The sequence below is a fragment of the Crassostrea angulata genome, chromosome 2 (genome assembly GCF_025612915.1).
Source record: "Crassostrea angulata isolate pt1a10 chromosome 2, ASM2561291v2, whole genome shotgun sequence".
In the NCBI taxonomy this organism is placed as follows: Eukaryota; Metazoa; Mollusca; class Bivalvia; order Ostreida; family Ostreidae; genus Magallana; species Magallana angulata.
The window spans coordinates 33761173-33833261 of NC_069112.1; the positions used below are offsets into that span (position 1 = coordinate 33761173).

The 72089-nt window shown below is 33.0% G+C and overlaps 1 protein-coding gene and 2 long non-coding RNA genes across 3 annotated transcripts; 1 reads left to right on the forward strand and 2 right to left on the reverse strand.

The window, feature by feature from the left end:
* Positions 1-26848: 26848 nt before the first annotated feature.
* On the reverse strand, positions 26849-28590 carry LOC128173757 (uncharacterized). The gene is made up of 3 exons (XM_052839430.1): positions 28129-28590; positions 27274-27400; positions 26849-27176 (listed from the first exon to the last, which is right to left on the reverse strand). Exons 1-3 carry the CDS (start codon positions 28195-28197, stop codon positions 27016-27018), a joined length of 357 nt encoding a protein of 118 aa, XP_052695390.1. The 5' UTR covers positions 28198-28590; the 3' UTR covers positions 26849-27015.
* Positions 28591-36591: 8001 nt separating this feature from the next.
* Positions 36592-40599, forward strand: LOC128173758 (uncharacterized). The gene is made up of 7 exons (XR_008242557.1): positions 36592-37064; positions 37196-37295; positions 37794-37870; positions 38164-39264; positions 39400-39499; positions 39998-40074; positions 40368-40599. It is a non-coding gene; the product is annotated as an uncharacterized LOC128173758 (long non-coding RNA).
* Positions 40600-55034: 14435 nt separating this feature from the next.
* On the reverse strand, positions 55035-57957 carry LOC128173761 (uncharacterized). Its single transcript, XR_008242560.1, has 3 exons — positions 56993-57957; positions 56549-56719; positions 55035-56319 (listed from the first exon to the last, which is right to left on the reverse strand). It is a non-coding gene; the product is annotated as an uncharacterized LOC128173761 (long non-coding RNA).
* Positions 57958-72089: the final 14132 nt, after the last annotated feature.

Genomic DNA, 72089 nt, shown 5'->3' on the forward strand with positions numbered 1-72089 from the left:
TACACTTTACAAATGCTGTGTCTCTTGGTCGTCATCTTTTGGGAAAAACCCAAAGATTTATCACAGTAGTCTTTGTCGTTTAGAAGTTTGTATCTATATTTTGTATCAATATGTTTGTATCTATATCAGTTGACATTAAAACCCCGTTTGAATGACTCATTAAATATGTGGGTTGCCACCACATATTGAATGAATAAATCAAATCCAAAGCGATTTCATCACAGTACGCCCAAATATGTGATTGTTTGAAGAAGGGGAATTTTGGTTTTTTCCCTTTTGACCTTTGGGCTGACCCCTCAAAGGGGAACAACTTTTGAGAAGTGTGGATTGGACTATTGTGCTTTAAATATATTGTAGATTTTTCAAAGTAACGAGAACAAATAAAGCTTTGGTATGATAAAATACTTATTTTTACTAACTATTTGGGCATACATATAGTATGTTAATTGTCCCTCTCGACAGCATTTTCCCTCAATTTCTTCACGGGGAAAAAGTTGCAGTCTTGTGGATCATCACATTTGCTTTTTTTCCTCATAGTCAGTTAATACATTTAGGTGTAAAGAAAACGGAATGGGTTTACAAGAACCTGTTTGATAAAACTGGTATTGCTTTTGGAATGCACGTCATCATGAAACAGAAGAATAAATCGATATTTTATCTTCGACTTTAGTGGATTATTTCCATTTGCTCACAACGAAAGTGAATGAAAATTTTAAAAAATATCATACAACATTCGGTCGCGGCAGTTTCAATAATCAACGTTTTAAACATTTGTTCTATTGTATTTAGCTATAGATTTATTCAAATCATTTGAATGAATTCGGGGAAGTCACATGTATATTTTATCGCTTCTCAGTACACTTTAACACGCATAAATTACTTGCTCCATTAAACTTTTCTAGTAAACTTACAACAAATATTGATTAATTATACAAAATAAGTTTTTAAAAACACCAAACAAACAAAATTCAAGCTGAACGCACGTTTTTCTGATCGTACAGCTGTGTATATAAAGAAGATGGAGGAATAAGATGGCGCAACTGCCCTTTTGGTTTAGTCGTAAAATACAATTTAGCATTTTTTCAATTTAATGTATTTGATATGTTATTATACAAGTTTACAAAATGGTAATTTCTAACTATATTCAGTTTGAAATATTTCAAAAAGATAAGAAAAAAATAATGAATCTTTAAGTTTTGGTGGTATCGAACCCACAACCTGAAAACTGAAGTTCTATAAAGTTTCCTAATGGCTGGTGCTCTAACCACAGAGCCATTTCATTCACAACAAAGTGCGTTGTTTAAATGCTATATGAGACTATGACCACGAATTTACGGACTTGTATTATAGTTCAATTTGTTGAGCTACAAAATGACATTTTTGAACTGTAGTGGGTCATCTCTCCACATTTTTGTTGAGTACAATAGGTTTAAATTACATTAAACCACATTTAGACTGTAAAAAAAATATTGAGCTCAGACCCACTCTATGAAAGAAAATGCATTGAAGTTATAAAAATTACACTATTAGGAGGTTTTGATACGCATATGCCAGTTTAAATCAATATATTGCAAGTATTTAAAATATTTAAAGATTACAACCCGATGTTACGTTAAATATACATTGTTTTAATTTTTTTTTGTAAGTATCAGATTTAAAGATATTCTAATTTTGCCGTATCTAATCATTCCTCATATGGGCATTTTACACGCCTTATTCACCCATCTTCTTTGATTTTATTCTTTGCATGTACTAGAAAATAGATCTAGGGTTCGCAAATCCCGGCAATATTTTCGGAAAGCTATATTTCTGTAGCTCAGCAGAATTCTACAGTCATCTATGAAGCACATGTTTTTGCCTTCATGTTTCATTATTTATCGCAATTATAGCATGGATGTACACGCTACGGCCGATGTAGCATTGCGTTAAGTGATGACACTTTCTATAACCGGTGTGTATTTCAATTGCGAGTCGCAACAAACTGGCGCATTTATATAGGCCCGCCTATTTGTAATTGCATGTTGACAAAATGATGCTAACACTTGGAAACAAATGTCGAAGAAAGTTCATAATAGAGTACCCGCGAGTTAAAAATTATTTAAGAACAAACGGGGCGATGTTTACGTATATATGTAAATAATGTTATCTGTTAGTGAAAAAATGCCCCCAAACCAAAGAAAAGATTCTCTAATACATATAGCAGGGACGGGCGCATATGAATTAAAATCACTATTTGTACTTCGCTCATCGAACTGCGTTATTCAGTTCATTGTGAAAAAATTCGACAGAAACTGTTCAGTTAACAAAATAATTATATCTTACATTGCCGTTTACAATGTACCATAAATGTATATGGAGTATCACATGTTTTTTCTCACCAAAAAAATAGCGTTTGCTGCAAATTAGAGATACACGAGCTGACACGCCGTGAAATCCATAAGACGTTTCACAGCTTATGTAAAATAAATCTGAACTAAAAATCTTTGAAACGTAAAATGTAGTTTATAAACATTTAAAATGGCGACTCGATTTGCACGTGAATTTTACAATCCGACGTCGATTAGCGTGTTTGAGAGAAAGTCAGCAGCAAGTAAAGCGTCAACATCAGTAGTAAATATTGTCTGATGAATATTGAGGTGCCTGTAATAAAATTAATGTTTCTACAGACTGAGTGAGGTACAAAATAAGGTACATTATAAATCACAGGTCAGTCGAAAATTAAACACATTTGTATCGTAAATTTAAAGTTTTTTGTGTGTTTGAAAACACATGCACACTTGTAGAGGAAACTGGGCCGTTGATCGGTTGAAGTTCAATAAAATGTAATTTATGTAATATTCATTGTCAGTATCTGTTGTGAATTCTTTGGAATAAGCTACAACAACGAAAAATATACTGCTCAACTAAAACTAATGCGTTGAAAATGGCTGAATTTATCGATGAAGCATAATTGCTGAAATATGAAATGGCAAACCAGTTTAAATAGTGTGTTTCTGACAATTATTTATATCATAAAAAAACAAGAAGCAATTATTGTGAGATCTCTTGACCAATTATCGCAGTGATATAGTTTATGCAGTCCTGATACAGAGTTAAACGTCAAAACTGGCAGTTGGTGCTTATATTATTAATACCGCGTATAAGCAGACAGGGGAACGGCTCATTTAAAATAAAACACAATTTCATACATTATTTAAATGTATGTGCAAAATAATCAGCAGCTATAATGCTTAAAATATCTGATAAGATTAAAATTAGTTCTCATACTGAAATCGACACGTAGATAAAACATTGTCTGTATAACACTACATACATGTACCTAACAGAGTTATCGTTCGTTATCCGCTAGGGTCCCCGTGAGAAATACTCTTCCGGTCAGGACCGTAGCAATAGACCGTGGCTATTTATAGCCACCGTCTAAAAATGAGCAAACCCTAAAGAATTTGTAAGACTTAAAGCGTAATCTACGTCTATTGATACCGAAACAACCAAGAATGAATTAACATATTTATTTGTGTATAGGTTGTGTGAACTCTTACCTCAGACGTGTTGGCGAGTATGTGCCGTGCTTCATTAAAAATGTTTCTGAAAGTCTGTGACCAGATTTAAACGATCGACATGGCAACTTCATTTAAACATAATATTATGTTGAATAAATATCTAGTCCTCCTGTAATAGCAATGGCAGTTGTTAGCCGCTTAATAGCTAACATATTATGAACCCTTTGCTTCTTTAAAATACCATAGCTAGCTGCAAGGATGGATTTCATATTGGGTTTCTTTTCCAGTTACAGAAATGGCATCGCAACAAAGTATCTCCAGTAATAAAGGACTCCACATATGATAATAATTGTCTTTTCTTAAGCATTAATTTAAGCCTTAATCAAGTTTATGTTATATAGATCATTACAATACTTCTGTATAGATATATTTAAAGGCCGGGGTCGACCTAAATTTTCTGCCACCTGGTAAACAATTAAGCACATAGGGCAAAAGCGGCGGATTGAATTATATCACTGTCAGTGTTGCTGATAAGACCGGACTCTGCATGCAGAGAGCCTGAGTCGGCAGTGTTTATAAACATACGGAGAAACCCACACATCTTTTTACATCAATGTGTTTATCAAATACCCTTGGAGAATAATAAGTAGGGTGTAAATTTTTACAACTGTTAACTAGCAGTCCAATCTGAAAACAATTATTTGTACTGAACTGAAAAACCATATAGTCAACTTTGCAGTATGTCCCAGTCACTTAAAAGAAAAAAAAGCAATCAGATAACACTTTATGTATTTGGATTTCTTCTTTTTTTTAATACAAATTTAATATATCTATTCCAAATATTTTTCCTAAAGTGATAAGTATATTTCTTGTAACTTTTCTTTCCTTTTAAACTCCGCGGCATTCTATGGTTTGGTTTCCAAACTGACGTATATTGCCTATCAACACCTCATTCCAGTGACAAACTGCTAAATTAGCCTTTGTATTATACTGTTCATCAAAAAATGAAATTCTTTTGTCCTGGTGTACATTCACAACATTATAAAAGCTTTCAACATAATATATATCACGACACAGTCTGTAATCTTGAGGATGTTTTTTTAATATAACTGAATTCTTAACTCCTAATAAAAGTTTATATGCCTGTGGATTTGTTAAAACTTTCCGTGAAATTTCATAATTTGGATCCTTTCTACATCTTGATGATGTTGAGTGGCATGATCCATGATCGTTTTTATAATGTACCATATTTAGCAATTTGGACTGAAGTTATTGGGGGCTCTCCTCACAGTTCCTGATAGCCCAGTAAAAATGGGCGGCCACAGGTTCTACTTTGTCGTCTAGTTGGTTTGACCAAGTTTTACCCTCCATATACGCTGGCCCACATGATATTTTCTTCAAGGCTGCTTTCACAGATTTCAATGCATGCCAGGTGTCATTCTAACTTTCAGAATCACATTCTTCACTAATAAATTTATTGACAAATTTCGATCATGGGCATGAACATATACTGTTAATTTTGGTTCTGTAGATGTCGATTGATTTTTCTGTTAAAAATCTTTCATGCCTGTTTCACAGAACCATCAGATTTGGTGACATGTTCACAAGACGAAACTTTGTGGGTCTTTTCTCCAATTGCCACAACACTGGTGTCCTTTGCACTCTTCCACCAACCATGCCTGGCATCTGTCATTATATCAACTGTGCCTAGTTCTTAATTCTCATAGGAAGCAACTTCTTCAAGGACTGATGTGTAAACCGAGTCTTCATATTCCTACTGTATATGTATTTTACTTTTCTAAAGAATGCATGTCTCTTTTGTCTGGATATCTTTCCGATGCCAGCACCATCTACAAATCTAACATAAGGGGATGGTTACATACCACTGCAGGAGAATGAATGGTTAACCCTGGTGTTTACCGAATATTCCTAATTTGGTAAGTAAGGAGAAGAGGACCATAAAAAAGTGTGACCACAAAATCCGTATCCAGAAAGTTTTGCAGAAATGACATGTACTTTCTAAAGGATTTTCTTTATTTTTAGGTGTTCTTCACAGTATCCTCTGTGATGCTCAGTCACTTCTATAAGTCTCTGTAGAGATTGTTCTGCGCATAAAAACGCTTTCTGATTTGCATCCCTTTTGGGATGTACTTTAACGTAAGGATTAAGTGTCGGTAGCTTCTCTTGAGCATTCTCTAGTCAAACAGCAGCTTTATTAAACCAAAGTTTGAATAAATGTTCAATAACCTGACGATTCCCCACAGGTTTTTAATTCACTCCTGATCTTTTGTAAATTTTCCAATACAGAATCTTTTTCGTCATCATTTCTGCGAATTCAATGCGGAAATTTGAATTTGTTTTTTCTTTTTTTTGCTTGACTTGCCATATTCATTGAAAACTGAGTGCTATTTAGCAATTAGGAAAATAGGTAACTTTTGTATCAGGATTGGAATGTTCCATATTACATTGTGTGAAGCAAAATGGCTTGGTCGTACCTTTATACTGCAGTATTGTTTACCATAAACCAACTTTGTATTCTTTTATCAAAAGAGACAAATCTTAGTCTTTTCACCAGTTTGCCTGGTAGTTTAAATGTTCAAATGTCTTAAATTAATTGCAAACATTTTTGTTTTTATATATATTTACACCCCTTTAATGAAAATGGCTCAATCTGACACCATTTAGCATTTTCCGCCAAATTCCTGAAATTTCATCTGTAGGTGACATAACATGTATCAAGCTTAGAACATTTTAAGGGGAGGGGGGTTAAGGGAGAGATGACGAATAAACCAATCTTTGTTTTAAAACTTTATAGAAGACAGGGGTTGATTATATATATACATATTTGGGATATATTGTAGATACATTAGTGATTTATTTATTTGCATGCAAATTTTGTATATTACAAGTAACATGTCAAAAAAACCCCATCACACCCCTTCTGAACCCCCGAAAATGGGCTTAATTTCTAGCATCATCAGGCCATAGTAAAAATGGAGGGAACTGAAGAGAGATCTATTTTAGCAATCGGGGTAATATCATAATCAGAAATAAAAAAAAAAGAAAACAGTGATTTAAATAACTATCTTTCTCCGTTTCAGTCTGGGAAGAGGAACAATTTTTTTCGCACTTAAACTAAATATCTCAAACGGGTTATTATATCCCATTTGGTTTTTTTTTTGTTCGAAACTCTTAAAAAAGTCACACAAGATTTGAATAACTGGATCATTCTCCGTTTCAGTATGGGAAGAGGAACACATTTGGACACATTATCATGTTCAATGAAGGGAGAAACGCCTGCACTGGATCCCACATCACAGACATGATGAACAGCAACACTCAAGTTTAAACATTTTCCTCAATTTGCGTACAGGCAACACAGGAAGCTGAATGTTGGACAAGGAACGAGGTGTCAGAGGAGAAAAACGTCTCGTTTACCTACCGAAATGTTTATCAAAAATTGGATGTAATGTTTAAACTTGTCTATGAAATTGTTCACAAGAGTAGCTATTTCTTCAAACCATCGCGTCTGATAATTTCCTCCAATCATGTTCAACTTTTAAAATGCTCTTTTACAAATATCCTCCCCGAGAGTTTAAAACGTGTCACATTTTCCGCATAATATGGACAAACAGTCATTATTCACTCTTCTTTGGCGCCGACACCGCTATTTTGTCCAAAACAAGGCGATTATCACCTGTTATACCAGGCTTTGTTTCAACACCATAACAGGACAAAGCGTAATAGGCCCTCTACAATAACATGCCTTTACAATAACTTCCCGATACTGAAAGTTATTGTAAAAATGGGAGTTAATATGGTATCATGATTATCACCAGCAAAAGAAATAACTCAGGAGCTTGATACAAGTATCAGTAATCATAATTTCTGGATAATTGTATTCAAGCAATATTGATCTCTGTCTTAAAATACATACAACTACTAAACTATCTATATCATTTGTACCGTTTAAAGTCTTAATATTCGCAACATAATAAACTTCATTGGAAAACAATGCATTTGAATATATTGAATCAAATTTAAATGTACCCAAAGTACTGCTAATGCCCTCCTCCTGACTTGGCCTCTCCACAATTACCACAGAAGTGATAAGGGCCTTCCGAACATATGGTCTTTTGAAATTCCCTTCTATCACTGACTGCTGTTTCTTCTTCTAGTAGTGCTTGGTAGAGAAAGGTATTAAGGGAACCTGTGATGGCACTGAGACTATTTTCATTTGGGAAATGTAGGTGATTGGCACGGGTAAGACGAGCATCGGTTGCCTGGAAAAACCATCCGTCTTCCTAAGGTCCTTTGTCCAACAGTGGATAGATTAACTGTGAATCCATGGGGGTCTGCTGTTCCAGTCTCGAAGGCCTTTGGTTTGCGCATTGGAGGGGCAGTGGCTGGGCCGCAACAGACGGGGCTCTTTGAAGGTTCAGACCCTGCTCCAATGTCTCCTAGTCTCTTCTTTTCTTGCACTATACCTGCATATGGAAAAGATAAGTTTTTTTCTACTTTAAATGATTGCAAACAAGCTTTCTAACTAGATATAATAAAATGCCATACCATGCTGCCATGGTTATCAGTTGGCAATTGAAGGTTTGTTTCTGCCAGTATTTTACCATTGCTGAATATCATCTCATCCATTGTTGAATATCATCTCATGCACTCTCTTGTAGGCGTCCACAATTGCTTTCCACCTTCCTTGGCGTCTTTCATCCTTGAGTTTTAAGGACGGAAAAGCTATACAGAGACGCGAGATAAAGGCCTCCTAATACCCGTTTGTGTCAGGCCAGGCTGCAGGCCCGAGATGAGGAACCAATGCACAGCTGTTTTAAGAGAGATGGATTGATCAAAATATAATTATATTAAATAATTTCTTTATTGCAAGTCTAAAAATCAAAATAAGGAGTAAACACATAATTACCGCTTCATACTTTGCACTCCAGGTACAAGGCTCACTCTAGTTGATTTTGGAGCATTAAACTTAGATGATGCTTTGTCAAAGAGAGTTAGACTGTTCAACAACCTGATCACTCTGTCAGCATCAGCATTTGAGAAGACTGGTGGCTCCTTGTTCCTTATATGGTAAAGCCAATCTGTCAGCGAAGCCACATGCTGATAGCCTCCAACATGTCAGGTCCCACGGCCTCCTATTAAAAATATTGCTTATAGTACATACACATTTCATTTAAGCGGACTGGATGGTTAGACCAATTTTAGACTAGAGAAGAAGGGATCCGAGAAAAAGAAAACTGTTCAATCTTTATGAAGCTTAAATAAAAGAATTTTACTTTCCAAAAGATGTTTATTGCTAAAAAAAAGTTTAAGGTATATATTGACCACAGAGGCTCCTTAATATATTTCTGAATTAATACAGCAAGAAGACTGAAGCAAGAAACTTTGTTGATGTGCACTATGATACGGCGATACATTTTAGACAATAGTTATTGTCTCTGACATTGGTAACAAGTATTTTGCAACAAAGTTGACTCTCTTGGTGACTTTGATTTTGGACTCGCATATTTCCGGTAATCATACCGTTTGAGAACAAGATGATTGGGTGGTTTTCTTAATTTGTAAATAATTGTCCACATCAATAGCATTTTTAATACTAAATTTACCACTTTGAATGGATCAAACTTTTGGACTAAGTCGTTCTGAAAAATGAAGTTTAAATATGTGTCTGTGTTATTGTTGAACTGAAAGTTCAAAAAGTATAATAAAGAGAAAAGTACATTGAAAATTCTTAAAACTGCTCATTTCTCTCATTTTCGTATAAAACACCTTCCGAACGAACAAATAGTTTCCCCCGAAAACTTGTTTGTTTGTTAGATTTAGATTGATTTCTTTATTAATGGTGTGAAATTATAAAATAATAATCTTTGAGTAATGATTTAATAAACAAAAATCATATTCATTTAAAGTATAACGACCTCTGCTCAAAACGTGAGGAGTAAGATACCTGAATAAAAAATAACATTCTGGCAATTATTCCATATGGCAAAACTTAAATATTTAGATAAATTGTACACTCTATTCCATGGTAACACATTAAAGAAGAAACCCAGGTTTCTTATATAACTGTATGTAGCTATATTTATTAAACAATATTGTAAAGATTGTTAATTTTACATAAATGCAAGACTATGCAATTAAAATGATAAGAAATGCCAATTGTGTTCCCTAATCCATGATACAAATGATGAACATTATCATTTTCTCATGTTGAGGAAACAATGAGCTCTATACACTATTTTTTTCATATTTTATATAATGAGGATGTCATATATTGAGTTTTTGAAATTCAGGCCCAAAATGTTCAACAGAAAAGTTTAATTCATCAAATAACACATCTTCACAATGATTATATTTCAAAAAAAATCTCATGAGTTGTATTTCTTTATCTCTTTTGTTTGTTGGAATATAACCCAAAACATCATTTTTACGCTAAAAACTAAAAAACAAAAATGAATAAACAGGACCAAAATCATATATTCACTTGTTTGATGCATGCGCATAGTAGTTGTTATAATTTGACAACCAAAAGCTTGCTCTACTTTTCTACAAAAAGACACAATGCACCAATAACAAATGTGAAACCCTGACATGATTTCTGGACAATTATCTTGTACAAAGCAGTTTGCAAGTAATAACAAACTTTCTCTGATATTCTAAATGATCATCAGGTAAAATTCAATTCAGTGCAAAAATGGGATAAAAAGAATGGTCCAATTTTTGTATTGGTCAGCATTAAAAGTTTTTTGGGGTAAAGATGGACATTGTACTAGTTCCATTCGTTTTTGAGTTTCTTTGAAATGTTCAGGCAGTAAAATTTTGTTATCTTTCCTTATAATTAACATGCGTCGTTTTGTAGTCCCTAAAAACAAATTATGCATTGGATCTATAATTGTCATTTATATAGGATCAGAGTATTCCAATTTTAGTAAGACCGAATAGCGTATTCGATATTCTTTCTCTGTCATTTGATTTTAATTTACATTTCACGATTGTTTTAACAGCTTCTTTGGCGATTCTTAATTTCTAAATTCCCATGATGAAACATCAAGACCCCCATACTTTTTTTCACCATCAAAAGTGTTGGCACACTTGTAATATCCCTTGGTGGAAGAATGACCTAAAAATTCACATAGTTTTCCGTTGGCAGGTACACCACAATTGTGGATATTTGAAGCTGTTCTTGGTTTAACCATTTCAAGCCACTTTTAGTTCCTCTATATAAATGGTTCAATAAATGAATTGGTTGGTGGTTCAGATTTCATATCTGGGATTAGACCAATGAGAATAATATTTCTTGTTTTAAATCGTTCCTGCCTTGGCAAGTTTAAAATAGTAAGGTATAAGTAATTTGTGTATTTAAACGACTGAAACCAGTCAACATTTAACATAACCCCATAGATGCATTCTTCTGTAAAAAAAAATGTATGATCTGCCTATAAAATTTTACCAAACATCACCATCATATACATCAATCATTATATACTAAGGAACAAATCTGTTGCGCCATGATTCATACTGATCTTTAAAATCCTCGATACTGACTAAAAACTTTCTTCTGAACTTTTGTAGCAAAATGTTTTCTTAGGGGTTTTTTTGGCTACCATTTATATTTATGAATTTCATAAGTAGTTAACCACATTGTCAACGATAATGAGCTAAAGAGTGATTTGGAAAATCAACATTTCTACATTGCTTTAAAGTTTAAAAACCTTCAACAACGTCTATACAATCTTGGCTGACTTGACGTTATGTCTTTATGCTTATATAATTATAAGTTTACAACCTTGTTAATGCCTATTTACAATTGTAACATTATCATTTCATATTATATAGTTCCTATGTGTTTGCTTTAAAGATGAGATTAAAAAAAAAATCTTTGTAGAAAGTAGGACAAAGACTGACGGCTACGGACAAAAAGAACTGGACAGAGAAAAAGAGGAAGTTTCTGAATACCAAACAGGCATACACATATATATATCCAGTGATGAGGAGGGATTTTTATCACATTCCTACTCCTGGGAGAGTGACACATGGAAACATGTGAAAAAGCCTGGATACCAAGTGTCTAGAGACATGTCAACCAAGGAGTAGGATACTTTTGTAGAAAAGAACAATAGGAACAACGAAAAAACACCCCACTACAGACATAGATGATTTTTTATGGATTTTTAATAGGTTTACATTTGAATGTACAACCTAACATTGTTTTTTGGGAATTTTTTAGAAATTTCAGACATGTACGTTTAAAATTTTAACTTTTCAATTTATATTGTTAGCGCATTTCCCTGCTGGATAATACAATTAATCTTTTTTTGGATAACTTTTTTGGGATAACTTACCTTGGCTTTCGTAATTTGACATCCCCCATAACTCTTGCAATAGTTACTCCCAACATTTTCTGTTTTTAATTGATTTTTTTAAAATAGCATTTTACGTGGAAATTGAACATGTAGTTGCTTATTATGTTGGGGAAATGTTATAGCTTTAAGTACTTCGATACAACCAGACTTTCTCTTTTTAAGACACGATGTCACAAGATGGCTATTTAAATGTTTTGTTCAATTGTTTGTATCAACCAATTTGATTATATTTTATTATAGCTCAGTGGTTAACAGTATGAGCTCGAATTCACCTGGATCTGGTTGTAACGAAGTACCTTAAGCTATAACACATTTTAAAAAATCTTGATATGGTCACCATCTGATATTGTACTAATTTAGTGCATTATATATATATATATATGTTATCGCAGCTTCTCGGGCCTTTCTGGCAGAGCTCGGAAAACAACTCGAATATTTTACATGGGCGTCCATTACAACCCTCCTTTTTGAAAGACTTGATTTTAATACAACACATTTTATGAGCTGTTGAGATATGAGCTAGATGTCATTGAAGTCAATGATATACCTTAAATTAAACCACAGAAACGACATACAAGGCTGTATAGCCGTTACTTAGATATTCTGATTGTAATCAGCTCCATTTTGTATAAAATCCTAACATCTAGTAATGTTAACACAGCTGTGCATTCGAGGTTTTTTTCCGATCACTGCCGAGAAGCTGCGCTTGAATTATCTAGTGACTTGTTAATATTCAAATAAAAACATTACAATGTTTGGTTTATTTGTTTTTTATAAAAAAAAAATATGAAATCAAGGAAAGAAATTGAAAAGGAATAATAATTAAAAAGAAGTCGTTATTGATACAATTTGTAAAGGTCGCTTTGTTGTGCACATATAGATATAGATATATATATATATATATATATATATATATATATATATATATATATATATATATATATAAGGCACTTAAGTATGCGTTTTGAGTAATTAAAGATTATCAATATTAATATTTACATTTCTTAAACGTCAGGTTATACACGCAGCACCAGAATTGACATCAGCGGACATAAAACTGTATCTCCTGATTATCAATTTTCATGAAAGCTGTTTCAAAATGACGAGACTTTCATAAGTAAAAAAAAATCATGTGAAAGTTGGGGCATCGAAGCAGAAAAAATTCCTCCACAGCGACACCTTTACAGTCAGTTTCTTTTAAAGTCACATATCTCACTTGGACATCATTTTCCTTGATTTTTACTGTCTTGATCATACCTTCCTGAAATAATGGAGACGCATATCAATGCAACAGCAATGTCGCACCAAAGTTTTCCCTGTGTTTTATATTAAAAATAAAATTAAAATTTCAAAATCTTTCAGTATCACTTACGCATCTTCCATGACGCATAACTTATGCAACATATCGAAATTCAAAATAAAAAAGAAATAAAATTACTGAAACAACTCGACCCTAAATGGAGACTAGGATTTAACCCGGCTTGTCTTTGCCTTTTAGATCGGAGTTGTCTCTGCCGGTGCTAGGTTGGCGTTTAATTCCGCCCTGTCCAGCAGTTCTTGACTGACTTCCAATTTAGTCTTCCTGACTTTGGAGTTTTTTGTTGGCTCAATTTTTAAGAAGTTATTCATGAAAATTGCCGAGTTTCCTTTCTGGAATGTGTTTTCTTTTGTCCTATCATACAAGATGCACTTGGTGTGTCCTCTGCTGTCAGTGACTGCTATGACTTCGTATTTTTTTTTTCAAGGGCAGTGTTGTTTTGGGAATAATAAGAGCCTCTTTGTTTACAATTGTCTACCGTTTTCATTTCAAAATTTTAGGATTAATTAAAATATTGCTTCACCTTCATGTTTATAGATGGCCCGGATGTTTATGGAATGAAATCCTTTGCGGTTAACAAAACCAAATCATGTTCAGGTGGGGCAATAATTCTAAAATGGGTACCATCAACCGCGCCAATTACAGCGAGAAACCTAGCAATAGCATATAAACCCTTCTTGGTGGCTATCTTTTCCTTGCTGGTAGAGGGCCACTTGATGAACTTTGAAGAAACATCAGTCAGAGACTACGAAACATCGCGAATGCTTCAAGATATACTTGACTAGGGGAAACATATGTTACAGTTTTCATATTTTCACATGAGGCTTAAAGGGACATGGTCACGATTTTTGTCAAATTTTTTTCGATTTTAATGTTTATAATGCTTCAGTAAGGTATTTTTAATAGGCAACCCAAATTTGAGTGACATTTGTTGAGTTATGAGCAAGTTACAGAGCTTACAATTCCTCGCTGTGTTAACAAAGCTTTTGTTTACATTTTGAAGTGAAAATTCCAGATTTAGACATAAAATGAATGTATTAATGGTTAGGAACCGTTTATTCATGTTTAAAATGAATAAGAATTTTGACAAATCATCTTGAAAAAGATTTTTTACTAATATAGTGAACCTATGTAAACAAAAACAGGGCACGAGCCTTGTTTACATGACGAAGAATCGTGAGCCCTGTATCTTAAAACTCATCGACGGTCACCCAAATTTTGCTTGATCAATAGAAATGCATTCAAAAAGCATTGTAAATAATAAAAACAGGAAAATAAAATTTGACAAAAACCGTGACCATGTCCTTTAAAGAACCTTAAGTACCTTAAAGCAATTTCAACTTGATTTATAGCAGGGAATGACTCCTTATGGTGGAGCAACATAATTCTGGCTCCATTACATCTGTGATGAAGCTTACCGATTCCATGGAAAACCTGAACCTTTCTTTATATTCCGCCTCATCAAATTATGACTGAAATGTCTATAAATTCGCTGTTTCTTGTATCGTATGTCGAAGTTTATGTCAAACAATAACCTAGCAACCATATTTAACCACTTGTGAAAAGACTTAACCCAGCTTTGCAGAATAGTTAACTTTAATCCAAAGTTAACAACTGGTTAAGCAATTTAGCAAGTGGTTAACATTTGAGCAACATAATTTAACCACTGGTCAAGATTTAACCACTGGATAAGGGATTTCACCATTAGTTAAACTTCACCAGTGTTTTGAGCAACCCAGTCGTGAACGAGCCCTTTTAAATTTTCTTTATACTCACGATTAACAGGAAGTCGCGTTGAAGTTTATCTGTATAGCAGGCTGGAACAAATATAGTAGTGATTTTTATTTTCCTTTAGCAATTTTAACGGATTGGGGTTTATATGACCTTTGTACATGTCGTATATGATCACGGCCTGTTGATTGCATTTGGATAACGACAGGGACTCGCGACTTCTATTTACATATGGAATGGTGTTTCTGACGACTCTAACCATATCGTCTTCATTACTCCAGCGGAATTCTGTGTTTGTTTTATCTCAGTACAATTAAAAAACCACGCCTTTAGGGGCCACTAATAAGATTTTCCCGAATAACTTATTTTGTATTTAAGAAAATTTACAGAAACTATTAGCTAAATGACGCTCTTGCGTATAGCTGTTATGTACGAAAGCCCATTGAGCTCATTTTCGTAGGTAAAAAAAATATTTTTTTCTCGCGAATAAACGCGAAACTTTCGCAATATTACGCGTTTGTTTCGCGAATAAACGCGAAACTTTCGCAATATAACGCGTTTGTTTCGCGATTAAACACAAAACTTTCGCGACATAACGCGTTAGGTTCGCGAATAAACGCGTAGCTTTCGCAAATAAACGCGTAGCTTTCGCGAATTAACGCGAAACCATTATATAAATATTGCCATTTCATACAGAAGCCTAATGAAGAAAAACCGATTGAAAACAAAAACATTTTAAGTTTCATATCATAAAATACTTATTATTCATTATTGTTATAATATCAGTGTGACGTTGATTTATGAAGACAAAATTATCTTTTTTGAATATATATATTAATAAATTTGATAAAACTTTACAAAATTTCTATATGTATATATTAATTTAAATAAACAAGTTCCTTTGTATTTTCCTCATGCAGCTGCAGCACATCCTTATCCAGCTGTTTTCTGATAGAGGAGCTTTCCGGGGTGGCAAATCCTATTTTCTTAATTGTTTCCGTTCTAATTCTGTTTGCTTCGTTTTCTTTTTCTTTAATTTGGTTTGAGAGGAGGTCTATGACTTTCTGCTAGGCTTTCTTCTAAATGGCGTCGGTGAGTTCTTTCCAGAAGCCTCGGAATTTTTCGTCCTCTTGTTTGTTTGGCAGGTTCAGAAAACATTTTGTGTATAAAGGAAAAGAATTCCAAGAACTCAACAAACTAGATATCAAATCATACACAAAACCAACAAACAATTTTCAGTATCTTCACAGAGAAAGCTCTTACAACCCAGCGGTATTTAAAGGTTTTATTAAGGGTGAGTGTATAAGACATGTGAGAAATACCAATGACACTACAGCTCTCAATGTAATTCTACAAGACTTTCAGAAACACATGTCAAAGAGAGGCTTCTCTTATACAGAATTAGACCCTTTTATTACAAGCATTACTGGAGCAGACAGAAATATGAGCCTGAATAAAAAATAACAGCAAATCGAAACTCCAAAATAATTAGTTATGGTCACAAAATATAATCCGAGAATCAAAGGATTAAAAAACGCATCTTAAAATATTGGAGCGAAATGAAAACAGACACACGAGATGCAAAACAAATCTTTACATCGGAATCAATTATAGCCTTTAGCAAGGACAAAAGCATAGGCGATATGATCATTAGGTCACGTTTACCACAGACACACGAGATGCAAAAAAATTTATACATCGGAACCTATAGCAAGGACAAAAGCATAGGCGATATTATCATTAGGTCACGTTTACCACAAGAGTACATTGCTAAGATGGCGGGCCTTATGGCAAATACCCGTTCCTAAAAAAAAAAACCGCCGAAACACTCTTTACTATATTACTATGTATATATGCAATTAAGTATCAAAGGAAAACAAAGAAAAAAATGTCATGAAGTTTGGTTCAGAGTGTTGGGTCCTAGTCAATTTCATGGGCGAGTTTGGCTGATTGATGTCCTTTTTTCACACCTAACACCTTTATTTGCAAAACTAACGCGTTATATCGCGAAAGTTTCGCGTTTATTCGGGAAATTTTCGCGTTCATTCGCGAAAGTTTTGCCGAATTTTTTTTTTTTTTACCTACGAAAATGAGCTCAATGGGCTTTCGTGAAAAGTTATGCTATCAAAATTCCAAATTTTTGTATGTTTTGCCAAGCAAAAGTGCACGTAAATTCAGCTCTATTATTCATTATGAGGTGCTTGTCAGACATTGTGAAATACGTAGCAGTGCAGTCTTCTTCAGATAATATAGTTTATTAAGGGGTCGATTGTCATGCTCTGCCAAAATAGCATTGTGGGGTTATTTTGGGTAAACTCATCCTTTATAAGGTGATCTCAAAACTTGGGGAAGGGTGGTAGTTTGGGGTTTACCGACTTTTGTGGGAATAGCCCCACAATAATAGAAAGTGACTGCATATTGCACCACAGTTATCTACCAAGAAGGGCTTTTAATTGGCCAACATGATATCCGTTTTCTCATGAAGCATCATGGTTGTTTTTTTAAGGCGTCGAGCTAATGCTCGGCAGCCTTCTAGCGATCGTCTGGATTGGCAATCGTCCAAAAATTCATGCACTGCACCGCCTTTTTAATGCGCATAAAAAATAAGTTCCTTGAAGTAATAAACGTATTACAAGATTTGTATTCCTTTTATTCAACTAAATTGTGTACTAAAAATTCAATTTTGCCTCCCTGGTTATTGACAACTCATTGCATTGGTATAAATTTGCATAATCATGAAATGGCGGATGAATTCAATAGGGTACAACGAAACATTCACTAAATTATTATTAAAGGTAGTCCAACCATAACTGAGGTGAATTTAACAATTTTGATTGATTTTCAGTATTTTGAATATCTATTTTAAAATCATTATGAGGCCGACATAAACCAAACTCGGGAATATGTATGCAGTCGATTAAATGAACTTTTTGCACTTGGAACTATTTTCAAGAGAAGTCTTCCCCTTGCAAAAATTAAAAATTCAAATATCAAAAATATTTATGGTAAATAAATAATTTTTTCAGCATTGTCAGATAAAAGAAAAGCTCTTACAACTTTTTACCAAGAAATTTGTGAGACAATTATTTGTACTATAAAAATATATTTAGAAATGCATTTTCCCCATAGACTTCAGTGTTAAATTCAAGATGGGATAAATTTGTTAAAATTCAAAATTTTGAATTTTTTTTTAGAAATGAATCTTTATTATTTAACGAAGCCCTTAAAAACACACAAGGATTTTATTAATCAAACTTGCAATCTATTAGATATGAAAAATGATAGTTATGGATGGACTTCCTTAAGTTTATCGCTTACATTTTGATTGGAGACCGTGCCCGACAGAAATAAAATTTGATATGTAAATTTATTTGTTATCGGGCATGGTCTCCAAAATAATTGTAAGCGATAAACTTATCTAGAGATTTTGTTGCACCTAATAAACACGATAATGCAGTTGGTTTGGTCGAGCACTTTAGATAGCAGGTGTTGTGGATTTGGTTGTAAACAACCATAGCATAGGCAATCTTGTTTCAAACGGGAATTGAAATAAATGAAAGTATGTTTTATTATTATAATTCGGGACACACTGTTAATGTATTCAAATTATGAGCCTGTAAAAATTTTGCAAAGACTTTTTAAAGCAGAAAGAAAATATTTTTTTTCTTTTGGAACTTTGAAATTTCTTCGTTTTTTTGTAACCATGATGAGTTATTGTATTATAAACGCACCTATTTTATAACGAAATATACTGATTATTGTTTTTGAAACAGCACAAAACGTAATTCATTTCCTTTTTTATTCTAATATTCGTTCATATATGACTATTAGCACAGCACAGACATTCAAATTAATGATATCATTCTATATAAAAGAAAATGTCAGCTCGTCGCCTTTGTGGCCGTTCCGGCCTTTGATTTTAATTAGTACTGACAAAAACGTATTTGAAATTGAGTCAAGGTTGAAAAAAAATATAGCCTTTTTGTTGTGTTTGGTCACAGTTGCTTCATTCTATTACACATGCATTTGTAACAGAAATATGACAAATACGGGCTGATGAGATCATTTTATTTCTCCTCTAATGCATATTTTAAATAATAGTTAAAACATGCATTAAAAATCTCTTCACATATTGTTTATTTCATTGTTAATCATTCGAGTCATTGATTCAGGAAGAAAAATAAAAGAAAATGTCTTAGACAGAGATGGACGTCAGCCGAAGAGGAAGAGCTAAAAAACTGTTTACCTCTTTCTCCCATAGGAACAAGTGCCCTGGGCAAAATGATGTTGAAAAGGCTATGTCTTTAAGTAAAAAAACCAGTGGCTTAATTTACCCAAGACCACGAGATAATATTAACAAGAATAGAATTCCTGGGTCCCCCGCCAGTCAAGCAGTATACTAGTATACTGTATATGAAATTGCAATATTTTCAAACATTCAGGGCTGTTCCAGAAAGAAATGTGTGGGGAGGTTGGGAGGAACATTTCTTTACCCCCACCACCCATTTTAATTTTCTATTCTTCCTGTCGCAAATATATCCAAAATACTACAATCTAATAGAACTTGACCAAAGTATTAGTGGTATAAACATTTGGTATAAATTTAATGAAAATCCGTCAAAATTTGTAGGCATGAGAGCGCTTACAAAAAAGTGTGATAAATCCGTCAAAATCTGTAGGCATGAGAGCGCTTACAAGGTCAATTTTTGGATAAAACAGAATCATTATTGTAGTCAAATTCCCATAACTCCAACAAAAGGTATCGACCAATGCTGATTTTCGAACTTGACCAAAGTATTAGTGGTATAAACATAATGAAAATCCGTCAAAATTTGTAGGCATGAGAGAGCTTACAAAAACGTGTGACGGACGGACGCCCGGCATTTCTATGTCCCCGCTCCGCGTTGTTGCGGGGGACAAAAAAAGTAAGCCGCATGCTCATTAAGGAGAGGAAAAGTAAAAAAAACATAAAGTTTTGCCGAATATGTTATGGTGTCACTTGGAGTTTGTGATTTTCTCAAATTTCGTTGTATGACTTGTTGTTTATGAACAATTAAAAATGAAAACTTGAAACTACTCGCCTTGAGATTTTAGTTAAACGTTATTGAACTCTGTATTTTTTACACTTTGGGCTTCTTATTCAGGAATAAAGTCCTCTAAAGATAAGATACATTTTTATTTGAAATGTACTACCAATCAAATTAAAATTAGACCTTTCATCTCGCTCTCTGGTATATATGGATACCGCTCGTGAAAGGATCTAACGCAACCCCGTTCAGGTCACGTTCTGGTGACCCCGTGTCATGACCTTACTCAATAAAAAATTGACCAATGAAAATGCTTGTTTCTTTATCCAGTTCGATATATCAATCCAAAATAGCGTCGTACGAGAAAGTGGTTCAGTTGTTTATAGTAGAATTAAAAGATAAGCAGAAAGAGATACTAGACTCGATTCTTGGTAAGCGACATACGTTAGCTGTCCTTCCTACTGGATATTCATTCCTGCGATGAGAGAACGACTTGGTGAACGCAAAGAGACGCCGAAGGTGGTAGTTTGTTGTCCTCTTGTGGCTTTGACGGAGGATCAAGTCAACCGTCTGAACGGTGTTGCAGGCCTCAGAGTAGAGTACAAAGGTATTTAAGAGAGATTTCATTCATTAATCGATTATAAAAACAAAACAAACCTAAATTTAAGCATGTAGATTTGCGATAGCAATAGACGGTACATCAAGAGTTTTAAGATAGTGTACATATGATATTTGCGGCCAAAAAGTATGTGAATTTAGATTTCGCCCCTACATTTTTCATTAAAAACAATACATCTACTTAATAAAACGTTTTAGTCCTTCTTTGTCAAATTTGAAGAAACTTACTGATTATATAGCAGATCTTTAAAAACTGATCAAGGGGTAATTCTACCCACTCTACATGCGCGGATCCAGAAAATTTTTCCAGGGGGGGGGGGGGGGTCCGAAGGATAATTGTGTTTGCCAGGGGGGGTCCGAGGCATATTTTCGCGATAATTTTACTATGTAAATTTAATAAATTTTTATTTTCCAGGGGGGGGGGGGGTCGGGACCCCCCCGACCCCCCCTCTAGATCCGCGCATGCTCTGTAACAAATCTTTACATTGACATGCTGAAAATGCTATCATACTTTGGTATGTACAGCGTTGACTTATTTCACAATCGCAGTGCAATGATTGACAGGTTGTTGTAGTATTTTTACACATTTGATTTATTGAATATAAATCATTGAATAGGTAATTCCGCAGGGGGATATAAGAGAATAAAAGCAGGGGACGTTGACATCATCTTTGCCTCGCCTGAAGCACTTGGTGGAGATCCCCAGTGGCGTTCTCATATACAGAAGCCTCCTGGTTATAGATGAATTTCATACAATTGCTACGTGGTAATTATTTTTCACTCCCTGTTTTTACAACTCTACACTTTTACAAAAATTAGACATTTCATCAAGCTCTTTTTTCCATGCGTAAGTTGTAGCCAGAACTATAATATCTTACCATGGTAAATTGTGTTAATCATTTAACATAAACAAAATTAATGGGGCACCTATTCTTCAGGCATCATAATGCGTGTATACCTATAAATGTAGTTAAACATGCTTGTTACATTCAAATAGATCTTGATGATACATAAATTATAGCATCATAAGGAAACTTTTTAACTCTTTCATATCTTCATAACTGTTACAGTAAATGATTGAATTATTGCTGTTAATAGCATTTCTTTAAATTAGGGGTGGTGATGAAACCGATGAAGAAGAAGTTGTTTTCCGAAGATGGTTTCGCCATGTTGGGGAATTTCGCACCTTACAACCATCTGCCACCGTTTTGGCGTTGAGTGCTACATGCACTAAAAAGATCACGAACAGGGTCATGAAAGTAATGTGCCTGAAGTCAAGTGATATTAACTTTGTTTCGGTGTCTCCGGACAAACCTAACATCAAATTATGTGTTAAGAAGATAGATCATGATATTGCATCTGCCATGTATTGGTTAGTATCTGCTAGTAATTCAAGTATATTACCAAAAATTCTTATATATTGCAAATCCATTGCAGATGTTGCTAATGTGTTTCATTATTTGCATTCTGAGCTTGATAACAAAAGTCAAATATAAATGTTTCACTCTGAGACTCCATCTGAAAAAAAAGAAATTTATTATAGAACAACTTTATAGGTCTGATAGTGAAGTGAAATAATTGTCGCTACATCAGCATTAGGAATGGGTATTGATATTGCATATTGTCATTCAGTTATTTTGTATGGTCCTCCTACAAGCATTGTTGACTTTGTACAAGAATTAGGTAGGGTTGGGAGAGATGGTCAGCCATCATCTGCCATTATATTGTATAGTTCCCAACATAAAAGACATGTTGACAAAGATGTTAGTCAATTTTTAGATAGTAAAGATTGTAGAAGGAGGAATCTATTGTCTCATTTTTAGAAGAGTTAACCAACTGTAATCAAAATGAAATGATTCTCATGTTTGTTGCGATATATGTGAGGTTAAGTGCAATTGTGGTAGGTGTGAAAAGACCGAGCTAGAAACCTTACTTGAGATTAATGAATGTGTTGAATGTGAGGATGTGGTGGAAGATAGTGACACTGATACTGATTTGTATTACAATGAAGATGAATTATCAGATGATGGTTTTTATGCTTCATTAGATGATATGGGTATTTAGGATAATGTATTTGGCCATTTTATTACTTCATATATATGTTACTTTTGTGTAGAATGCATGCATTTATTTTTTTATTTGTAAAATATAAACTTTCTTGGTTGTTCCATGCAGTCTTAATTGACTTCATTGGTGTTATTAACTCACTCATGCATTTATACTTATGTTGTATGATCTCATTTACTGATTGTCCCTCGTAGGATCCACATGGGCGGATCAATTTATAACGTGAATGGATACCTACATGTGGAAGTGGAGTTATTGAGGGAGGGGTTATATTAGATTGCAAACGCTTCGTGCAAATCCCTCTGGTGTCTGAAAAATGTTTATCTCGAATAGTTACACATATCATATTGTCAAATTTCTCGCAAATACATGATCTAAATGATATCTTATAATAATTCAGATTTGACAAAGTGTTTAATATATAATTTTCTACGAAAGTAATAATTGTTTTACTTACGACATTGATGTCCCTCCATGTCGCGCACTGCCACTTTTAATGTGCCCTCGATAATCACGATGGAATGTGCGCATTTGGAGACGAAAACTTGTCTAAATTTTCCCGATTCCACGTAAACTTCCCAACACTGAGTGTATTTGATACACCATTGAATTCCGCGCTGATCTTCAGCATAATAACCCGTCACAAAAATTAAGAGAAAGCCCAACATGCGCCACATTGTCAAAGCTGTCAAAGACCATGTGACCGTAATTTCCCTCTCTTTTTTTTTAACACCCGTATGTACAATGTAATTGAGGCCCTTCAGGGGGAGGGGGATAATGACTATAGGCTTGATTATGTTGTACCCTCATACAATTTAATGTCATTATATTGTAATAAATACACTCTGTGTAATCATACTTCATGTGACGAAGAAAGATTTTGTTAGTTGATTATAATTATAACTTAATGTACTTATATACCCTTTGTGAGTCCTTGATTAATGTTCAATTTACAAAATATTATACAAAAAAATAATATCAACATAATGATAAGTTAATACTGTCAAAATTCCTTTCATTGAACAACAGTCTTAATTAGATCTAACAGAATATATTACTAGCTATTTTACAGTGGAGTGGTCAATCGCATCTTCTCGGGCCTTTCCGACAAAGCTCAGAAAAACACTCAGAAAAAAACCCCATTTGAAACTAAAAGTTATAAAGATTAACAAAACGGACAGCGAGCACTAAAATTTAATTATTACAACACATGCTTATGCATAGATAAATAATAAATTACACTTTATAAAGTGCAAAACGCTTTGTATTTTATTTTTATTAATTAATGACAAACCACATATGGCACGTCTTACACGTAGTACACATATCAATTGCAATGAATCATGAGGATATAGATCTACAACTGTACAATGGTAGTAGATAAGTATCATTTTCTTATGTTAATTGCTTCACGTATAAAATTACAAACATTTTCTCGTTGTTTTAAGGCAGATGGGATGCTACTGATAATTAATAAAAAGGATTCGGCTGATAATAAAACGGATGCGACAAATTAGATCGTTAATTGTGCATGACTTTCCTTATATCTCAATCAGAGAGAACGTGTAAAAAAAAGTGCTATATCATCACTTTTCCCTTCCACGTCCTTCCACGTGTTTTTTTTCAAAGGATATATTAGAAAAAGATGTACTTAAATAAATTAAAAGATCTCCCCAAAAAAGTGCTATATTATCACTTTTCCCTTCCACGTCCTTCCACGTGTTTTTTTCAAAGGATATATAAGAAAAAGATGTACTTAAATAAATTAAAAGTGGGTATAAAATCCAAATTTGTTTAGACAATTTACCACTCGACTTTCCAAAAGCAGAGGTTACCATGGCGGATTTCTCTGATTTATTGTAAGTCAAATAGTTTTTTAAAATACTGTCATAATTAATTTGAGAAAAACCGATTCAAGAGTTTAATTAGCATTTAGATCATATTTTTTAACATGTAAACTTTTAAAATAAATATTTTGTAAGAATTATCACATATTATACAATTTTTAATTTAAATATCTAAAATATATATGTTTAGTTTTGCTTTTTAAAAAACTATCTGCGATAAAATCAATTCTTACAATTAAGTTATTTGTAATGCCAAAAGGGAATAAACGCGCGCACTGTGTGTGTGTGTGGGGGGGGGGATGTGAGTGTGTGGGGTGGGGGTGGGTGTGCGTGCGCGTGCGATTAATGGTCTTGCAAACGCACGTCTTAAATTTCTCTTCATTTTTTTTTCTTTGATTATACAGTGATTTTGCAACATCCACAGACTTTGATGATCTCTGGGAACAGATCGATGAACAAGTTCCTCCCTCTTCAAGGTATGGAACAACTTTTTAAAGAAGGGTTTATTCATTTTTACGATGATTATTGATTTATAAGTATAAATTTAATGTTTTATAATTACGCCATCATTGTATTTCCGTAATTAAGAAAAGTCCGTGACTCAGATGTTGATATATGCATTTTAAATCTGTATATAATAAGGTAGGTTATTTAATTTGGTCAATTTCTTTAAAAGGCCTCCTTGTCCTGAAAGTCTAACTCCCAAAACTGAAGCTAAGACGGAGGAGACTTCCGTATTAATAACTCTGCTTAACAATACACAACCAGCTAGCGAAATAAAAATTATAAAGGACAGAGAAGTGAAAACAGAAATACCTTTCAAAAGGTAATGATATTCACTATTTAAAAAAAATATTTATGATTATTTTGTAAGCTAATACCAATATCCTTGGATAAATTCTGACGCATTATTATTTTCTTTTATCATTTTTCTATTAAATAAATACACATCCAGTAGCCCCAGTAGTACCACTAGTTGTACATACCCTCCGCCTCTGGATGAGAACTGGCCACCCGCCAGTTCTGCACCATTTACCAACGTTGAGGATTCTATCTTGACGACTTTCAGGTAATTTAATTGATTTGACTATAAATATATATATATTGTTAACTCTCTCTCTCTCTCTCTCTCTCTCTCTCTCTCTCTCTCTCTCTCTCTCTTACACATATGACTAAATGAACAATTAGGTATATCAAAGAATAAATATATATTCTATCTGATAAATAACATTAATTTTAACATATTTTTTGTTTTTGTTTAGGAAAAAGAGTCCAAAGAAATACGAAGCTCTTAACCGGAGGCTTACAGAGCCACGGGTCACTGCCACGCGGGAATTTAAAGTTTTAAAGGCTCTACAGAAGAGAATAATGCAGGACATGGAACAAAGTGAGATAATAGTTAATTATCTCACCGATAAATGAGATGAACCAGAGAAGAAGCGGGCTAAGTTTATTTCCCTTCGATAAGCCCAATCGCTTGCGATATGAAAAAAAACAATTATCAATTTTTATACAGTGAAACATATAAAATTACTATTCGAAGTTTAAATGGGTCTCCAGAAACAAATGTTTCTGGATATAGAACAGCTTGAAATAATAATCATGAGATCTCACCGGCAAGTATTGATATGAGATCGAAAAGTGTTTATATAAGTAAGAAACTTGTTGTAAATATTGCTTGTGAAATGAACAAAAAGGTATTGACCTTTATTTTTTATGTACTTAAAGTCTAGCGATGTTTTACCATATATACAATCCTGTTTATGCATGTATTGAGTCGCTATTAAAATATAATTACAAACAGTACGAATTTTTTGTCGTGTTTCTCCAAATAAAGTTATTACCAAAGACAGATTTTGACCACAGCCCAGAATGTTTCATGTTCCTGTAGCATCGTATAATCATAAACTCTTATTGGACTTGGCGTAAAATCTAGATAAAAATAAAACGTACCTTCAGAAGGAGAAAAATCTTCAGTTACTCTTCCATCAATTTTTCACTTGTAGTACATTCTGGTATATATACCGTAAACATTGATTTAGGCATATATAGTTCTTAAATTCATCCATTGCTGTTTTAAAACACATTGTGGTATAAACCGTACATATTTATAAAGGAAAATATCAAGGTGACCTTCTGAAGGTGACATTAGCCTGTTCTAATTATCAGGATGACTGTTAGTGACCTCAAAAGTTATCCAGGCGGACTTTACCCTGAACTCATTTCTCAAGGTGACCTGACCTTAGCAGGTGACCTGAACTCGACCTCAGTTGACATAACCCTGGCCTAGTGACCCAGGTGACCTGACCTCAGTTGACATGACCCTGACCTAGTGACCCAGGTGACCTGACTTTGACCTAATATGACCTGACCTTGACCTAGGTATCAAGGTCATTGGTGACCCTATACTTACTTCAGACTACTACCCTCACTACTATAAATGCAGTCTGTTTTTATTGAGGTCAATTTAACTTTAAAAAAAATTCACAGGAAATCAGCATGATAGAACATGACAATCGTATTTCAAAACAAATCAAATTCCCATAAACGTACGTCAAGAAAATTCATCATGCGATACCAATCCTCAATCTTTGATATAAAACCTTGTAGTTTTCCCTTGGAAGTTTCGGCATTTTCCATTGCTCGTTGCACTCCTTGAACACGCTCATCTGTTAACCTGTCTCCTAGAAATTATAAGTCAATAGAACCTTATACATGTATAGGACACACTGCGTTTTTCTCAAGATATGTAAATTGCATCGAACATTTTACTACACAAACCTCCAAAGAAGACTTCATCAATTACTTCATCACCATCAAGGGGTACATATTTCTCTGTCAAAAACTTCAGCAGCTTGATCACCTCTTGATTCTTTGTCTCATTGCAGTCAAAAAGACCCAAAGGAAACTAAAGACAGACATTAACATTATATGTTAAATGTGCATACTGAATATGAGAAGGCTTTAATTATGTTTGACTATACAGCAAAACTCGTTTATAACGAATTTCAAGGGACCATAGAAAAAACTTCGTTATAGCCGTAATTCGCTATACGTTTATAACGAATTCGTAAAAAATATTATAGCGAATTCGTTATAAAATAATTAAGGGTTTTTCCGGATAACAGTTTTCTAAACTATCGTAAGTTATAAAATTTACAAAAAATGTTAATATAACCATTTCATTTCAATTTTTTTAAAAATTCCTTATACCATTTGAATTTGAGTATTTTATATATCCATCTTGAAATTGCATGTTTCTTCAATGAAATTTGAAATGGAAAAAAATCGTTATAAAATGATGAAATACGTTAAAAATTTTCCAGCGGGGGTCTTAAAATTACTTCGTTATAGCCGTAAATTCGTTATAGCCGTGTTCGTTATATGCATCAATTTTCTATAGGTTTATATAAGAAATTTGCCGGGACATGAATAATAATTCTTTATAGCCGTAAATTCGCTATATCCGTGTTCGTTATATTCGAGTTTTGCTGTATTTTAAATTACTGGTACCCAGTTTTGTGTTATAAGAAGTTTTCAAATATTTAAAAATCACTGAAATTACCTTAGACATTTTAGAGTGGAAAATTATATTTGAGTACACTTAATTTGAAAGATTCATATATACTCTCTTACCTGTTGGGTTTTCATGCCAACTTTATCGCTGTGATCATGCTGCAAATGCATGGGAAATAGGTCCGCCATGGCTTTGTTGATCTGTTCTAAATTCTGGACAACTGATGTTGCAACCAGCAAAGTTAATTCCTGGATTAAGATTTCTTGTTCTTCCAGGGATGGTATGTAATCACTGATAGAAAGTCTTTTTCCTGCTTCATGTCTAGGTGTAGGGATAATCCTATCAACAACTGCTATGATATGAAACAAATGCAGAGATAAGGTCTTACACTGACTGGTTCTATATGATGGCACAATGGTCTTATCCCAGTTATCTCCAATTAACTGATACTTCTGTTTATCTCCATTTGCCCATTTCTCTTTCAAACTCAGTATCTCGCTATCAAGGTGTTCTTCCCACGACAAAAGTTTGTTCTGGATGGAGCGTGGTGATGTACAGATACCTATCCTGGACAGTCTCTCAATATCCTACAATAGTTAATGTTTAATTACTCATAACATTTTTTTTAAATCTGATAGTTAGCCTTCGATAAACTTTTGTGGTTTTGTTACTCTCTTAATTAGACATGTAGCTGATTGTTTGCATGGATGCACATTATTATAGCATTATGCCAATAATGTACATATCAATATTTAATATAACACTTTGTTTGCTCTTAATCATGGCACTGGGAACATTACAAAGTAATCTAATGATAAGATATGTACCCTGACTGTACATCCTCCATGTGCCAAAATCAGTCCTATCTGGTAATGTAGATTAGACATTTCTTGGAATCTGCCATGTACTCCTGACGCAAAAGTAGGAAGTATGCAGAGCTGTTTCTTTGGCGTGGGTGTAATTGTAGGGTTGCAAACCGTTGCCGAGATAATCTTCAAAGTGTTAGGAGCCTGAATTTGAATTTCCTTGCGAAAGTCGTCCTACGTGAAGTCGAATAAACCTTTATAACTTGTATCTTGGATAATACTACAAGTTCCTCTTTTGCACAGTCCTTCACACTCTCTGTTGATTAGTTTTGATGCTACTGTTGCTTTAGATGTTGGATCTGATTTGCATATGATTTCAAGAATACAGTTAATAACATTTTGATTTCTATAAACTGCTGTACAGATTTGTTTTATGACATCATCTCTGACGAATGCTGATTTTTCTCCACTAGGGTAATTCACTGTCAACTACAATGACAGAAATTTAAATTAAATCACAATTCTTTTAAAAATCATGTTTTTTCTCTTTGTATATTTAATAAAGTATTAAAACAACATATTTCATTTGTATCTTTCAATATTGTTCGTGGAAACAATAGTTCACTGGACGTTCAAACAAGCAAACAACCCAGTTTTCTTAAACTTAAATTTCATAACAAAAAACTAAACACAAACATCACTTAAAAAGGCCATTAATATACACTATGTTCCTAGCAACTAAGTGATTGAAATTTAATATCAGGCGCGTAGGTGCTTTAACAAGTGCGTACACATCATTCATAAAGAAAGGGGAATTCAGAGAGAGAGAGAGAGAGATTATTATTATTATTACTTGGAGTAAAAAGAATTTACTATCCAACACTACCTGTTTCAAATTGTTTTATGTCTTTAACATTGTTCATTTTAAATCTATATTCCGCAAGTATGCGCAATCAAATTAAAAGTCTTTTATTGAATCATTGCCAAACATTCTTCCAAAATTTAAGGGAAAACATAATAGCCAAGATATATAGTGCAGCTGTTAATTCGTGTTATACTGTTTATCCAGACCATAAATTTGATGAGTAAATGAGCTAAGGGTTGCAAAAGTATCTAATATTCTACAGAACAATTTAATAAATAAAAAAAAAAAAAGTATTTTCTGATGATAAACCATTATAAACAATACTAATATTTAAATGCCTCCTTTGTTGAGCCATCTCAAACTGGGAAACTGTTTTCAGTGCTACGCATTTGCTAGAGAAAAGGGATGAAGCATGATATCTTTTGCAGGATGATGACTTAAAATTTTGGTAAACCCCCAGAATCCCCGGCCATTTCATGCGTACACTTATTTCCATTTTGGCTATGCACCTGAATATCACAAACTTTTTAATAAAATTGGCCTGCTTTCTTAAGATTCTGCTTGGTATATGTGTAGTTAATTCTATTCATACTTGTAAACTTCAGATCATAATAGCCCTTTTAAATACAAGATACCAGTCAAAGAAAGTTATTAACAAAACATAAAACAAAAACATAAACTAGAGGTACTGTGAGCAAGCTCACAATTGATACCCCCCGCTAAGAAAATCATAACTCATGTATTTTTTATCGAAAATTATTCTCCTAGCCCTATTTTCTCGCATATATCAGACATTTGTTATGTACATAATAACATTTTCGACTTGCCTGACTAAACACAAGCCTTTGTGACAAAGAACATTTTAAAAGGTTGTCAGGCTCTTGGCAAGAGAGAGTATATCAAATTGCCTATAACTGCCCAAATCCTTCAGAAATTACTTCTGCTTTAGAAATTAAAACGTACTGTTTCCAAGTAACCCCTCAGGCTTTTGCTCCGTGCAGTTTTTCTTTTGGCTTTCAACTGCGTATATTCTGTCTTGTAAATATATTACTGTTATACATATGTATTTACAGTGAAATTCTGACAATTTTTCTGTGTTTACTTTTTTTTTTTACAATTCTCGATTTTTTTTATTTGTATGTGTTCCAAACCTTTATTATTCAATTCAATTATTTGTCCAATTTAAAATTAGCCTTGCGGGGGTATTAGTCCCATTAGGACAGTTCTAGTTCATATTTTATAGTAAGAAAGCACATGTCTTTGTAAATAATCAAATCTGCTGTGCTTAAAGACATCAAACAAACAAATCCTGACCAAACATTTAAATGACATGATTTTTGTTTATATACACACTTTTTTGCTCCTTTATGTCATCAAAGCAAAACCTTGTGTAAGATTCTTATTCCAGCCATCTGCAAAAACTGGCATCACATTACGGAAGCTTAAACACCTTCTGCATCCAAAAATGAATGAAACAGGGTCTAACAAAAGAAAACAGCAGGAGAAGATGTACGAGTTGCAGGTACACATACGATGTTCAACGGGTAAACTAGTTAGGTTTCCCAAACGAAGTAATCAAGTATCAACTCTTTGTGTCTGTAAAGTTTGACACATGTGGGTAATTTTTACCCCGAATGATGGCCTTTTTCATTTTGAAGACTTTATAATTGCCCTGATTATAAATACATCTTATTTAATTTATAAAATTGGGATATATTTTATTAACTGGAAAAAAGAGATGTTTAAAAACAAAGGACTAAGTGCGGTTTTATGCAATTTTTGCCCCCCAAAATCAAAGTTTTAGAAAGAGCTTTAAAATAAGGTGAAAGATAGTTAAAATCATATTGGAAATAAAGGTGTAAAAGGTTATCACCACAGTGACGTCATAATGTAGAAATGACGTCATGAATATTGCATTATTTTGATAAATTGATGTTTTGTAGCAAAATATGGGTGTTTTCCGATGGTTATTTGACTGGGAAACATCGAGCGCAGGCTTGCTCAAGTACCATTTTTTAGTATAATATGTATAACTATCTGAAGAAAAACATATGTTAAAATCGCACTTGAGCAGACCTGCGCTCTATACTTCCGAATGCAAAATATAGAGCAAAAATGAGAATATCTTCATTTGTTTGCAAATTTGCGGGAATTAGGTCATTTAGGTGACGTCATAGATAAACAGGGAGTGAGCAATGATGACTAAAATCATTATTAAAGTTATAGGCATCCTCTTTACAATGATTTGTGAAGATTTCATTTTTATGCGATACTATTTAAAAATTGGTTGAAATCGGGGGCAGATATTTGACCATACCGCACATAGTCCTTTAACATTAGTCATGTATGTACAATGCAATACTTTCACTCCCAATTCCAGTAGTTGAAATATGCAATGTTATTGGCCATTTATTTATCGAAAATTATTCTCCCGGCCATATTTCCTCGCATATATCAGCCATTTGTTATGTACATAATAAAACCTTCGACTTGCCTGACTAAACACAAGCCTTTGTGACAAAGAAAATTTTAAAAGGTTGTCAAGCTCTTGGCAAGAGAGAGGATACCAGATTGCCTATAACTGCCCCAATCCTTCAGAAATTACTTCTGCTTTAGAAAATAGAACAGACTGTTTCCCAGTACCCCCTCAGGCTTTTGCTCCGTGAAGGTTTTCTTTTGGCTTTCAACTTCGTGGACTCGGTCTTCTAGTCTCAACACTTGTATCCATCGAATGTTTCCTCCACACGGAATATGCATTCGTTGTTATGTCTATTCCATCAAAAACTAATTTAAGCAAAGTGTACCAAGAAAACGCAGGAAATAACATAAAATAACATTAAAGAAACTGAGTTTGAAAGAACATTCTTGAATGAGTTTGTGAAAGAATAATTTCTAAAAACTCCGAAGAATGTCGGCTTTGTTTATGTATACCATGTATCACAGATGAAAATAATAGATGTGGTTATCAGAGCCAGTTTTGACAAACGAACGAAATGGGGTCCTGAGAAAAGAAAAGTACAAGCTTTTCTGGACAACGCTATTTCACACGGGAGTATTTATGGACTCAAGATTCAAATTTCGGAAAATAAAGCCATTGCAGGAAGATCTAAAACTAAGAGATGTCGTATGCCATCGCAGAGATATTTTAAAACTTGTGCGATTCTGGTACCACAATCCGGAAAAAAATATTCCACACGTGAGATATCACTGGAAGGGATATCAATAATTGCAGAAATAGTAAAATTTATTTATTTACATAAATAAAACAATTATAAACATAAGTTATGCAAATAACGAGCAAATCGTAAACTATTCCGCCCGAGTGCTTTCATTCATAAGCATGATCAGGATAACATTTTGCGATTAGTGACTAGGTACTGACGTTTCTCAAGTTTTTTTTTATTGTAGAAATGTGTAATACTTATCTCGACTTAATATCAGTGTTAACAAACATCACGTGACTGTGTTATGTCTACGCTCTTTCTGTGAGACTCGCACGTAATTCGAATTGGCAACTTTATTGGAAATACCAGATATTCATCAAAGGTTGACATTCTAGGTCTGCATAGTGTTTCATATTTTGGTACATGTATTGGAGGCGGCTCAGTGCAAAATCCACGGTATCTTGACCAGGTTCTAAGTATATTACAGAGATACCGTTCCGCCTCCTTCATCGTGCACATCAGAGGAAAGGGCCTGGATACAAATGATGACTGCACAGAACTAATGCTTCCTAGACTGGTGCCATTTCGGATGTCAACGAATGACATTAGTTATGAACTCTACAATTGTTTTAATACAGCTATTTAAACACAATTGTGCTATTACAGATACTCAGTGCTGGAGATTGCGCGTGTTTATCAACAGCAAAGACAATATATTCTCCTTTGAACATGACGGGACAGGGAAAGTATTTTCGGACTCTTTGTATGACAGATAGGAAGTTGTTTAGCCATGTTGTCAGGTGCTTCTTTTCATGATATTCTTTTTGTTCCTTTGTTATCATTTATTGTATATAAGCTTTATGTTTGTTTATTTAGTTACTAACCTTTTATTCATATACTAGCATGTCTGAGCGTGGTTTTTTCGTAGATAATTGATGCTTACCTTGGGATTATTTGTAGTGTTAGTAAGCAATGGCCAATTAATTTAATATTTGTTATTTATTAATAAATAATTAATTGCAAGTGTATATGACAGAGATAGATTTACGTAGTCGTATGCGATTATGTTTTTATATGCTTTTTTAGAGTTTTTATCTATTTTTTTTTTTCAGCTAAGCAACAAATTCTTCTATGTGCCGTGCAGTGTGATATCAATGATTGTTCATCCCCGGCATCAAAACGAAGTTGCAGATGTATGTTACTCGTTTACATCTTATTTGTCTAATAGGTCACATGCTTCATTTCAAATATATTAAGGAAGTGTAAAAACTATTGTATTTATAAAAACATAACTGAAATTAAATTCATATTATATAATATATTCCGATTTTGTAACAATTAGATTGTATAATATTTCAAAATTTATGGCATGTGATTTTTTTTGGTCCTTAATGAGAACAAGAAAAAGTGTTGCTTGTCATTGTTAATAGGAGAGAAATCCACTGGATTTTGCTGGTAAACTGATTCTTACATATAAAGTGAGTTTAATATTTTTGGTTATGACTGGATCATAGCTGATTCAAACAAAAGTTCAAACAAAATTTATATGTCAGCTACATGTATTAAAGGGCATGCCTCAACAATCCAGACAATTTTCTCAGGAATACAAGTATCTAATGTGATTGAATGTGTTTATTTATATATGCATGTTAGTATATGTGTGCTTATAAATATGTGATCTTTGTTACTTTCTAAGGTTATTGATCAACAAAACAAATCTCTGTTGATTATTGATCCAATGGGAGAGAACAAAACAACGTGCCAGCTAATTTTTAAACTGTGGACGTAAGTAAGTAAAAGACATTAATTGAATTGTAGAATAATGTGAATTTAAGATTTAAAAATAAAGGTTAAGTTAGAATTGTTTTTATAATTACTTTTTTTTAGAATTGTTTTTATAATTACTTTTTTAAAACTAATTACTTGACACATAGAGAACATGATACAGAAGGGTTGAAAATTGATACCATCCACCACTCCAAGCAACAGGACAGTGATTCTTGTGGAGTTTATTGCATGAAGGTAAAACATTGTTAACTTTAAGGCCAGATATCAGATTGTAAATTCTTCGTCTCTACTCACTCCCCCCATCCCCTTATTAAAAACTTAAATTTATGCATTTAAAAAAAATGTTCTATACTTTAGTTTGCAGAAGCAGTTGTTTTGAAAACATCACTACATCTTCCGAAGGACACTGTGCAGGAAATGAGATGCAACATTATGAAGATCATCATAAATAATCAAGGTACAGTGCATTGTTTAGTTAAGAAAAGAGAACTGAAATGTAAAGAAAGTAGCCATATCACAGAATCATCAGTTTAAAAGTAAAACCTTAACTCTGCATATGCTAGGGTTTAACCTGTATATGTAGAAGTTAAATTATTAAGATTTGCACAATTTGTGAGGAAGACACCTGGGTCACTGGATCTTGACCATTGCTGAAATATTTCTTTTTTCCTCCATCAAGGAGGAGCTGTAATTAATATATCTTTTCTCAAATAATTGAAAGAATTGGGGATTAATCATGTTTATCACAGAAAATAGTGTGTGTTATTGATTTCACTGACAATGATGCAATGTTTAAAGTGCAAAGAAAGTTCTAACTTGAGAATTATGAATTTGCAACAGTGTCAATTAACACTTGTAGAGTAAAATATAAAATTTTAATTGTAATGGTAATAATGTTTCAAAATAATTAATTACTCCTAAAAAGAAAATTGCATTATTTGAGAGATTTATATTTTGTAGATGAGGACACTAGCAATTTATGCAGACGTTGCTACAGACATGAACCCACAAACATCAAAGTGAAAAGCATCAAGTGGGTGAGTAAACGTTTCATTTATAATGATTAAAACATATATTTCTTCAGGGGAAAAAATATAATATTACTGTCTGAATTCAATTTTTTTTAGTTTGATTTCAAGGAGAAATCTGTATTACAAGAATGATTCAATAAAGCTTCTATTGGTCTGATCGGCCAAAAACTTATGATTTTCATTCATTCTACAAGGGATTATTTTATTTAAAATTATGTACGTATCTTTTAAAGCTTGTTTGTTTTTTCTTTTAAATACTTCTTATTAAGATGTACTGTAAACATTTTGCTTTATTTACAGGTTCAATGTGATGGATGTGCCATTTCTTGGTATCACGCTGTGTGTTTGAATTTAAAACAAGTCAGAGAATCAACTTTGTTTTGTGTGATGTTTGCAAAATGTCTGAGTAATTGATGTAAATGTCAATTACAGATGTGTGTATAACTTTTCTGCTATGATTATTCATATTTTCCTGTGCAAGTTTTTATCTATTTATTTATTTTTTTAAGCTAAGCAACAAATTCTTCTATGTGCCGTGCAGTGTGATATCAATGATTTTTCATCCCCGGCATCAAATCGAAGTTGCAGATGTTTGTTACTCATTTACATCTTATTTGTCTAATAGGTCATATGCTTCATTTCAAATATATTAAGGAATTGTCAAAACTATTGTATTTATGAAAACATAACTGAAATTAAATTCATATTATATTATATATTCCGATTTTGTAATAATTAGATTGTATAATATTTCAAAATTTATGGCATGTGATTTTTTTTTTTGGTCCTTAATGAGAACAAGAAAAAGTGTGGCTTGTCATTGTTAATAGGAAAGAAATCCACTTCATTTTGTTGGTAAACTGATTCTTACATATAACGTGAATTTAATATTTTTGGCTATGACTGGATCATAGCTGATTCAAACAAAAGTTCAAACAAAATTTATATGTCAGCTACATGTATTAAAGGGCATGCCTCAACAATCCTGACAATTTTCTCAGGAATGCAAGTATTTAATGTGATTGAATCTGTTTATTTATATATGCATGTTAGTATGTGTGTGCTTATAAATATGTGATCTTTGTTACTTTCTAAGGTTTTTGATCAACAGAACAAATCTCTGTTGATTATTGATCCAATGAGAGAGAACAAAACAACGTGCTAGCTAATTTTTAAATTGGGGACGTAAGTAAGCATAAGACATTAATTGAATTGTAGAATGATGTGAATAACTCATTTAAGATTTAAAAATAAAGGTTAAGTTAGAATTGTTTTTATAATTATTTTTTTAAAACTAATTACTTGACACATAGAGAACATGATGCAGAAGGGTGGAAAATTGATACCATCCACCACTCCAAGCAACAGGACAGTGTTTCTTGTGGAGTTTATTGCATGAAGGTAAAACGTTGTTAACTTTTAAGGCCAAATATCAGATTGTAAATTCTTCGTCTCTACTCACTCCTCCCCCCCCCCATCCCCTTATTAAAAACTTAGATTTATGCATTTAATAAAGTTGTTCTATACTTAAGTTTGCAGAAGCAGTTGTTTTGAAAACATCACTACATCTTCAGAAGGACACTGTGCAGGAAATGAGATGCAACAGTATGAAGACCATCATAAATAATCAAGGTACAGTGCATTGTTTAGTTAAGAAAACTGAAATGTTAAGAAAGTAGTCATATTACAGAATCATCAGTTAAAAAGTAAAACCTTAACTCTGCATATGCTAGGGTTTAACCTGTATATGTGGAGGTTAAATTATTAAGATTTGCACATTTTGAGAGGAAGACACCTGGGTCACTGGATCTTGATCATTGCTGAAATATTTCTGTTTTCCTCCATCAAGGAGGAGCTGCAATTTATATATCTTCTCTCAAATAATTGAAAGAATTGAGGATTAATCATGTTTATGACAGAAAATAGTGCGTGTTATTGATTTTACTGACAATGATGCAATGTTTAAAGTGCAAAGAAAGTTCTAACTTGAGAATTATGAATTTTCAACATTGTCAATTAACACTTGTAGAGTAAAATATAAAATTTTAAATGTAATGGCAATTATGTTTCAAAATAATTAATTACTCCTAGAAAGAAAATTGCATTATTTGAGAGATTTATATTTTGTAGATGAGGACACTAGCAATTTATGCAGACGTTGCTACAGACATGAACCCCCAAATATCAAAGTGAAAAGCATCAAGTGGGTGAGTAAACGTTTCATTTATAATAATTAAAACAAATATTTAATATTTCTTCAGGGAAAAAAAAAATGTATAATTGTACTGTCTGAATTTAAATATTTCAAGAAGAGATCTGTATTTTAAGAATGATTTACTAAAGCTTCTATTGGTCTGATCGGCATAAAAACTTATGATTTTTATTCAATCTACAAGAGATTATTTTATTTTAAATTATGTACGTATCTTTTAAAGCTTGTTTTTTTCCTTTTAAATTCTTCTTATTAAGATCTACTGTAAACATTTTGCTTCATTTACAGGTTCAATGTGATGGATGTGCCATTTCTTGGTATCACGTTGTGTGTTTGAATTTAAAACAAGTCAGAGAATCAACTTTGTTTTGTGTGATATTTGCAAAATGTCTGAGTAGTTAATGTTAATGTCAATTACAGATATGTGTATAACTTTTCTGCTATGATTATTCATATTTTCCTGTGCAAGTTTTTATCTATTTATTTATTTTTTTAAGCTAAGCAACAAATTCGTCTATGTGCCGTGCAGTGTGATATCAATGATTTTTCATCCCCAGCATCAAAACGAAGTTGCAGATGTTTGTTACTCATTTACATCTTATTTGTCTAATAGGTCATATGCTTCATTTCAAATATATTAAGGAATTGTCAAAACTATTGTATTTATGAAAACATAACTGAAATTAAATTCATATTATATTATATATTCCGATTTTGTAACAATTAGATTGTATAATATTTCAAAATTTATGGCATGTGATTTTTTTTTTTGGTCCTTAATGAGAACAAGAAAAAGTGTTGCTTGCCATTGTTAATAGGAAAGAAATCCACTGGATTTTGTTGGTAAACTGATTCTTACATATAAAGTGAATTTAATATTTTTGGCTATGACTGGATCATAGCTGATTCAAACAAAAGTTCAAACAAAATTAATATGTCAGCTACATGTATTAAAGGGCATGCCTCAACAATCCTGACAATTTTCTCAGGAATGCAAGTATTTAATGTGATTGAATCTGTTTATTTATATATGCATGTTAGTATGTGTGTGTTTATAAATATGTGATCTTTGTTACTTTCTAAGGTTATTGATCAACAGAACAAATCTCTGTTGATTATTGATCCAATGGGAGAGAACAAAACGACGTGCCAGCTAATTTTTAAACTGTGGACGTAAGTAAGCATAAGACATTAATTGAATTGTAGAATGATGTGAATAACACATTTAAGATTTAAAAATAAAGGTTGAGTTAGAATTGTTTTTATAATTTTTTTTTTAAAACTAATTACTTGACACATAGAGAACATGATGCAGAAGGGTGGAAAATTGATACCATCCACCACTCCAAGCAACAGGACAGTGATTCTTGTGGAGTTTATTGCATGAAGGTAAAACGTTGTTAACTTTAAGGCCAAATATTAGATTGCAAATTCTTCGTCTCTACTCACCCCTCCCCCCCCCCCCCCAATCCCCTTATTAAAAGCTTAGATTTATGCATTTAATAAAATTGTTCTATACTTTAGTTTGCAGAAGCAGTTGTTTTGAAAACATCACTACATCTTCCGGAGGACACTGTGCAGGAAATGAGATGCAACATTATGAAGACCATCATAAATAATCAAGGTACAGTGCATTGTTTAGTTAAGAAAACTGAAATGTTAAGAAAGTAGTCATATTACAGAATCATCAGTTAAAAAGTAAAACCTTAACTCTGCATATGCTAGGGTTTAACCTGTATATGTGGAAGTTAAATTATTAAGATTTGCACAATTTGAGAGGAAGACACCTGGGTCTCTGGATCTTGATCATTGCTGAAATATTTCTGTTTTCCTCCATCAAGGAGGAGCTGCAATTTATATATCTTCTCTCAAATAATTGAAAGAATTGAGGATTAATCATGTTTATGACAGAAAATAGTGCGTGTTATTGATTTTACTGACAATGATGCAATGTTTAAAGTGCAAAGAAAGTTCTAACTTGAGAATTATGAATTTTCAACATTGTCAATTAACACTTGTAGAGTAAAATATAAAATTTTAAATGTAATTGTAATTATGTTTCAAAATAATTAATTACTCCTAGAAAGAAAATTGCATTATTTGAGAGATTTATATTTTGTAGATGAGGACACTAGCAATTTATGCAGACGTTGCTAAAGACATGAACCCCCAAATATCAAAGTGAAAAGCATCAAGTGGGTGAGTAAACGTTTCATTTATAATAATTAAAACAAATATTTAATATTTCTTCAGGGAAAAAAAAATGTATAATTGTACTGTCTGAATTCAAATATTTCAAGAAGAGATCTGTATTTTAAGAATGATTTACTAAAGCTTCTATTGGTCTGATCGGCAAAAAACTTATGATTTTTATTCATTCTACAAGAGATTATTTTATTTTAAATTATGTACGTATCTTTTAAAGCTTGTTTTTTTTTCCTTTTAAATTCTTCTTATTAAGATCTACTGTAAACATTTTGCTTCATTTACAGGTTCAATGTGATGGATGTGCCATTTCTTGGTATCACGTTGTGTGTTTGAATTTAAAACAAGTCAGAGAATCAACTTTGTTTTGCGTGATATTTGCAAAATGTCTGAGTAGTTAATGTTAATGTCAATTACAGATATGTGTATAACTTTTCTGCTATGATTATTCATATTTTCCTGTGCAAGTTTTTATCTATTTATTTATTTTTTTAAGCTAAGCAACAAATTCGTCTATGTGCCGTGCAGTGGGATATCAATGATTTTTCATCCCCAGCATCAAAACGAAGTTGCAGATGTTTGTTACTCATTTACATCTTATTTGTCTAATAGGTCATATGCTTCATTTCAAGTATATTAAGGAAGTGTCAAAACTATTGTATTTATGAAAACATAACTGAAATTAAATTCATATTATGTAATATATTCCGATTTTGTAATAATTAGATTGTTTTATTTCAAAATTTATGGCATGTGATTTTTTGGGGTCCTTAATAAGAACAAGAAAAAGTGTTGCTTGTCATTGTTAATAGGAAAGAAATCTACTTGATTTTGTTGGTGAACTGATTCTTACATATCAAGTGAATTTAATCTTTTTGGCTATGACTGGATCATAGCTGATTCAAACAAAAGTTCAAACAAATTTTATATGTTAGCTACATGTATTAAAGGGCATGTCTCATCAATCCTGACAATTTTCTCAGGAATACAAGTATTTAATGTGATTGAATGTGTTTAATTATATATGCATGTTAGTATGTGTGTGCTTATAAATATGTGATCTTTGTTACTTTCTAATGTTATTGATCAACAGAACAAATCTCTGTTGATTATTGATCCAATGGGAGAGAACAAAACATCGTGACAGCAAATTTTAAATTGTGGACATAATTAAGGACAAGACATTAAATGAATTGTAGAAAGATGTGAATAACACATTTATGATTTTAAAATAAAGGTTAAGTTAGAATTGTTTTTATAATTGATTTTTTCAGTAATTATTTGATTAATATTATATATATAATTTTACTGTCTGAATTCAAATGATTCAAGTTTCATTTCAAGGAGAAATCTGTATTATTAGAATGACTATCGGTCAAAAAATAAAATAATTTTTATTCATTCTACAAGAGATTATTTTATTTTAAATTATGTACGTATCTTTTAAAGCTTGTTTTTTTATCTTTTAAATTCTTCTTATTAAGATTTACTGTAAACATTTTCCTTTGTTTACAGGTTCAATGTGATGGCTGTGCCATTTCTTGGTATCACGCTGCGAGTTTGAATTTAAAACAAGTCAGAGAATCAACTTTGTTTTGTGTGATGTTTGCAAAATGTCTGAGGAGTTGATGTAAATATCAATTACAGATATGTGTATAACTTTTCTGCTATGATTATTCATATTTCCCTGTGCAAGGGTAAAATAGAATGCGGTAATGTGCTGCTCCACATGGGTCGCCCCACATGTAGATTAGTTTTTGTCTGTGTATATTTTTATACATTATATTTTCCTGAATGAGTGTAAAGTCAACGCATGCTCAGTCTTAAACAGTAGTATATAAACCGTTGACAAATCCTCTTAAACACTATCATTTCAACTGTGTAGTGGATATATTTTCGGAAGGTATCGGGCATCATCTTTGTTATTGTAAGAGGTTGTTCCGATATAAGATAGGCACAATCATGTTTCAGGATGCTGACCTACATTAAGGAAGCGGGGATAAGGAAGCTTTCGTAAAACAGAAAGAGAAATGTGTAGGGCTTGTGATCAATGATTATTATCTTGTATTTCAAATTTGTACAATTCGCCAAATTTTATTTTGCAGCTCAGTAATTTGCAGTTCAGTCGTTATCATCTACTATTTTTTATACGTGTAGCATTGGCCAGACACTATATTACCTCCATGTAGACTATAGACCTAAGAACGAAGAAATGTTTTAAAGAATATGTCCATCCATCTGATTATCAATCGATTCCTCAAGACACCATATAACGTAGACTAGGTAATCTAAGCATCACTGATATAGGCCAATAGACTAGTTTTTAAATTCGACATTATTTTATTCAGTGAAGTTGTTTTCATAATTTTTATTAGAATTAATATTGTTCTGGACGACATAAAAGAATTGCAGGGGTCTATATATGCCTATGAACAAATTTTGCCATTTTGGGCATGTTGATAATAGGCCTGTAGCGTTCTTTGGATGATAACCATTTCAATATGGCAGCCAAACTTGGCATTATACATATTCGAGTGGACAACCAAACTGCTTAAAAATACAAACTAAAAGGAATTGGTTTTGGTGTTTTATATGAATGGCTGGGGCTCGACAGATCGATGGATGAAATAAATGATAGATAGATAGATATGACCAACAACACATGCAACAATTGAATTTGTCAAATTTTGCTACAGCCTCTTACAGTCTCTTCATCAGGACTATATACAATGTACGTAAATTAGATAATATGAATAACTAGATTCGATCTCGTTGCGAGCAACGAGTGGGTCTTCCGTCCAATTTTTGAATAGATAAGATTAAACTTATCAATTCAAAGATCTAAGCAAAAAATAGTAAAAAAAATTTGCGGCACTCGAGGCTTGAACCCGGGTCGCCTGGGCCATGTCCACGACTATAACGACGGAGCTACTCGGACTCCGCTTCAGAACTTTGACGCTTAATTTCTTGAGAATGCCTTGATCGATTTTAAAACAAATTACATATTCTGAATCAGTAAAAGGGTCACTATCATCTAATTTGAAAAAATATATCTAAACAAAAAGTTGAAAATTTTCATTTTTTAAATTTGCTTCCGGTGACGACCGGAAGTGACGGCCAACATTCTCTTGACCGAGGTGCACGAGGATATTGCTAGATCTATCATCTCTGAAAATTTCAATTCTCTATCTTTACTCGTTTTTGAGAAACATCGCCAACAAAATTGACTTTTAAAAATCGTAAAACGACGTTAACTTCCGACCGGAAGTGAATTTTTAAAAATTGTTCCTGCGGTATAAAATTCATATGACTAGGCATCAGCCCTGAAAATTTGAAGGAAATCGAACGAGTCATCTCCGAGAAATCGCCTGCACAAAATTTGTAAGACAAAAAAAGAATAATAATAATAATAATAAGAAAAGTGAAAAAGAAACATTACAATAATAGAAGGGTCTTCCGCTGAAGACGGAAGACCCTAAAAATAAACACACGCAAACTAAACTACATATAAGGGAACCTAACGACAGAAAACTCAAAAGCAAATAGCTTTTACATCATGATGAATTTTATGTTTATACATGTATTACAATGTTGCATGTTCTGTGCTGACAAACTTATTGGTTGACTAAAACATATGTACAGTGTATGTTGTGTCAACTTTACACCTAATTTAAATGCAATTTAGACAATTTAACTGTAATAAAAGTCTTGAATTCATTCTAACTTTTATTGTATTTTTTCTGAAGCAGTTAAGCTTTAAAAAAAAGGCGGGAGCCATGGAAAATGACAATAAAACAAAGAACCTAGCAAAGTTAGCGAGGTTGCAGAGGCAAATTAAAACTGATCAAGAAAAGCTAAAATCTTACATCAAGAAGTTTGCACCTCCGAAGAAAAAAAGCTAAGAGGGAATATGCCCATTTTCCAGCTAGGGATAATGATGGCATACTTATTCGACATCCAGGTAGAACGAGAAAATTTGCAGAAATAGCCCAAAATAAAGGTACATATACAACAAATCTCATATACAAGAAAATAACGGTTTTATTTGCATTTAATCTTTACCCTTTAAATCATGTATTTAGAATACACATGTAGAGGTCATTTTATTTGTAATAAATTTATTTTTTTTAAATCATTATCTTGGCAATTACAGAGGAGGGTAATTGGACTCTAAATGATGAATCTTCTGTTCAGCAAGATGGCTTGATGTCCATGATTAATGCCAACGTATCAAAATCATGTATTATGTATAGATAATGTACCGGTATGTAAATTTTTTCACATTGCCATAAGAATTCTTGATTTCACTATCCAGTTAAATTTTAACAGAAAACATGTTAACTTATCATATCAAAAAAACTTTAATGAAAAAATTATACAGTATACAGTGTGTGAATAAGAAAAGTTGCATGCAATGATTTTAAAATTTCTAGTTGATGAACTGAAAACCAAGATCAGACAGTTAAGGATTTCAACAAAATCTAATGACAAAACCAGTTGGGAAAACAGAAAGCAGCGTGAAACTGAAAACTGGGCCAATATACGACACTGTTTATTTGAGGCAGTAATAAAAACTAAATAAATTTTCAGATCCTCTTACTGTACCTGTATGCTGTAAATGCCAAAATCCAACTGACTGCTCAATCAGGTATGCAAATCATGTATATTGACTTTGAATTATTCGTGATTATTTTGGTAAAAAATTGAAGCTTGTGTTTATTTAACTGTAATATAGTATATAAAAAATTCACAAATGATAACGTGTTATTTTATTCATGTTACAAAATTTAGATAGAGTTTAACATAGTATGTTAATAAAGATCTGGGTTTTTTAAAAAATTACATTGGGTTGTTTAAGTGTTGCTCACATCAATATTATAAGACACGCAAAATAACATTTCTTTTCATCTGTTCATAATCTCAATGGGACTCCAAAATTCATAACTTATAAATTTGCCGTTAAAAATGATGCGTCCTTCACTGTTGTTTTGAAAAAAACACGTCGTTTTAAAGGAAAAGGTCAGGCAAAAGTAAAGAAGAGTTGAAATATTAATATTTACCATAAAAATAATGTCAACCACTAAATTCTTCTTAACATGATCATAATTCAGCAACAATCACTGATTGAATATCAAAGTTTGACAAAGTCATGTGAGCTGCCATTTTGATGCTCTCCACTGTTTAGAGTTAAATATGTTGTGGCTTATCAACGGGTTTTATCGCATCATCCCGATAACTTCCAAATGTGCTGTGATGTCAGCATACCCCATTCACAGTTCTTAACAATTCACATGTGTGATCAGTGTCTAGGGAAGTTATTCATCCTTGTTGTTTCTTAAACATCATGAATTGAATGATAGTAATATAGAGATCATCTGGATTAAGAATTAGAAGATCGAATTGGTCATGGTCAGTTATACAACCTATCTCTCCCATATTTTCTATTGTATAATCGCAGTGTTTGCAAAACATGCATTCCTCGGCAGTGGGCATGACCTCAAACAGTCTACACCATTCCTCTAATGTTGGAATAATTGGACTTAATGATTTATTATCGGCAGGGAGATTTTCAATTTCTTCAGTATATTCAGGTTTAAATGCATAGCGTACTATCCCAAACGTATTTTCTTGCGCCATTCTTGCAGAGTTATGTTATACAATACGTGGATCAGTTTATCGAAGTGGTATGCTGACGTCACAAAGATGCTATCATGGCAGCCTCCATGCGCTTGCAGGAGATTTAACACTGACCAGATAATTAAACCAATTTTTATGGCTTAAGATGAGATCATGAGATAAAGTATATGTTGGATGTTTTAAACAAACTTTTGTTTATCTATTTCACTAGAGGGGTGTTATACCTGACCCTTCCCTTCAACGACAAAGTTCTTGTAATTAACATGAATTTGTTGAAAATGATTCCGATTAACATTAAGAACAAGTTGTCATAATGACCTGTTTATTAACATTGTTAGATTGCACGTGGAGTGTTTCTGATTATTCAAATATGCTAGAACAATGGATACTCTTAAAGTAACAATTATGGACTCAATTTTATAATTCAACCAAAAGAATTGTTCCTTAGTAAATAATACAATAACAAAAACTGTTCCTTGATAATGATCTCTATATATTTCTGATACGGATGATAAGTTACATTTACCCGAAAACAATAATGACCGAGTTAACTAGACGAAGGTAAACTGTCTTTTTCTTTAAAAAGGTCAATACCATCAACTTTTGTTAATCTTTTCGTGCTTAAATTACTTAAATGTCTTCTCCAAACAATTTAATAAAAATGATAATAACAACAATAATTAATTTTGTTAAGTGATATCATTTAATATAAACCCGAAATACTTTTTGAACGATTGAATATACTTTGGGGTTTATCAATTTTATTAGACTGTACATGAAATGTTTCCGATCATTCTACGTACGCGCAGTTGAGTACCTTCTTTTATCATTAAATGCGAATTCCGTTTAACTGTACGAATAAGTATTAAATGTGAATTCCGTTTAACTGTACGAATAAGTGATTACAAGTAAAATATGGGATTTTTCCATGTTGTGCCTTACTGTTCATCGAAATTAATTGTAAATGATCGTTTTATATCTTTAAACTGTTTGGATATGACAGCTCCAATTCCACAGCTGCTCGCGTCAGCGCATATGACAACAAACTGCTTATGATATAAACAAGCATTTTTAAATCAAAAAGCTGACTTAAATTCGCATTATTTCCTTTTAACCTCCGACTACCGCCATATAAGTTGTCGATTTCTTCTGTTCTGCTTATTGCTACACGCCCCTTTAGAAACCGATGGAAACGATCTTACGTGGTTATGTCATGTTGTAAATTTTGAATTTACCGGGTGGCGGTAAATACAAAATTTACAACATGACAACTCGTCAATTTAATAAGAATTAACCCCTTTAGGTTTGGAATGATCGAAAATTGCACATATTTCTAATTTGCTCTTTGTTGTTAAAGAATAGTGCGGTTATGCAGTTTGACATAGTGGTAGATATAAGTGGAACGTTAAAATCGCATACTATAACCGAATGAGTTTTTGTGCATTTTGAAAGTTGTTTCTAGTTAATAATAGCAAACTAGTCACTAGTGGTGAAACGATTGTCGCCGACGATCGATTGTCGATCGTTTATGGGCTTCCGATTATCGATTCCGATTTTTTATGATCGATTGACGCTACAAAAAACATGTGTAAGAGTAAAACGAAACCAAAACGTACGCATTGATAATACGATGATACAATTGAAATCGAAACGAGAGAAAATGGCGTCCGAGGTCGACGAAGAGATAAATAATAACGAGAGAGAAATATTTCCCTACCCGGGGAAGGCAAAATCTGATGTGTGGAAGTTCTTTAACTTTCTCAAAAAGACGGATGATCCCCCAACAAAGGCTTATTTGGACATGACGGGATTTGCCGAGTATGCAAGAAAAAGTATGCAAACAAAGGTAACTTTGCTAAGCCGTTTTTCAATTATAGTTAAGTTCAGTTTTTGAGCAAATAATTTGATATAATATGACTCTATTAATGTCTAATGATAAGAATAACGATTTTCAGGGAACACGACGAATTTTCGAATGCACATCGATAGCGAACAAAGCAGGTGATATAGAACCAATATGAAAACAAAAGAGTCAACCTCGTCTTGCTACTTTTTTCAAATCTAATAAACCTGTTGGGAAATAAGTTCAGAAAGGCAGTCAGCAATTGATGATGCATTGAACAAAATGATCATTGGCAAGGTTTTACCTCTGAGCATTGTTGATAATATTTACGTCAGGGCCTTTGTGAAACTCTTAGATCCGAGGTATCTGTAAAATTGTCTAACGTTGATGTTCCAAAATATATGAATGGCTAATGCCTAATGGTTATATGATTTTATGAAATTAATATTAGTCATAAGATTATATCACAGTCTTGTATGTATAAATATTTATTATTAATGTGTAGGAATTTTTAAAAAAAAATTAAGTAAATTATTTGCACATTAAAATTTCATAAAATTAAAACATGTTTTTAAAAAACAAAAACAAAACAACAATTAGATCACTGTTCGCAAAATACTTAACAATGTTAAAAATATTGTTAAATTGTTTTAAAATAATTGTTATAAAATACTATTAAAAAGTAAATAAATATTGAATGTTTGAGAAAATCATGATGGATATTGATGGTAAAATATTATGCAGTATATCATATTTCAGATACCAGGTACCCTCTCGGCCAACTGTCATCAAACGATTAGAAGAAAAAAAGTTGAAAGTTGAGGACAAACTTAAAAGCCAGTTGAAGCTCTCTGCAGATATATCTAGAGCACATGATGGCTGAACAATCTTGAACACAGAGTTTATTTCTAATGGAAAAAAATGTTTCTCTTTTTTAAGTCCTTTATTGTTATTTTTTGTTAATAATGCAACATGCACTAGTCTTGAAGTGTTGAAATTAAACTTAACAAGGCCGAGTTCAGAACGAGTACGCACGCTTTCGCGCAGCGTTTCATATGTATTATGACGTCATCTTTTTGCTTTGTTGACGTCATGGCGTGATAGTTTCAACTGCAGATATTCAGCAAAATTTGTTGAAAATAGCTCGTTTGATGCGTAAAATTAGTTAGTAGTCAGTTAGAAGATTAGTTGTCCTTTCGTCCATCACCTTCATAAAGGACGATATGTGCGAGGCGTGCTGATGAAGAGCATTTACAATAGAATTGGATGTTTTTGTGAGCCATTTATATGGCTTGCAAGAATATTAACATCATTCATTGTGGCCATTCCAAACAAACCACTAACACATTTCTTACAAAAGGTAACAAAGCCCTTTGAACTCGGCCTGTTTTTAGACTAGCAATTGCAGTCGGAGGTATAAGTTTGTGGATAGAATTAAGTGTGGTTAATATGAATCATTGTGTCGATATGCATAGAATGGATATAATCCATAGAATGGTTTACCATACTGCTAAATGGTGTTCTTTTGGAACATCTTGGTAGACAAAAATGCAGAAACCAAGTTGTCGGGACCATAATGTAGAAAGACCACATCCGAAGCATTTTCCCTTCCGTACAACTCTCTCATTCTTGTGCCGTTGGGGTGGCTACCGTTGGGGTGAGTGGTTGGGTGTGTATCGTCTAGGTTTGTGAGTCTGTTGTTGTGGTGGATGGTCGGGGGTGCAGTGTCTGGTCTGATCCTGGGCGGGCGCACTGGCGACAGTTGCATGGTCTCCGGTGTTGTTCATCACCAACTGTGCCATCTGGATCATTGCAGCGTTCACTGTTGCTTGGATTGTCTCACTAAGGTTGACTGAAGACGAGGAGGATGTAAGCATCAAACCGCTTTCCAGAGTCTTGGCAACTTCTCCTAGATCCTCCATTGATTTGGGCTTTAGAATAAACATTTGGCCACGAATCGCTGGTTTGAGATTGTTGATGGCTCTGCTGACCAAATGCGTCTCACTCAAGTCCAAATCACAATCTGTCAATTGGAACACGTGAATGAAATTGTCAACTGACTCCTGGTCTTCTTGTTTGACATCGTCCAGGTCCGACTCACAGCCGTCCTCTCTGAATCTTTTAAAGAATGCTTCTTTGAATACATCTAAGTTTATTTGAGTTGCTCCCCCAAAGTGAGAAACCAATGCCTCACTAATTCTGTGGCGTTAAATGGAAATATGTCCAGGGTCTGTCTGTCAGCGAATACAGACTGACGTACGCCATGGATGTCATCCACCATTGGAGGGGCGATGTCAGTCTATTGTATGCTTCAAGATGGACTGTAACTTTGGGCGCTGGTGGCTGTGAATAATGGTATTGTGTTTTGGCACAGTAATCGCCACATTGACATTTGATCGTCCGCTGGTTTGTGAAGAAACATTTCCCATTTCAATTAATCGGCCACTGGATTGAGTAGAGGTATTTCTGGATTCACTTGCTCGTCCAGTGCTCTGGCAATCGTGGTTAGTTGTGGGGGAGGAAGAGGAACGAACGGTCGTCCTTCTTGATCAGCATTTGTTGATTCCGTTCCTGAGGCTCCATTCACAGACGGAAGTCTTGTCATCATTCTGTCTTCGGTGCTGGTGTTTGTAGGCTTCATTTTGAGGTTAGGGTCTTAAGGATTCTCCACCAGAAAAAATTATATTTTTGTTGTTGAGTTCTGTTGTTTGGTTGTGTGGAGAATTTGGCTCAAATAATCCGGACGTTTTGTTCGTGCAATGCAAATGACGTGATTTGTCTTTGTGCACTAACTGCAAATAACAAAGTCGGAATTAGGCTTGTCGATACGTATATTTGTTGAGCTCGCAATGGAATGAATATACAAAACAACATGTTAATACAATGCATTATACATGTACATGACATGACAATTCTTTGCATTGAGACAAAAATTGATTACATAACACCATAACAGTTTTGTGTCTCAAGTTGAAACATAACATGTTTTATCAATTAATCACATTGAATTATCTAACTTATGTTTCATTTCTCAGAAGAATGTTTGTATTATGCGACTTGCTACAAAGTACTAATCGATCAACAATTTTTAAAGAAAAGAACACATATACAAACTCTAACACTACAGTTGAGTTCAATAACTAAATTATATCCTTATCATAATAAACAATTAAGTTTCTCGATGAAGCATTTAAGGTTTTCATCAAGAGAACACAAAATGATTAGCAATATTATTCTTCATAACTAAACAAAAATACATTTATCGTTTTCACAATTTCAATATCTTAAACGTGTTCTCGAAATATGAATAGTTATGAGATTTGTCACTTCCTGTACAGTAGAGCTTTCAGAGAAGTGCAAAATTCAATTATTTTTACATAACATCAAACAATATTTCGCTTCATCAAAAATGTATTAAAACTAGTAAACATAACAATGCAAAAGTATGAAAAGAAAATATAGTAAAACTAAAACGTATAACGGTTATCTTTAATAAGTTTCCTTACTATCTTATAAATAATAAAAATAAACATGATTGTAAATCTCACAAATTCTAACCTAAAGTAACACACGGAACATTTAACATAATAATACATTTAGATCAGAATATCAAATAGTATAACAATTATAACATACCTGCAAATAACACACAAAGTCGGAGTATGGCTTGTCGATACGTATATTTGTTGAGCTCGCAATGGAATGAGCCAAAAGTTGGGCGTGAGTATACATATCGAATTCCGACTGACCAACAAGTATCCAATCAAAACACACTATTTTAGCCATGTGATACAAAACATTTATTCCGAAATTTGCACTAAAGCTTTATTTAATCTTACGTAAGAAATTATACAAATAGGAAGACCGACTTGCCTGAGGCTAAACAGTTTAAAGTATTATCACCTATTTAACTAATAAAATGGCTATAATATTTTAAAAATTAATAGGTCAAAAGGCCATAAAATTGAAAAAAATCAGTGTCAAACGTGTATACAGAATCTTCCTTGTTATTAAAATAAACTAGTAAAGATAAGCAAAATTAAGAATGAAAAAGAAAATTTTAAAGCGTTTTGTTAAGTATTTGAATTTGAATAGTAAAGTTATACATGAAAGTTTAGAATTTACCGGGTGGCACTATATACAAAATTTACATTACATTACTTCCAAGAATTCAATATCATTTTAACTACTATGTTGGATGTAGTGCCACCGGGGTTTTTTCAAAAAGGTGCAGACGTGATTCAGGCTGTATTAACGACACTGCACGTGAAGTAAGGCTGCACTATCGGTGCAAAATAATACAATTACCTTAGAAATTCTTTCTAAGAATAAATTTATTTTGTATTTTATAATGTTTTCTTTTTTTCAAACATATTACTACAATGTGTAGTTCATGCATGAAGGAGTCCGTGCAACATGAATGCCTCGATCGGAAACCAATCAACCGCAAGTTTTCGGATGGCCCACACACGTTCAAGACAAGGACTGATCCCAATTCAATTAATCATGTGTCCAAAATGCTCAATGATCTGCTTTCTGAACTTGGATTTGGCTCTTTTGAGTTTAAACCCAACCTCCTGAATTCTGTCCAACACACGGTCTATACCCTCGTCATGTTCCTCTTTGGATTGCCCGTACATTATAACGTCGTCCATTATAGCATCAGCTCCATCGATGTTTCCAAGAATTTCTGACATTCGTTGCTGGAATATATCGGATGATGACATGGTTCCAAAAAGAATCCGCTAGAAATAGACTCGGGTCGAAACCGCCCTCTAACTCTCGCCCAAATATAGCTTAGATTACAGTTTATAATTTGCACCATGAAATCAAATAGGCCAATGCAAAACGATTGCGAATGAAAATTTGGCCTTTGAGGGAATGTGTGATTTGTCTGAATTTAAATGAAGGTGGCTACGGCGATTTTGGTGTAGGTTTGAACACTTGCGAAGAGCTTGTCATCAAACCCGAGATGCAACTCGATATATTAGCTACGCGCATAGGACATCGGAAACGGAGGAACAGTTGAAAAATCCCATGTCAAATCAGGATAATTCAAACATAAATAAAACAACACTAAATATGCCGTCAATGTTTTCGAGAAAAGGGTGGAAAATATTCTCGAATATCACCTTATGGATTTTCAAACAATGGCTTACTGGCTGGAGGTGGAAATAAGGAAAAACAAGACGGAGCGGATCTGAATTTTTGTAGCCTTCTAAGACATATGCGCGACGAAGAAGTATACAACAATACTTTTTTAAATGAGAGAAACACAGAATTCTCCAGATTTCGAAAGGTAGCCGATGCTTTAATGAGAAGTCTCATTGATAAAGGACGTGTCTGACATAAAATGCGCAGACCCAATTCTTCCCCATAAGAAAGAACAAAATTAGGAAAGAGAGCCTTTAGATAGACATGCCAAGCCAATTTTGAAATGGTATTACGAGATTAAAATATTTGTGCCTCTAAATTATGTAATCTGCTATTAGGGTTGAAAATGTATTGCTTTTGAAAGTTTCTAATATAAATTTTTTTAAAGATATTTCTGAAGTTTGCACTTTGACTGCGTCTAGAATTGAAATTTACAAATATGTCCCCTTCATTTTCATACCTTTAAACCACTGAGAATTTCTTTTAATACAAACTCAAGAGAATCGATAAAACAATATCCAGTACGAAATTTTCATTAAACATGCAGTTTTATTATATTTCTACTGTTAGCAAAGTTTAGCATTATCTCTCAAGTTCCTAAAATGTTTTGTTAGTTCTCTTATTGTTTTTGTTTTTACTATTCATCAACCACTTCTTTTAATTTTTTTCTTTTTCTGTCATTTCTTAGACTATATTTTGCGCGAAATGTTTAGATGTCTCTATTTTTTTCTTCACAAAGAAGTTTTCTACTCTTTATTTCTTTACGTTGTTCCTTTATTTTGTTGCTTAAAGACATCAAAGCAAAATTAAATGCTTGTGACGTAGAGGTTGCCACAATTGGCGCTGTAACATCTCATGCAGTTACTGTCCCTACAGAAATTTCAAATATAGCAGCTTCAAAATCATTTTTTCCCTTTTTTTCTTTGAATTTCAACTTGTGCGTCCTAATTTCCTTTTTAGAGCATCCGAATAAATACTTTCATTTTCTCCTATTTAATCTTGTGGTCTATTTTGCAAAGTGGGACAATGTCATTTTTCCAAACAAGTTTAAGGCTTCTTTACAGGTTAGTTACTATTTTATTTGGGAGGGGGTGTAATTAGCAGATATCGCCAGAACTGTCAGTTCTATTCATTTCAAAAATGCTACATCGTATATCAAGGAGTCCTAGAATTTTCTTTTCACGCTTGAAAAAACATTCTTTAGCAATATTTTCAACCAGAAAACATACTGACGCACGCGTCAAATGGGCCGCAAAAAAATATAATTAGTGTATAATAATTATGCCATCGTCCATGATTCTATCATAACCTATACTAATTTTTTTAACCAGAGTCTACGCTGCTTTGTTTTTCGCAAATTTGAAACAGCGCCTGTTCTGTCACCACTGCAACCAACTGCGGCTGTATAGGTAAAACATCACCAGGCTGACCAGCATTTTGGGAGCTACAACCTGCCTCCTCATGCATCATCGCCTTCATCTGTGTGGCTGATCCAGCTGCTGCGGGAGGTCTAGTCCTTGTTTTTCTCCTACCTTCCCCACTGGAATTCATCTGGAAATATTTTATAAATGCGATTTAAACTTTGCTTTAAAAAAAAAGGGGATATCTTTCAACAGAAACCACGAAGAAGCATGTGAAAAAGCGGGTATTTGCATATAATATAACCCCAACCATATAGGCCGACAAAGGGGTATAGTATAAACACCTTTACCAAATGGGTCAGTTAAGAAATATTTGCACATATATGGCAAAAATGTAATTAACTCCGACCATATAGGGGTATATATTAAAAGCCCAACGGGACATAAATAAACTGCGTATGTGTGTATTAATAGGACAATAACCCCGACTTTATAGGGGTTCAAAAATATTCACACAATGGGTTGTTCCTTCAGCATACACATATACATATGATGCAATTAACCCCGACCATATAGGGGTATGGATGGAAAAATCCATTGAAAAATTTGCGAATAGGAATACGCAATTAAATTAAAGAATCCCCCACCATTTAGGGGTATGTTAAATGGAATCTTACATTCAACATGGAATATTAATGCAATTAAAAAAACCTTCAGTGCTAACCTCAACCATATAGAGGTGATACACCAACAAGTATCCATAATAAATTAAACTACTAATAAAGTTTTTAAAACAAGAGAATAGTTTGCATTAATATATGCATTGATAATTAGCACCTGCTTTATAAGGATAAGCATTTAATCATAGCAATTAACTTTACCCACCACTGTGCAGATATTTGAGGGTTGAAACAACCACAGCTCTGGTGTTATTAAAATACTTTCTGTGCCCTTGTTCGTTAAGGTGAACTCCATCATCAAGGTAGACATTAGACCGATTTGGGGGATTCAGGAATCCTGAAAGACGAAAGACAGCTACACCCTCCACTTCTTTAATGTACTCTGAATTTCTTCTGTTAAGTTCATCAACCCTGCTGTTGAACCATGGTAGATCAACTTGGTATCGTGTGGGCTTTAAAGGAGCAATTATGTGAAAAGTTTTTAAAATTACCACCGATTTTACAGATTCTCCATAGCGTAAATCGAGCACAAATTCAACTAGATGCTGTCATTAGACAGTAAAACCCGCACCAAGTGTTTGCCCATAAATACATGTAAGACTGTTTAGTAAGAAATTCCAATGTTAGAAAGATATTGACTGGACATGATTGTACTGACAGATGGATGAATGGACAAAGTGATTCCTATATACCCCCTCAAATCCTGTTTGCAGAGGTATAATTAAATCTAAAAAGCTGATTAAATTACCGATAATCATACAAAAATGACATTCACATGCAGTGCTCAATATGTAACATACTTGTATGTCTATTTCCTTCAGAATTCTAAAAAACTTGTCATCGGTTTCAAAGAATCTTTCACTAAAATCAAAACCAATTATTCTAATTATTATTTTGATATTAACAATGTGTTGCAGTATACTAATTTATGAAGAACAATATTTACTCTTTGACCTGATAGGGCATAGGGACATGACATCCACATTTGAAAGGTTCGGCTGAAACGTCAATGCAGTGCTTGTGATATTTTTGGCCACACGTAGAACATGTTATTTTGTCACCAAAATCTCCCTGACATAATCCATATATTTTGGCTCCACATTTCTCAAAAAAACTTCTGCCCTCTTCTAACAAGGAAACTATACACCAAAGGCAAAAATGCTTGTGTGTTCTTTCATTTTCATTTCAAGAAGCCAAACATTAGGAACAATGGATTTATTGTTCTCATTTGGATGGACATGCTCTTTCTCCCCACTGTTTAAATACATAGTAATTGTTCGCTTTGCTAGTGTAGCTATAGCTTTCAAGTGCAGTTCACCTACAACATTAAGCACGATAGAACATATCAGTATTGTTATTATACTTTAAAAAATCATGTACTTTAATATTTTGTTTTGAAAACGATCATATAATTTATAAAGTTGCTGCATAGTATGGGCATATTTATTTTAAATCAAGGATATCATAAGTTTCAATGTAGAAACATTCAAACAATCATACGTGCATCAGGAGAGCTTTTCGTTGACTTAGGGTCCATTTCAAGTCGAATTAAGTCTTCTCTACGCTGTAATATAAAGAATTTATATGCATACCTAAGTGAATAAACCCTTGCAATATTACTTTAATTTACAAATAAATAAAGACTCCTTGCTGATTTCAAATTAGTTATCTGTTTCCGCCAAGATTTGTTTTTATCTCAAAGTAACCAATTAACCAATGTATCATTGCAATGTTGTGATGTTTTGATTTGTTTAATTAGTTTTACAAAAAGGTTATTGGATCCAAATACTTACTTGACAGTGATTTCATGGCATACTACTGCCAGTCTTAAAAACTGCACTTTTTTCACATCTCCCCATATTAGAATGCTAATGGATGCAAACAAACTTTCGCTAGGAGAAAACCCTGTTGTCAAGGGACATAACTTATCTTTCTGTATGGAAGATGGTAGATGATCAATGTAGCTAAAAAAAAACAGTGAAAACAATTGATCTGGTAAATTGTATCATCTAAAGGAAGCTAAAGGCAATTAACATGTGTGGAGGATTTTTCCTCACATTTTTAAAAGTTGCAACCATCCATATTAAAAAGATCAACTAAATGTTCTAGGGATTTTATGAGTGAGGTAATACTGGTAATTAAGCACAATTAACTTAAAAGATAAAACACATTACTATTTATGAACTAAAAATAATGTTTGATTTATGAAATTCAAAATAATAATAATAACATATTACCCATCACCAAAGTCACCGACAATGTTGAAGCCATAAAATCGAGTCTGTACATTATCAGGAAGTGGTGGAATGTTGGATTCTATTTTCCCTACAGTTTCTGGAATTCTGTACCAGCCACAATGTCTCCTGGCATCCAACAATCCCTCACAGTCTCTCTCAGAAAATCTCTGTAAAAAGTGTAGTGATATAATATGAAAATCTAATTTAAGTAAATTATAACGTAATATAATTAGTACATGTACCTTGATACATTAAAAGACGCTTTGCTATTCTTACTCTGCTTACTCTCAATTCTTCAGGAGAAATGTTCAAAAGGTTTTCCTTTGAAAAGTGTCTTGCACAATACTAAAAAAAATAATAACAATTTTAGATAAATACCAACAGCAATTTAAGGGACTTGTAACAACAGAATACCAATTATAATTTCATTTTTTCAAAGGAATGCTTACAAGGAGAAAAAAACGCCACAGTTATGGCTATCCAGCTGTTTGCTGTGATCTACTGTATGCAGGGTCCAATTCCCATTCTGGATACTTGACGTGCTTGATTCTAAACCAGTTGCAAATCTTTGATTGAAGAAATAACTAAAACATACCTGACAGAGTTAATTATCCAGAAAGGGCATGTTTAACATGGAATCAATTATCTACATGGTTTATATACATTCTGATTATACTAAGTTGCATTAGTTTTTATCCCCCAATATGATTAACTAGTTTTTATCCCCCAAAATGATAAACAAGTATATAATGTATGTTTGTTCATATATAATGTACCTTCAGTTCTCATGAATCATCGTCTTTTGTAAAAGGGTTTCACCAAGTGGATTGAAAAAAATTATTTGTCTTGCCTTGGGTTTAACTAACTGGAGGTAAATAAAAGAAAACATGCCACAAACATAAATAATGTCATAATACTGAACTAAAAAAAATTACCTTGTCTTTATTATATGTTAAGTCTTTATAGCTGAAATTGTTAAACTATCAACAATAGTAAAACAAAAATAGACACGATCTCGTTGCGAGCAACGAGGAGGTCTTCCGTGCGACCCATCCATCAAGCTCAAAACCTCAGTTGTCACAGTAGGAGGTTCTGGTGTCTGCCTTTTCATTTTAAGCTCCTTGTCAAAATCAAAATCAGGATCAACTTCATTGTCATCATTGCTACTTGACATTTCTGGCTGTAGGTCTGAATCCTCCATCTCTGTGCTGTCAGCATGTTGTTGCCTCTCAGGCATCAAGTTCGAATCCTCTGTTGTCTTGATTATAGATTCTGTCTCCATGACAGGGCCCAACTCCTGGATAGACGATTCCGTCTCCATGACTTCTATTTCTATGCTGTCAGAAGTTTGATGTGTTTCAAGATATGGAATTAAATCCTGTGTTGCCACTGTGGGAGACTCGGTGCCATTTGCAGTATGTTGCAATAAAGCAAAATCTACATCCTCTTTAAAACATTGTAATGTTTTAGGTTTCTTCTTAAATGCTCCTACAAAAAAATCATGAATGCAATTTTAAGACATTATGAAAAAGTTTACTTTATTAAATGTGATTTGGATCATGCTAAACACAAAATATGGTCAAAATATACGGTGGATTTCGCTTTAAACCGATAGTCGATTTGTCTTTCAGAAATTATCACATTAACCAATAATAAGATTAAACAATTTAGCGTTCTGTGGTCTTGGATTTTGATAGAGAATGAAAAATCAATCGTTATAAGGTTATTCATCAATGTACAGTAAAGAAAAAAAAAACAGGTATTGTGTAACGCAATTTATATTCAGTTTAATTATTTTCATATATCATTATTTTATTTCATATGTTTATTTATATACCCGTTGCTCCCGAAGAGCAACCAATGAAAATGACCAAAGAGTCATTACACAGGTCCATCAGCGGAACCTTGTGTTTCTCGTCTGGATATGAAAAATACAAACTCACTATTTTTGCTTCATTTTTGTTAACATTAGCAACGACAAACAATCTAAATTCAGATGACAATGAGGTACTTGAAGAATATTTGCTGTCAAATTCGTTCAAAATCTCTTTCACCCCTGCGAATGTTATTGTCATTTAAATTCATATCACATGGGTTTCGCCGACCCGTAACAATTTCATAGGTCATAACAGACCCGGAGTAAAAAAGGCGGGAAAAATCTATAGTATATTTCTATGTTTGAAGTACATTCTTTTCAGCGTATCCTTGGTCATCGTCTCAGACCATATTCCCGAAGTACGCAATCGGCATAGCCTCGCACCCGCTATTATTTATGGATTCAATGAAAAATATTGCATATGGGGGTGTTAAGCAGTAAATATGAATATAAGTTCATGTTAATAACCGTTTTTGAAACATTACAACTCTTAATGTAACCCACTGAGATTAGACATATTTGTTGCAAGGACCTTATAGACGGTGTCATAAAATTCAATTTTTGCGGATGAGAGGGGGGGGGGGTCATCACCCACGGAATATTAAACATTAAATTTTATAGTAAATACCTATAAAGTAACCCTTTTGCAGTAAAGAATTTTTTGTGGCTCCATCATTTACAAAAGCTCCCAGCTGGAAGATTATAACTTAGAAATTTAGTTGAAACTTAAATTACCACAATTTCCCCACATTCAAAATGACATGCAAGTTCTATTGTTTTCATTTTGTCTTCTTGTCCCAGGGTAATAAAACCTACGAGTAGACATGCTTACTCTTCCAATTTATATTTCTTAAGTGATAGTAACCCCAAACCAAAAGCGAGTTTGTCGAAGTTGAATAGCCTTAGAGCATGCATAGGCTTCGGCTTTAATGAAATGATACTGTTGGATCATTAAAATTAGTGGGGGACAATTTTTGTGCATTGCTTAAATTTTACAGGTTTGTGGGTACGTAAATATATTTTCATTTATTGTGTTATACTTAAAAGGAATTATGACTTTATAACCTTTATTTATTAATTCAGGGAGAAAGTTAATTCATGGATGGAATGTACACAGCATCTCAACAAAAATTGAGCCACCACAAAATTTATTTATATAATGATTTCACAGTATCCATTTCTTATATCCCTTTCTGATTGTTCTCTCTTTCCCTCTGCCTTTCTTTCCCTTCCTCCTCCTCTCTTTAAAAAACAATGTTTCTTTCATAACTCATTATCTGGTAAAATTAATAAGATGTCAATCTTTTACATATACATGTATAATATTGATTTATAAGAAGATTCATCACATTTACATATAATCAAAACAATATATCCAACTGTATTGTACATCAGTATTCATTAAAACAATAACATCACTATACACCACAGTTTGCAACATGTAATTCTAATAATTTTAACACACTTTCATATATTTCTAATATGAACTATATCACAGCATATTGTAATTATTTTACATACATATGAGAATTCAAAGGTCCTTCAAAAGTTTATAGTTTGTTCCAGTCTTTCAAAAAAAAGAAACTTTCTATCATAATATAAAAGATGTGAAAAAATTCTGATAACATAGCAATATAGATTTATATATTAAGATATTGATTAGTGCCAGCTAGTACATGTTAAGGTGCATTTAGAAAAGATTAGATTATTAGCATATCACCAGATGATTTTGGTTAAAAATTAATTTGTTCATTTCATTGCTTTATTTGGTCATTTAATCCCCCCCCCCTCCCCCCCAAAAAGGAGGGGTATTCCGGTAACTAAAAATGCTATGGTGAAATATACATATAAATATATACACACAATTAATTTTTGTATGTATCATAAGTCTTAAAAACAATAGTATACTACTTCATTTTAACTAATATTTAAGGTAATGATGAAAACAATTGTAGTCTTTTTATGCGTTGAAAAGCATGGAAATGAATAATTCACCAATGATGCAAAGGTAAACTTGAAAATAGAGTCTCCATATGTAAATGATAGGTTTTTGAAACCAAAGCATATCAGACACAGTAAATAAAGATTGTAAGTGTCCTATGGTTATCAAAATTCATTTATCTTTTTATACATTGAGGTACATAATACACTCAACCTGTCTAGTTAAATCGCATTTGTGTTAACATGCTATACTTATAATACAGCATAAAATTATTTGTGGTCATTGAAGTATGTACATGTACCAATTGTTGGACAGTTTAAAAAATATACACTCTAATACCTTGATTATCTTTTATCTGGATGTGGGTCTACTTAATGTATACCAAAAAATGTACACTTGATAATAACCCTATTTACTGACATTTCATATTTTCTACTGTATCTAATTCAAAATTTATCATGTGGAATTATACATATCAAACGCTTCACATCTTGATTGTACAAATATAAAATAATAATTATTCAACAATAGTAAATTATATTTAGTATTTAGTTTCATGTGATTTGTAAATCATATGATTCTAAAAACAAACAATGTAAGTTTAAATTGATATACTCAGTATTGGATTCAGCTTTAAAAAAGTGACTTTAAATGAGTGATTAAGGGAAGTGTATGGCTAACTCTGCTAAAGGTGAAATGCTGTTTAGTTGGCTTCCAGTGATGTGCTGCATATCAGCTTGTTAGTGTTGTTACATCAGATGGGTTATCCTGAAATACATAATTATAAATATTCAGATTAAATTAACATATCCATGTTGCACTTATTAAATAAATAATCTATTAACAGTCAATGTATAAGGCTAAGCAAGGAAATATTTACTTATATTAATAATACATTTTATTACTGAAAGGTACTACATGTATAGCTATAGGTAAAAAATTCAAAAGCGTGATATAAATAGTGAAATGAAGACTTCTGAATCATAAAACAGAACAGATGCTCTCCATTGTGATATAAGAAAGCAACAACAGCTGATATAAAGGGGAAAAAAATGAATATGATACAATGAGCCTATTGTTCATTAATTCATAATACTTCTTGTTTTTGTTTTTTTTTTTGTGGAAAAAAACAGGTTAGAAAAGACAAATATTACTTCAACCAGATTTTAAATGCGATTTAAATATTTTTTGCAATTCAGTTTACTAAATATATATGAAATAAATTTTCTACCCCATGAGGACTGAGAGAGAGAGAGGAGTAGAGACATATCATTTTAAAAAAAGATATATATTAAATAATTTTGCAAATACTCTTGTTGAAATATGTCAAAAGTACATAAAGTTATTAATTTAAAACTACCAAACAATAACACCGTATATAAATATTGTAAAATGACACTTTGGCATTAAAATTGTGCCAATAGAGTTAAAAGCATTTGAAGTGCATTGATCAATATATATGCATGATATATTGACCATTATTATATTGTCCACATATGTTACTCATGCACCTAATTATAACATTACAATGTTACACGATTCAAACAAGGGCATGTGAAAATTAAAACACTGGTAAACACAATAACGGATGTAGAATTGGTTTGTTCTAAAATTTAACTAACTGTCTTTTTATACACGAGGAAACTTCCCTCAATCATTTTGACTGTCCTTTTTTTGAAAGATGGACACCATCATGACATAAATCAGACATTTTAAATTTGCTAGTTGAGCAAAAAAATATTATGGCTATGTTCAAATGAAAAGTACAATTGCTTATTTAAAAAAAAAAAAATAATTTTTCAATTATCATTAGATTCTATAAACCTTGGATTACTCCTAGGAAAAATTCCAACAATAGACACTGAAAATGGACCTAAATTTTTTATATAATAAATGGTTTCCATTAAATGAAATAAAATTAATGAGGGATTAGTATTTCTTTTAATGTCATTACCCCCAATTTGAACAAGAACATAATCGGGGGTAAATACATTTATATAATAGGGAGCCATTTCCCGCATATCCGTAATTGTTCCTCCTGGCTTTCCAACACTGAAAATTTCCCAGTGACTAGTGAAAAAACTTGCAAGAACTGATCTGTCTATCCGTGACACAAAACTATGTCCTATAATTAATACTCTTGGGCTAAGAGGACCTACAAATTTTTCATCTGAAATAATAAAATGTTGCTTGAATAATTCAGCATTGCATGAATGAATTTTTGGTTAGTAAATTAATGTAACCTTAATTTATCTAAATAATATCACCTCTTTTTATTACCTACCGATTTCTGTATAAGAAAGTTAACAATTTTGTTTATAGTGGCTGACTACACCTTAAAAAACGTTTCTCAAACCAGAATTACTTGATTATGATAAATATCATGATGGGTAAGAAGTATATATGTCAAACAGGTTAAAAAATAATTAATTTTGATTAAAAAGATATATTTCTCAAAATTGTATTCAGTTAATGTAAACAAAAGCCAAAGCGAGGCTTTAACTGCTGAGCTATGGCCATATCTAACCTAATCGACTGTTAAGAAAAGTTTAAAAAAAATTGAATTAACATCTTGTGATGTAGTGTCTTAAAAAGTACAAGTTTAGGTGTCATGACCTTGACCCAAGGTCATTCGGGCAAGGTCAAGGTCACTGGCAGAACAAATACAAAATTCGTGTCCGGTCAATATCTTTCTTATAGAGAATTATTGGAAGTTCTTACTTCACACAAATATTGCTTATGACAAATTGGTGTGTCAAGACCTTGACCCAAGGTCATTTGGTCAAGGTCACTGGCAGAAAAAGTGCAAAATTCATGTCCGGTCATTATCTTTCTTATGGAGAAGCATTGCATTTCTTACTTCACACAAATATTGCTTATGATCAACTGTTTTAAAAAAAATAGAGCAGTTGTTATTCATAGAAAATGGACGATGAACTAGATTCATCCAATATTTTCCATAATTGGAAAATTACATGCATTATGATTTTTTTCTTAGCGGGGGGTATCCATTGCTCTACTTTTAGCGAGTTTTGCTAGCTGCTGCCAGAGGAAGAACGAAATTATGTCTTGCCAGATGTTGCCAGAGTCCAATGAGAGGATGTTGGGCGTCAGCATCTTGATAGTGGACAGAGTATTCGGGGAAACGGTGGACTTGATGAGTTTTGAGCTGAGCAAGATCATTATAACTATATTTTAACAAAACATTATTCCGAATATAAAAGTCAATGTACGTGTATTTGACGATTGAATTTATATTGATATTGTATGTGAGTGAAGCTTTATAATTTTTTTTGATTATTTATTTCATATGCATGTTTTATTACAATAGGACCTCGGTGACATGACAAATAAGAACAAAACACCACGCAAAGTAAAGGGATTTTGATGAGTTGAATCAGGAAGCTCTATCCAAGATTGATTACTTAGATTTAACTATTCGACTCCCCGACATAATTTCAACCCAGAACAAAACAACGGAGAATGGCTTATGTGAAATAACCCAAGTCCTCAAGGACCGACATGAACTTTCAAAGAAACGTGAAAGCCTCATTCATGGAAACAGGACCGGAAGTTACCCATCTTGATACGGTGTAAACACGAAATGTTTTCTAAACCTGCCAAACGAACAAGAGGACGAAAAATTTCGAGGCTTCTGGAAAGAACTCACCAACGCCATCCAGAAGCAAGCCTCGCAGAAAGTCATAAACCTCCTCTCAAACCAAAAGGAAAAAGAAAACGAAGCAAACAAAATTAGAACGGAAACAATTAAGAAAATAGGATTTGCCACCCAAGAAAGCTCCTCTATCAGAAAACAGCTGGATAAGGATATGCTGCAGCTGCATGAGGAAAATACAAAGGAATTTGAGGAATTCCGTAGACATCTTGTCAAAAGACTGCTTGACTACTTTTTCAATATCACTGCTTAGCAAAACTTTTTTGTCCAACCTATACAGTAAACCATCTCGAACACTAAATTGGTCCTTGTCCCTATAAAATTGTAAAATTGCACGTCTTTGTTCAATAGTTCTATCTTTTACTGGAACTCTGAAAGTGTCATTATTAAGCTGAGACAGTGTGTCATAGCTCTCCTTTGTCACAGGACGTATTGACCTTCGTTCCTTCATGTCGTACCTTAAAAAACCACAACAAATAAGATTATACAAATACTTGTCATCAGATTCAGGATTCGTAAACCAAGATAAACTTTTCAAAACATCAATTAGAAACTTGTGACCAAGGGTATGGTAAATTCTTTTGATACACGAGAGAAAGTATTGCAATATTTTTGAACAATATTATTTATTTTTAAAATACAGTGATGGAAGAACTGTTATCCAGGTGAGCAATGTGGCTCATGGGCCTCTTTTCTGGAAAACGGCAATCGTCAGATGTATATATAATTTTAAAATCAATAATATTAAAACCGTTTCTCACACTTTTAAAGTTTAAAAAAAAGAATTCTGATTATTGAAAGCTGATGTATACAATGTAAGGCATTATTTAGAACCCCCTTTCCCTCTCTCTCACTCTCTCTCTCTCTCAAATTCATATTTCTATCTCCAATTGGAGATCACATCCCACTACCAACCCACCACATGTTCGCTCTGTTTTTGGCTTTATTCTTACTTCTTGATTTTCAGTCATGTTATTTCATAAACGTAGAATTATGTATTTTAAAATTTAATGTTGTTAAATGATGATAATTAATCTTACCAAGGTAATGCAAGAATCGCTATAAAGATCAGTAATACCTTCTGTATATTACCAGTCGGTTGCCTAATTTCAGATTAAACTGTAATCAGATTGTTTAATATCACTTAGTTTCACAAATTTATGTAACGTCATTAAAATCTACAAAAACAAGAACTCTATACCTCGAATAAAAGAAAAATCATTAAAAATCTGAAATATTTTTTCCTTTCAGGAAAAATATAAAAAGCAATGTTTTATAGGAAAGCCCTGAAGGGACATGTAGATTTTTTAAAAAAGCAAAAAGATTCGAGATCTCGAATTACACAACTCGTTCCCACAGATTATCAACTCGTTCTCTCGGATTGAGAATCCGTTATCACGAATTACTAACTCGTTCCCACAGATTATCAATTCGTTCCCTCGATTTAAAAAATCCGTTTTCTCGGATTGTAATTCGTTTCTTGATTTGAAAAATCTGATCAAACGGATTTGAAGTTCGTTATTACGTTTTGATTAATACATACTTCTCTCATATTCCTCATATCAATCAGCAGCTAGAATTGGACATAAAGTAAGTATATTAATTAAAGCAATTAGAGAGAAATTTCGACTAAAGCTATATATATTTATGTATACACCGTTATGTTCATATGTAAAGTTGGATGTCCTTGCAACTTTTCATTGTTTAGCTATCTTTAATACTTTAATTCATAATATTTTTTTGCAGGAAACAATCTACAACTTGATTTACGAGTACTTCCATTTTGACTTGCAATACAAAGATATTGTAATCATTTTAGTTCTGATTGTCATGGTGGTGTATTTTGATGAAAAAATGCTGTCAAACCTGGATAGAAGAATTAAACGATTTGCAGAACCGTGGTCTTTTTACGAGTGACAAGTTGGACACTAACCTGCTTCAGTTTTGTTTGATGAAATTACTTCAGGTATTTAAATAAGCTAATGTTCTATACACAGCGTTAAACATTCTGTAGAATATAAAATTTAATATTATCTAAAGCAATATACTAGTTCCACAGACAAATTATTAACAAATAAGTTATAGAAAATACCAAACGAATTAAATGCATCTGTTTAATATTTATATTACAGTATTTATTTACGATTTGTCAATTGTCAGTGGTAGTGCAATATTGATATCAAATATTTTTTTTCCAGAATGAGTTAGACGAAGTGGCACATGTGTGGAATGCTCATTATCTGCAATTCACCAAAGAATGAAGTATTCGAAGCTGTCCTTCTAATGTATATCTTTTCCTGGAACTAATTCAAGTTCAAGACTATATTGATCCGGTCGATGTAGAAGTTCTTGAGCTTTGTCCACGTGAATGTACAATCGGAAACGTACTTCCCTGTGACGATGAAATATTTGAACTCGGTTGCATTTTCATGGATGAACAATCTACCATTGAATATTGTTGAGGGAAAGGACCTATACGTAAATCTTCATTCCTAGATCATGAACATGTTGTAGTCTTGTGATGAAACTGCCACCGTTTCTAAAATACAAGGCGATACAATCGATGCATTGATTGTGGTTTTGTTTATATGATATATATATGACAAGTAAAGCCCACTTAAAAAATTTAGCAATTAGCATATCTCAACAAAAATTTTGGGCCAATAAAATGGCAAAACCTCAATAAATATAAAACTGTGCATTGGCGAAGATGAACGTGTCACGTGCAAAAAGAAAGTGCTTTAAGAATACATTTCTAATGATCAATTGAAATTTGAGAGTCAGTCGATAAGTTATAAGCAAGATACAGAGCTCACAATCATTTGTAATAAAAACAAGGCTCGTGCCCTCTTTTTTTTTTTTTTTTTTTTAATATGGTCAATATTCCAGTAATAAATCTCTTTTAAGCTGATTCGTATATCTTTTACTTCATTTTAAGGATTAATAAACAGTTTCTAACATTAACCACATTCATTTTAGGTCTAAAATTGGTATTTTCACTTTAACATTCAAAATGTAAACAAAAGCTTTGTTTACATAGCAAAGAATTGTAAGCTTTTTAACTCGCTTATAACTCAACCAATTACACTTTAATTTTGGTTGCCTATTAAAAATGCTTTACTGAAGCATTGTAAAAATTAAAATCGGAAAAATAAGTTTATGCCAAAACCGTGACCATGCCCCTTTAAGATGCACATGAAACAAATCTTGGAGCACAAAGAGGGCAAAAATTTAATTGATTAATTTTGCACATTTTTGGAATTATAGCCTTATTTGGTTTCTGTTGCATGTTGAATTGGTAGAAAAAAGTTTAAAATGCAAAATGTTTTAATAAAATATGGGTCATTTACAGCTGTTTTTTAAAATGATTTTGTTGTCTCTGGGTCTGCTCTTGACAAATTTGAAACGTGTAAAAGATGACGTATTGAAACATTTGGAATGTCTTTTTTTTTAATAAAGATGAAGAGATGAATAATTATGTACTTTCTCAAAATATTTTTGGAGGATAAGTCCAGAGATATAACAGTTGTTCATACACTACATGTAATTTATACAGCATATTACATGTATACAGTTTCGCACTGGCTTTGTGCTGGATTAGTGAATATAAATAATGTTTTGGGTTCAAATAACCTTGGAGAATCCCTTTTTAACATTTTTGTTTTTAAATGTATGCTGATATAACATTATGTTGAACTATATAATATATTTATACCCTTCGCAAACAACATTTTTTTTTTTTGGGGGGGGGGGGGTATATACTGTGGAATCATTAAATTTCGTGCGTGCCAATTTTCGTGGATGGCTTTAATTTTACAGGTTCGTGTGGACGTAATTTCGTGTATTCTTATATATCTACAAAAGGAAATATGACTTTATTACCCTAATTTGTCAATTCGTGGAGGATGTTAATTCATGTATGAGAGGTACCCACGAATTCCACGTAAATTGAACCACCACGAAATCTAATGATTCCACAGTAGGAATCACCTTGTCTGTCCGTTTGTACGTATGACCAGAGGGTGTGTCATGACCTTGACCCAAGGACGTTTGGGCAAGGTCAAGGTCATTTGGACGAAAAGTGCAAAATTCGTGTCTGGTCCATATTTTTCTTATGGAGAATCACTGTTTTGCCGAGTTTGAACGAATATCAAATAGCTCTAATGCAGCCGTCTTTCAGTTGGCAGGCTGATCAACAGAGAAAGTTGAATTGACATTCGTGATGGACTTAAGTTGTAATGAATTATGTATGAAAATATTCATATTGGTGTTTTAAGGTGGTATGGGACATCTGTCGATATTATCTGCATTGAAGTACACTATGTTCGAAGTACTTTCACCGGTTTATAATTTTTTAATTTCGCAATACTTGATTAAAAAAAGTTTTAAAATTTATTTGAAAAGTAAAAATTTTTAAATTCTAAGCGGGACACGAACGTATGACTTACAGAGTTGTAGTTAATGACCTGACCAACTGCGCTACGCTGCTAAGTGACAATTATGGAAAAATACTTATAAAATTACACTTCATTTATTTTTATTTCGATAAATAGTACGTCACAACATGGAGTTGTCCCATACCACCTTTAAGAAATTAGGCGCACAGAATTGTAAAATTGCATGAACCATCGACACGGATCAGTTGGGAGTTGTCTATAACCTCGAGATGATATGTACAGGTTCGAAAAAAAATTAATTACTCAAACTGTTATGTTGAGAGTTGAAGTACTTAAGAAATGAAGATAATAATTTTTCTATTGATCGACGTATCAAAGAAAAAATTGACCGGAAAACTTCATCAATGCGCGTAGCGCATTGATGAAAAAGTTTTCCGGTCAATTTTTTCTTTGATATGTCGATCAATAGAAAAATTATTATCTTCATTTCTTATCATTTAATAAAACATTTTCAAATAAAAAAATGTGAAGTGTCATTGATCAAAAATGTGAATAATGTAAATGAAGCGGCGCGTATAAATACAAAACAACAACAGCAACAAAATTCAAAATGGATTTGCCTTCAGCTGATGCAGAGCTACTGGGCTGAATTTAATGGATTAAACACAAATAGTGAGTTAAAATCTGAACCGACTGAATTGAAAACGAAAGGAAAATACTTGCAATAGCTTGTGATATCATTCACTGTGCAGAAAAACTCGTATTAAAACTAGTTTTCATGTGAGATCGCTGGAAAATGCAACTGGACATAACCATCCAAGGAAAAGCGATCGTGGACGAAAATAGCTGATATGTCGACAAAGAATAGTATGTATAAGCGACTTTTGTAAACGTTATGGTAACTAGATAGCCAGTGATGTACTTTTAAATATGGTATATCTGCCACTTGGAATTCACCGAAGGAGTTGATGCATTACTCATTGCTTTTCTTTACGACGCTTATTTTGATGACCGATCATCTATGTGTGTAAATTTAAAAATTATCGTTACCAAATTTGACCAGCAGTGTTACCGTGAAAGTTTATATGCCTATATGTTCGTTATAATATTGAAATCCTTAAAAGGAACAGCCAGCCTCGTAAATGTTGATTGATCTCAAGCAGACGAAATCGTGAGAATTTATTTCGTAAATCAAACAAAGTGTTTTGTTTATTTTTGAAGGTTAAACTTTCAAGTTTTTATATTCACAAGTTTGCATTTTGTTTGCTGACAATAAAACAGACACAACTTTACATTTTGTTGACAGTGTTTATCTTGGAAATTCCCGTTCTATAAATAGTGTTAGATCAGAGCAGTTGAGAAAAGTAGATCCGGCGAAAATTTTATTGATGCAGGTATCAAAGAAATTTTTCAACCAATCAGAAGCGCCGATATCTCATCAAACGAATAAATATTAAATGATATGTCTATTCCGGCTATTAAAACACCCTCACAAGCTTTCTAAAAAGGGGTTAAGACGGTGCACCGATAAATAATAATATTGGAAATGTTAATGCATATATTTTAATACAGTTGTATTGTATATCATGATGAATTAATAATAAGAACAAAACATACTGTTCATATGGCAGAAATCAATAACGACAAATTAAGCTAGGTACAGTGTTCATGCACACAAATGATAGCCCCCGCTAAGAAAAAAATCGTAACTCCAAGTTCTATCAATAACAATTGCTGTATTTTTTTTTAAATTGTTAATGCTAAGATGAGTACACAAATCAATTTCTATTTCTTAAATTCCATTTCATTTCAACTTAACCCTTAATGCATAAAGACATTTGCATCCTTCTAATAACAATCATGACTGGAATCAAACGATAATCCACATGTCAAGCAGCAATTAAATTGTATGAACTTATGTATAACGAGAGATAAAACACATCAGGGCGGGCCATTTTCAGAAGGGCGGGCAAGGATGAAATTAATCTAACAATTGATTTTATGTGGCCGGAAACAAAAAAGCTTTGTGTCAAATTTTACCTTCTTATCATTTCCACAGGAACGTACATGTAATATCGTTTTTGAAAGTGGGGGCCAGACTCCTTTAAAGAATATTGACAAGCAAAAAAGGGGGAAAGGTTAACTGCTACAGTACCGCTCAGACCCAACCTAACACCAGAGTAAACCTCAACTAAACCCTGGGTTTACTCTTGGGGTTTACTTGGGGTTTACTCTGGGTTTATTTTAGGAAAACTTGGGTCCACGCGGGGTTTACTTTGGGTTTACTCGGGGTTTACTTTGGGTTTACTTGGAAATTACTATTGAGGTCAAATTTATGCATTGAAGTGTGAAGCAGACCTGTTCTATCTTACCATCCCACTGCCTGTAATTCCTGCCTCTTGTATATTACTAATACACAATTAGCATCTGCTGGTATACTATATAACATCTGGGGTATACTTCTGACCGGGTTTACTCTCTGTGTCCACTCTGGGTTTACTTTGGGTTTACTCTGGGTCCACTCTAGTAAACCCAAAGTAAACCCTGACTAAACCCAGAAAGTAAACCCTGGGTTTAGTTGGGGTTTACTTTCTGTTATGTTGGGTCTGATTGTTACTTTACGTTCCCAATTCCAATAAAACAAGAAATGACACAGAAAGGAATCAAATTTTCTTAAACAATGACTTCGTACAATGACCTTGTTCCTACATACAAAGATGTAAACCAGACACAAATTTTGCATTTTTCCCGTCATGTATCAGCGACTTCGACCCTGCTCAAATGACCTTTTTTCAAGATCATGCCACCCCTCAGCTTATAAGCGATCTTTTTGTGAAGTAAGAACTTCCAATGATTCTCCATAAGAAAGATATGGACCGGACACGAATTTTGCACTTTTCCTCCCAATGACCTTCACCTTGCCCAAACGTCCTTGGGTCAAGTCATGACACACCCTCTGGACATACGTGAAGACGGACGGAAGGACAAGGTGATTCCTTAATATCCCCCCCCCCCCAAAAAAAAACGTTGTTTGCGAAGGGTATGAATATATTATATAGATTAATAAAATGTTATATCAGCATATATAAAAAGTTAAACAAAAAAAAAAAGGAAACACCAAGGGTACTTTAACTAAAAAAATACTTGTATTCACTAATCAAGGACAAAGTCAGTGCGAAACTTTATACATGTAATATGCGGTATAA

Excerpts from the sequence above, each read along its gene's own strand:
- LOC128173757 (XM_052839430.1), bottom strand. The coding sequence starts at position 28,197 with ATGGCGGACCTATTTCCCATGCATTTGCAGCATGATCACAGCGATAAA. Across the intron at positions 27,401-28,128 it reads TTGGCATGAAAACCCAACAG|TTTCCTTTGGGTCTTTTTGA; the intron begins GTAAGAGAGTAT and ends GTCTGTCTTTAG. Across the intron at positions 27,177-27,273 it reads TGATGAAGTCTTCTTTGGAG|GAGACAGGTTAACAGATGAG; the intron begins GTTTGTGTAGTA and ends TATAATTTCTAG.